At 43.4% G+C, this 72,089-nt stretch overlaps 1 protein-coding gene across 2 annotated transcripts; it reads left to right on the forward strand.

The window, feature by feature from the left end:
- Positions 1–12,818: 12,818 nt before the first annotated feature.
- Positions 12,819–41,602, forward strand: CREBL2 (cAMP responsive element binding protein like 2). Of its 2 annotated transcripts, XM_030214722.1 has the most exons (5): positions 12,819–13,066; positions 20,753–20,806; positions 30,891–31,088; positions 32,869–33,016; positions 40,052–41,602. In XM_030214722.1, coding segments are annotated over exons 2-5 (354 nt in total). In that variant the 5' UTR covers positions 12,819–13,066; positions 20,753–20,800; the 3' UTR covers positions 40,054–41,602. The 2 variants fall into 2 exon arrangements, with proteins under 2 accessions (XP_030070582.1, XP_030070581.1); XM_030214721.1 differs by lacking the exon at positions 20,753–20,806.
- The last annotated feature ends 30,487 nt before the right edge of the window (positions 41,603–72,089 follow it).

Raw genomic sequence — 72,089 nt, forward strand, 5'->3', positions numbered from 1 at the left:
TCCAGGGTCCCTTCCAGTTTCAGGGTCCCCCCCACCCTCCCTCAGAGTTTCAGGGTCCCCACCCTCCCAGTTCCAGGGTCACCTTCCTTCCCTCCCTCCCAATTCCATAGTGCGCCTCCCAGTTCCAGGGTCCCCCTACCAGTTCAAGGGTCCCTCCCCCTCCCTCCCAGTTCCATGGTCCTGTCCCCTCCCTTCCTCCCTCCCTCCGAGGTACTTGGTGGGGGGGGGGGTTGCTATTTGCTGTCAACCTAAGGAGACACTGCTTCTGGCGTCCAGCAGCTAAGTCCTGTTGTGACCCACAGGCAGCTGGAGCTCCCTCATACTCTTTCAGTGACACACATTGATAGGGAACGGCTGGATAAACTGTTTTAGTGATATGTAGTTTAGATTTCATGATATTGATATGTACAGATGTGTAGCTTTCAAATAAATGAAAAAGGTGTGCAGTAAGTAACCCAAAACAAAAACTTTTTGTTCTTTACCTGTAAAGGTGCAGTTTATACTACTACTACTATTAAACATTTCTATAGTGCTACTAGACTTATGCAGCGCTGTACAAATTAACATGAAAAGACAGTCCCTGCTCAACAGAGCTTACAATCTAAATTGGACAGACGAACAGACAGCTAGGGGTGGGGAAATTGCAGTCTCTCAGATTTACTGCTAATACTCACCGTGGTACTTGCACTGTGCTAAAGAGACCTTCTTTTTGGAGTTCATAAGATGTGACATGTTTAGGCAACTTATCCAGGTACACTTGAAAGTTCTTTTAACTCAAGCCTGTGGCACCCAAAATGATGGGAAATGTTTCTGTACCTTTCTGCCACATTTTCTTGGTCTCAGACTTCATTTCTTGGTACTTGAGGATCTTCCCTTTCTCCACGTGTCTCACAGAGTAATCATTTGGGACCCACACCTCTTTAATCAATGCTGTTCTAGTGGTTTTCTCTTTTACCAATATATATGGTTTTCAGACATCCAGCTTTTTATTAGTCAGGATAGGGATATCCCAGGTGATCTTAACATCTTCACTTTCCACAATGCTCTTAGGGTCATAATCCCAATCCTTTTCCGGTTCACAAATGTTGTAATGCTTACAAAGTTTCCAGTGAATGAGATGCACCACCTTGTTATGCTTTTCTGTATAAACAATTTCTGCCATCAGCACTTTGCAGCCAGACATGAGTAACTGTTTCTAGCTCTTTCTTCCAGAATCTACAGTTGTCTGTTGTGCCATTTTTTTCTATGCTTGCTTTAAGCCATCCTATACGTAATCCACTGTCTTGCAGCAGGACGATTACTACTGTTTACACTGTTTATCCAGTAGAAACAGCTTTAGACGTGTTTCAGATGGAAGAAGGGAAAAAACCGACAATGTGTATCAGCAGCTCGTAGGTGTGCTTGGTTTTGAGTGTATGGGAATGACGGGTGTGTTGGGGAGTGGAAATAGAGATTAACCAATGTGCCTCGTTGCTTACATTGTAGTTGATTGGGTCAGTTCCACTCGTGTGTAGTAATCGTCCTGCTGCATGGCCAGAGTCGGAGAGGAGAGGGGGGTGCAGCGGAACAGTCAGCGAGCGGCTGCAGGAGGGTGGGTGAGGGGGAGTGTGGGCGGGGGGACGGGGTGCAGTGGTGATTTTGTTTGGTTTTCAGTGAAAATGACAATCCAGCTTATAATCGAAAGACAAAAACGCCTATATTGCGACCTAAATCGGGAGATAGGCGTTTATCTCCCAAAAACGAATAACGCGGTATAATCGAAAGCCGAACTTGGACGTTTTCAACTGCACTCCATCGCGGAAGCGTACAAAGTTGACGGGGGCGTGTCGAAGGCGAGGTGAAGGCGGAACTGGGGCGTGGTTATCGGCCGATCAGAGATAGGCGCCTTTCGCCGATAATGGGAAAAAAATATGCTTTTTTAGCGAGAATTTAGGACACTTTTCCTGGACCCTGTTTTTCCACGAATAAGGCCCCAAAATGTGCCCTAAATGACCAGATTACCACCAGAGGGAATCGGGGATGACCTCCCCTGACTCCCCCAGTGGTCACTAACCCCCTCCCACCACAAAAAATGATGTTTCACAACTTTTTATTTTCACCATCAAATGTCATACCCACCTCCCTGGCAGCAGTATGTAGGTCCCTGGAGCAGTTGTTAGGGGGTGCAGTGGACTTCAGGCAGGTGGACCCAGGCCCATCCCCCCCTACCTGTTACAATTGTGCTGCTTAATGCTTACTCGTCCAACCCCCCCAAACCCACTGTACCCACATGTAGGTGCCCCCCTTCACTCCTTAGGGCTATAGTAATGGTGTAGACTTGTAGGCAGTGGGTTTTGAGGGGGATTTGGGGGGGCTCAACACACAAGGGAAGGGTGCTATGCACCTGGGAGCTCTTTTACCTTTTTTTTTTGTAAAAGTGCCCCCTAGGGTGCCCGGTTGATGTCCTGGCATGTGAGGGGGGACAGTGCACTACGAATCCTGGCCCCTCCCACGAACAAATGCCTTGGATTTATTAGTTTTTGAGCTGGGCGCTTTCATTTTCCATTATCACTGAAAAACAAAAACGCCCAGCTCACAAATTGTCGAATAAAACATGGACGTCTATTTTTTTTGAAAATACGGTTCGGTCCGCCCCTTCACGGACCTGTTCTCGGAGATAAACGCCCATGGAGATAGACATTTTCATTCAATTATGCCCCTCAATGTGTATCAGCAGCTTGTAGGTGTGCTTGGTTTTGAGTGTATGGGAATGACAGGTGTGTTGGGGAGTGGAAATAGAGATTAACCAATGGGCTTCCTTGCTTACATTGTAGTTGATTGGGTCAGTTCCACTCGTGTGTAGTAATAGTCCTGCTGCATGGCCAGAGTCGGAGAGGAGAGGGGGGTGCGGCGGAACAGTCAGCGAGCGGCTGCGGGAGGGTGGGTGAGGGGGAGTGTGGGCGGGGGGACGGGGTGCAGTGGCGATTTTGTTTGGTTTTCAGGGTATGGGAATGACGGCTGCATTGGGGAGTGGAAACAGAGATTAACCAATGGGCTTCCTTGATTCGTTGAGTGTGTTTGCTCCGCCCTCGACGTCATCACGTTGTGACGTGAGGGTGGGGCAGACACTCATGGCCAAACCGGATATCTCGGCCGCCTCAAGTTTCCACAACTGCATGCTCTTGTAAGAGAAGGTAGAGCAGAACATAAGATCTTACATATAAATAAGACTGAACCAGGAAGTGCTTTCAGTTTATTACAATAGTTCTTAATCCAGTCCTTATCACACATCCAGCCAGTCAGGTTTTCAGGATATCCACAATGAATATGCATGAGATAGATCTGCATGCACTTTCTCCATTGTATGCAAACCTACTTCATACCTATTAATTGTGGAGAATCTGAAAAGCCAACTGGCTAGGTGTGTTCTGAGAGCTGGATTAAGAAGCCCTGGTCTATTAAAATGCTTCCTTAGTGGCATGTACCAGCATGACCATTGCGGTAATCAATGGGACATGACCTTATTGTCCCTCCATTGCAGTGTCTGTGCTGGGATCAGACAAGAAATGGTGCATCCTCTGTTACTGGACCAATTGAATGGAACAAACTGCCTCTCAGGTTAAAGTCTCGGCTGCTTTTTTATTTATTTTCAGACTCCTGTTAAGGGAATACTTGCTGTGCCTGGCCTGCTATGCATCTACTTGATAAGGATTGTCCTGTACCTGCGCTAGTGCTATTTTTGAACTATGTTGGCTGATATTGTTATTTCTTAAGCTGTTGGATTGTAATTGAAGATGTGATGTGTGTGTATATTTTTATGTATGTTTTATTGTGCTCTGCACTGGATAAGGTTGGATTATTAATAATATATCTAAATCTAAATCTAGTCCAACACATTTTGCATACCACATTCTCAACCATCTTTTACGCTCATTGGGGGGGTAACACTGTGCCTATATAATGGCACCCAGAATGTGTCTAATTGGTGCATATTCAATAATGGAAAATATAACTGGTATATATGTGTGCATGCAGTTAGGCGTGAGCACTTACAGAAGCCATAGAGCTGGTGCAAATACAAATGTATCTCCCGAAGTTAGGCATGAGCAATTTCTACACTATACAAAGCCTGTAATTAGCCTACACCAGTGGTTCCCAAACCTGGTCCTGGAGGCACACCAGCCAGTCAGGTTTTCAAGATATCCACAATGAATATTCATGAGAGAGATTTGCATAAGATGGAGGCAGTGCATGCAAATCTCTCTCATGAATATTCATTGTGGATATCCTAAAACCTGACTGGCGGGGGTGCCTCCAGGACCAGGTTTGGGAACCACTGGTGTACACTCATGCCGGCCACCTCACCTAAATGACATCAATTCACTACCAAGTTCTTCAACTGTCGCAATGTTTTCTTCAATGTGAAGTGATCAGGCCCTGCCACTTCCTGAGTTGAGCTCATTTCTTGCAACTTTATGCTTATTGCTTACGCTATTCCACCACTTTTCTGGAAACTCTTGCACCATTTTGAGAACCATAACCTTTCTCCAGATTGTAACCAGGTACCTCTAGGTGCAGCCAAGGATAGAACAATCTCCTCCAGCCACAGGCTCCTGGTACAGTCAAGAAATAAATGATCACCTGCAACTTCAATCTTAAAGCCTTTATTCCTTGCAGGTTTCTAGTAGACCTGATACACAGTTCCAACAGCAGCATTCACCTTCAATCTTAAGCACATATAAGCCATCTGAAAGTGTGTGGCAAATAGTCCCCTTTAAGCAGTAGGCTATCAGCACATATCAGGATTCAATACAGGCTCACAGTCAGCTCCAGTCTGGGCTCTTTATCCCGTGCACAATAAACAGTATTCAATTCCAAATAGAAGCAGTCCTTTCAGTTCATCATCACAGTTAAATCACAAAGCAGCAGTTTCTACCTTCTACTCTCTTTACCTCCAGGAGAATTCAATACTTTAGGGACTCCTCATACCCAAGGGATTTCACCCTGCATCAGCTTCACTGGTAAATTCAATACTTTAGGGACCTCCCTTACCCAAGGATTTTCAGCTTGCAAATACTTTTGGGACTTCCTCACACCCAAGGGATTTCAGCCTACTTCAGTAATTTAGGGACCTCTCTTACCCAAGGGTTTTCAGCCTGCAACTCCTTCTGCTTCTCTCCTCCTGCTTCTCTCCCTTGAGACTCCTTCCCACCTGCCTAATCAATCCCTGGCTTCTGCTACCACAACCAATCATTCTCCTCTCATTAGCTTCCCCCACACCCATACCAGCTGAGTTAAGCATTAGACTAATGATGAGCTCCTGCACACAGGGTTTCCTATCTCTCTTTCCCCCTAGTGGCAGCCATTCTACACATCCTGACAGCTTACACCCATGTCTTCTCCCATTGCAGCTAGGAGTCCAGTCCGGATTCCTCATCTCACCCCCTGGCTCCTTGCCTGCAATGTCTTCTGGGACTTGTATTTCAGACTGAAACTGCCTTAACCCAACTATCCTGGATGTGACTTTATCACAAGATACAAATTTTTAATAATTATCAGATCCTCCTGACTGAAAACCATGGTAACTGTTTATGCTTAAAGCAAACTGGCATCTGCGCATATCATGACGATAATCGCTAGGTGATGGCAACATCATTTAAGTGAGGTGGCTGGCGTGAGTCTAGGCTTATTATAAGTTTATTCAGAATGATATAGCTCATATACATAGTAACATAGTAGATGATGGCAGAAAAAGACCCGTACAGTCCATCCATTCTGCCCAACAAGATAAACTCATTGTATGAGCTACTTTATATGTATACCTGACCTTTATTTGACCTTGCCATTTTCAGGGCACAGACTGCAGAAGTCTGCCCAGCATTGGCTTTGCTTCCCAATTACCGGTGTTGCCACCCAATCTCCACTAAGCTTCTGTGGGTCCATTCCCTCTAAATAAGATTCCTTTGTGTTTATCCCATGCATTTTTGAATTCCATTACCATAATTGCTTAACAAGCCAATCAGCCAATAACTGGCTAACAAGCAATTATTGGCATTAATTGATCTTAATTAGGATTTACACGCAAACCATATTCTATAACGATCTGTGCGTAAATCCTAATGTGCATAAATTATGGGGGGCATGGCTAGGGGCATTCTGGGAGCGTTCTAAAATTTTACGTGCGCAACTACAGATAAGGCTGAACCGCACCAAATTTAGGCACCGGCATTTACACCTGCTTTTAGCAAGCACAATTGCCTAAAGTTAGGCACAGTTTATGCCCTAAGCGCTATTCTATAAAGGACACGTACCCTTTACAGAATAGCGCTCAGCGAGTAACATTTCTTGTGCCAATTTTTAGGTGCAACTTATAGAATTTACCCCATTAAGTCTTTGAGGTTATGAACTTTTACTATTAACAATTTTGTTTCATAATCACTAGTTAAAACCAACAAAATAATCAATATTTTATTCTTATTTCTTTGAATACTCCCACTGGTCAGTGTTATTTTGAGTTTTGAATGGAAAGATTGCACCCCTATATATGTTTTTGATGTGATTCTTAGTTCTTTTTCATTCTGATTTTTACTAAATTTCTGTTGAAATATTAACTTTGTAAAAGTTAATTCTACTTAGCCAATTCGACCCATTCCACTGACTTTCCCAGTCCATGAATCTTTTTAAAAGGTGAATTATTTCACTGGTACTTATCAGAACCCTATTCAAACTGAAACATACAAAATAGTTATTTATTTATTTTAAACATTTATATATCACCTATAACCTAGGCTGTTTCCATACAAACATACATAATAAAATAAAAACAATATGACAAATTACAATCGTACACAAATCACAATAATACAATTCTTCATTCCCAGAATCTGCTATCAAAACAGCTGTTCAATGCTGACAAATTAGCACAAAGTTAGAAAAATGATGCCACAAAATGCTGTGTCTTCAAAAGTTGTTTAAATAGTGAAATTCTGCCACAAAGACACAGTGGTCCAGAAATTCCTGCCACAGAAAAGGCAGATGCTCTTGTCTCAGCATAAGGTGCTTTTACTACTAGATCTAAAGAAAGCCGCATAGCATTTTCAGATCTCAGTGTCCTTCCTGAATAGTACGCATTCAAAACTTGTTTAAAATAAAAAGGAGCATTACAATAATGAGTCTGATATGCACACAAAAACACTGGGTATGGCCGTAATAAAATATTTTATCCATCCATTAAAAAATGACATATAAAAAATAAAATGCTGGACAATAAGGTGGCCAGGAGTCCTAGGAATACAATGAAAAGCAACAGTAACAGAGCCAAGAAACCGTGGAGTTCTCAAGAGTAAGACATGGGAATCCCTGAGATTTTAAGGCAGGAGATGGGGTTATGTGTAACTGTTTTATTTATTTCCACTTGATATACAGCCATATGGTCTGTACTACGCTTCAAAGCGGTTTACAATGCAATAAAAGAAAAGGGGAGAAACGGAGAAGAGAAAGAAAGGAAGAATGTCTATAATGAAATTTACACGTCATCTTGGATAGGATTCATCTGATCAAGATGTAGAACTGTAAAACAAAGACGTTGGTATGCCATATGACACAATGAAAATTTGACTCCCAACCTCTCAGTCCCTGATAAAAACCTTTATTGATTGAAATGCTGCAGAGAGTAAGATGTTCTCTGTGCTACATGGCAGCCAGGTTTTCTGTTTTCCTAACTTGTAGATACAGTTGTTTCCCGAATGTTTCTAGGGCTTTTTTCATGTGGTACACACCGAGACTGATTACCGCCATCTTTTCTACTGGCTGCCATATACAGCAAGTCAGCAACAGTGCTGTACACTTCAATGATGCTAACAGCATGGTGGCAAGTCCTTCCAGCACCTGCTCATGGACTGTTGCATCACTCCCCCTTCAACAGGAAGTTTGTGTCAGAGGGAGCAGGCTGGGGCTGACTCACTCATCCCAGGGTTAGTTCAATGATTTTCAATTTTTTTCATCTCGTGGCACACTTACAAGGCGCAAAAATTGTCAAGGCACAACACTGGTATCTAACCCATACCCACCTGTCCCTAAGATCCATTACATCCCCAACTATACCTGTAACCTCCATTTCATTTAATTATGCTACTGAAATACATCAGAGCGCCAATATACCTGCTACTGGGAAACTGGAGCAGGATGGACTGTTACAGATTCCTACACAGTCACCACATACCAGCAGAATCCATCACCTCAGTTGCAGATGCAAACATGACTCTCACCTGATACAAAATAGGGAACCACAAAAAAATGCAGGCAAAAACTGAAAGCAGAGATAGCGGACTCTACATGTCTTGCAACACCAGAAAAACAGAAACACATGTCCTCCTGTACCATGCAAAATAAAGCCGACAGATGTAAATTCTCAACAACAACAACATAATTCAATCACTAAACTGAAAATAAAATCGTTTTTCCTACCTTTGGGGTCTGATGAATTTATTTTTCCAATCATCTTGTTCCCAATCTTTGGTTCTGCTTTCCTCTGTCTGTGCTCTTAACTCTTTTCCAGGACTTCCTTTCCATTTGCAATTTTTTTTCTCACCTAATGCCCTATGTCTGTTTGGCACTGATCTTTCGCATTCAGCTGTCATCAATTTCTCTGCTGCCTCCTCAAATCTATCTTGTTTTCCCTTTCTCTTCCCTTCATGTGCAGCCTGTCTCCCATCTTTCCTTCATGTTCAGCTGGTCCCCTTCCCTTCCCTTATATGCAGCATATCTTCCTTCTTCCCTTCCTTTATGTACAGCATGTCTCACCTCTTCCCTTCATGTTCAACCTGTCTCCCCTCTTCCCTTCCCTTATGTGCAGCGTGTCTCCCCTCTTCCCTTTATGTGCAGCATCTCACCTCTTCCCTTCATGTTCAGCCTGTCTCCCCTCTTCACTTCTCTATATGTGCAACATTTCACTCATGTTCTGCTATGGTATTGTCTCTCCTCCTTCTTTCCCTGCAGGTCCTGGAAGCTCTCTCTCCTCCCCCCCCCCCCCCCCCCCCACCTCCGTCCAGCACCTCTCTCCCTCTCCATGCCCCCTCTCTTCACCCAACTCATTGGATCTCTCTTTTCCCTAACTGACCTCCCTGCCCAATACCACTCTCTCTCTCTACTTGCCCCACGATGCAGAATCTCTCCCCTTGTGTCAGTCTTCAAAATTATTTCCCAGGTTTGCTTTTCCATTTCTTCTCTCTTCTTCTTTTTTTCCTTCTAGCAGTCTGCCACTGACCTGTTTTTGTCCTCTCTATCACCTGCCCCTGTGTCCCTGCCCCTTCTACTGCCCAGCTCTTTCCCCTCATCCAAGGGCAGGCAGCTCTTTTGATTTTTCTCTTTCCATCTTTTGGTCCAGCGGCTTTTCCACTCTTCTCTCTGCTGCTCCTCCTCCTCAGCATATCTCTCTCTCCTTCCCTCCATTACTCCAGCCTCTCCCTCCACTCTCTTTCTCAATGATTTCCCTCATATCTTCAGGTCACCTCCCCAGCATCTCTCTCCCTCTCTGCGTCGTGGTCATGCATCTTTATTCCCTGCCTACCCTGTACTTCTCTGCTCTGCTCAGCTGATGGGAAACATTTTTCTCCTCTCTCCCTCCCTAAGTTCAGGTATCTTCCACCCACACCAGTGCCCCCCCAGAACCGGCATCTTCCACCTTTGCCACTTCCCCTCCCTGAACCAGCATCTTCCACCCGCAACTGTGCCCCTCCAGAACCAACATCTTCCACCTGTGCCCACCCAAGAACCGACATCTTCCACCTGTGCCCTCCCCCCACCAAGAAGGCATCTTCCATCTGCACCACCCACCCGAGAACCAGCATCTTCCACCTGCGCCCGACCCCCCGAGATCCAGCATCTTCCACCCGCGCCCTCCCCCCCCCCCACGAGGTCCAGCAACTATTTGTATGCCTTTCCTCCTCTCCCTGACGCTCTTCCAACCTTCTCATTCAATTCCAGCAGCATCAGCAATCCAGGCAGGCTGCTCCCTAAAGCTGTTTTCTGCAGTTCCTGCCTATGCGGGAACAGGAAGTTGTATCAGAGGAAGTGGGAGCTGCAGAAAGCAAGCTTCTAGGATTGGTCTGCCTTGATCGCTGACACTGATGGTACTTAACGAGAAGGCTGAAAGAGCGTTGGAAGAAAGGTGGGAGAGGGGAGGTATGATAGAGACATTTAAATACTTATAAATGTACAGACAGTGAGTCTTTTTCAATTAAAAGGAAGCTCTGGAAAGAAGACAGGATGAAGGTGGAAGGGAACAGATTCAGAAGTAACCTAAGGAAATGCTTCTTTCTGGAAATGGAAAGTGTGGTGGATGCGTGGAATGGCCTTTCAGTGGAAGTGGTGGAGACGAAGACTGTATCTGAATTCAAGAAAGCTTGAGACAAGTACATAGATCTCTAAAGGAGAAGAAGGAATAGTAGATGGTATGGATGAGCAGATTGGATAGGCCATAAATCTGTCTTAATTTTCTCTGTTTCTATGAAACGTGCACACATTTTAGTGTATCAGGAGCGCATTAGTCACAGAGCTGACATTTTCTGCAGAGACTGTACTGGGACCTAAAAGAATACTACATGCATTTTTAGTGTATCTGTGCACAACTAGAATGTTAAATGTAAATTACCTATTTAACTATTATTGGTAATTGCACACAATTAACAGTACTGAGCACTAATTGCAATGTGCAGTCTGCCTCTGCTCTCTGCCCTGCTCCTGTTCATTAACACAGCATGCAGTTAATGTGAATTAATGAGTGCTTTAATGCCAATGCAGTAAGTTACCATGCTCTTGCACTTACAGTTGGCCCATGCCAATTCACACGCGAACACTTAGCACACATTAGTAAAAGGGGCCCATTACCAACTATTGCAAGATAAAACATGGAAAAGAAAATAAGATGATACCTTTTTTATTGGACATAACTTAATACATTTCTTGATTAGCTTTCGAAGGTTGCCCTTCTTCGTCGGATCGGAAATAAGCAAATGTGCTAGCTGACAGTGTATATAAGTGAAAACATTCAAGCATCCTCCCACCCTGTCAGACTGTCATAGTAATGCTTGAATGTTTTCACTTATATACACTGTCAGCTAGCACATTTGCTTATTTCCGATCCGACGAAGAAGGGCAACCTTCGAAAGCTAATCAAGAAATGTATTAAGTTATGTCCAATAAAAAAGGTATCATCTTATTTTCTTTTCCATGTTTTATTTTGTTTGATTTCTATTGATAACCTTAAGAGTGGACTAACACTGCTACCACACTCCTCAACTATTGCAACAAACTTTCTACCAATCACCAATGGCTCTATAAAAATCTGTGGTCCTAAACATCAACAAACTGTCCACCACACCACTTATTCAAACCTGTAATAAATACTGATATTCTGCTCTCATATGTATATGGATTAAGCTCTCACACCTTTTCCAGTTGTAGCTCAAAGGTGAGCTACATTTAGGCACAGTAGGCAATATACCTGTTCCCAGAGGCCTTATAATCTAAGTTTGTACCTGAGGCAGAAGTGGGTTACAGAACTTGCACAAAATCACGAGTATCAATGGGATTTGAACCTTTGCTTTCCTGGCTACCCCTCCACTCTATCTCAATCAGAATCTGCCCAGAATGAGACTATGACACCATGCCTTCAGTTCAATAACCTAGGCTTCCCCCTACATTTTATATTTTTCTCCTCATCAGTTACAGCACGTTGACTCGTTGAGACACAATGGCCAGATGCACTAAACTTAATGAGCCAGCAACGTGGTTTTTAAACTGGTTCTAGCCAATTTAGCACGCAAGTAGTAAACCAGGACATGCACAAAAGGGTTCTCCGAGCCATTTTCCTGTCACGGTAGCAGCTAACGAAAACGGAATGCAAATGAGCTAATTGCTATTATAATGTGAATGTGGTGCGATGCACTATCGTTTCCGATCCCATGCACCATGGGAAACCTAATGGGAGGTCTGCACCAAAAAGGATGCACCCATCACAAAATCTGAAGAAAAAAACATCCAAGTGCTCGTCAGGGACGTCCTTTTTTTTTTCAGAGTGATGTGTATGAAGCTGTCTTTGGCATGCGCAGAACAGCCAGCATAACAATTGGCTGCTCTGCGCATGCTCAGCTGGCCGACTGGCTTCCCCTCGTTAGGAAGGAAATCGCATGCAAATGAGCTAACAGCGAGCAGCTCATTTGCATGTGATTTCCTTCATGCATGTCCATTTTTTACCGATTCGCTAAGGGATCGGTAAGGGAAGGGCTCTTTCAGTGGAGTTAGTGCATCTGGCTGTTGATTGCCCACGTGTGTTTGGTGAGAGGGAGACTGGATCATTAGACATCACTGAACCTATTGACTGGCTTAGTAGGTGTCCGATAATCCAGTCTCCCTCTCAACAGGTCAGGTGTCCAATGATCAAGTCTCCCTCTCCTTGTGGGACCCTTTTCAGACCAGCAGCAGCTGTAAGGTTCAAAACTTAAACGCCGCATGGGTAAGCACTTGCACAACACTCTCATCAAACCATTATACTGGGTCGAGTAATGAGTTTAAACTTAAGACACCATCTCATTTTGGCCTCTCACCGGTTCGGCTCCCAAGTTGGGAGTCCCAACCAGAGCCTTTATTTACATCCTTCTCCCCCACACGTTGGGGAAGACAGAGCTTTCATTCTCACTCTACCACTAACGCCAGGGCAGTCCCTGGGCGTTGTAGTTCATTCATCCAGTGCTCTTTGGCATAATTGTAAGGAAAAGGCAGAACAGAAACCTACGACTCCCACAATGCTATGCGACTTCCGCTTTCGTCCTGGACGCACGGTCAGCTGACTGACTGAGTGTAAACAAGTAGTGGATGGCGAATGGGAGGTGGGGTGGCTCCCTTTGGCTGTTTAAATGTCCGGACTCGCTGAAGCCAGTGTGGGGGTATTACGGGGTGTTGTTATAGGAGGGTAGGGTTGCAGCTGGTGTATGTTAAAGATCTTCCTAGTAGAAACGGAATTGCTTATGGGGTACTGGCCGTTTCAGGCCTGGTTGTGAAACGGATGCTTAAAATGGACGACAGCAAGGTAAGCACTGGAAAAGCAATTTTAAAACAAATGTAGTAGAAAGGCAGATCAGGATGGTGAAAGACTGGTGTTTGATAACTGTTACCGAATACCGTTATCCATAGCACCTTAAGGAAGTGTTTCTATGGTGTCTGTAGTAGAGATAGAATGTATCTATGTACTTTCGTTTTCTTGGCAAAAAAAAAATGTTATTTATGACTGCTGACTTTTTAGACCCCAGTACTACCAATGGGCATATATTAGCGTGCACTGTTTCTATTGTATGCAGAATTCAAACACGCGTGGGACAAACATAAAGGAATGGATCCTAAGGAGCTTAGCCGAGATTGGGTGGCAGAGCCGGTGGCGGGAGGCAGGGATAGTGCTGGGCAGACTTATACGGTCTGTGCTAGAGCCGTGGTGGGAGGAGGGGCTGGTGGTTGGGAGGCGGGGATAGTGCTGGGCAGACTTACACGGTCTGTGCCCTGAAAAGGACAGGTACAAATCAAGGTAAGGTATACACAAAAAGTAGCACATATGAGTTTATCTTGTTGGGCAGACTGGATGGACCATGCAGGTCTTTTTCTGCCGTCATCTACTATGTATGTTACTATGTACCCTGTTTCCCCGAAAGTAAGACATCCCCCAAAAATAAGACCTAATAGAGGTTTTCCTGAATTGGTAGATATAAGGCCTTCCCCCGAAAGTAAGACCTAGCAAATTTTTGTTTGAAAGCAGGGCGCCGAGAGCCGGACAAGGCGCCCCCCCCACCCGAGGTCGCCAGGCCCCCCCTCCACCGCTCCCGGAACTAACCTTAAATGCCTCCTTTCACCTTCACAGCAAGCAGCAGCAGGGCAGACCTCTCCTTCCTTCCGTGCCCCGCCCTCGCGGACGTTACATCAGGTGAGGGCGGGACACGGAAGGAAGGAGTGGCCTGCCCTGCTGCTGCTTGCTGCAAAGGTGAAAGAAGGCGTTTAAGGTTAGTTCCGGGAGTGACGGACGGAGGGCGGGTGGGCTAACCCCAATCCAACCCCGATGTTTCCCCGAAAAATAAGACAGCCCCTGAAAATAAGACCTAGCGCATTTTGGGGGGCAAAAATTAATATAAGACAGTGTCTTATTTTCGGGGAAACACGGTATGTATTGTATGCAGATTTCTGTTATGCATACTCATTGTGGATTGCCTAAAAAGTGGACTGGTTGGAGGTACCCCAGGTCAGATTTGGGAGCCGGTGGATTAAGGTTATGTTAGTTTTGTGGGTATCAGGGAATCAGAAATGCTGGAGGGTGAGAATGAAGGGAGGATGTAAGGACAGTGGATAGATCAGAAATGGTGCAGCAGACCCAATTAACCTGTGTTGCTAAGAGACCTTCTTAAAGTTGTAATTATTAAAGCAAATTAGTTTACTTCTTTGTTAAAGTGATCATAAAGTTGTTATGCTGGTCAAGGTGATATATGTTCTGATTTATTATATTACCCCCCTCTGTCCATATTCCTTTGTGCCCAGTTTTCATTCTCTTTCACCTTCTTCCCCAGTGACTTTCCCTTCTCCCATGTTTCTTAAATTGCTGAATTATTTCTTGTTTGTAGCTTAAGCTAACACAAACTGCTAAATTTCACACCAGCTGCAAACAAAGGGAAAGGATTATCCTAATCTTGGAAAAATTACATTGGCTATTGACTGGTTGGTGATTGAGGTACCTATATATAAGGACATGGTCTAGATTACCTGTCAAATTTATTTTTTTACTCTACAGTAGAGAATGACACAGGGACAAAGTGTGTTCCCCGCCCCATCCTCTTGGGTTGTGTCTCCATCTCTGCAGGTTCTGTCTCTGTTCCTGTCCACACCCCCGCGGGCTCTGTCCTCATCGGTAGAAGCCTCAAACACTTATGATTTTATATTTAAATCTTTTTATTAAAGTATAAAAAGGAACAATATACTGTGCAACTGTTGTTTATAAATCACAGATAAAGAACAATAATAATGAGCACCACCACCACCCTCTATCCCTCTAACCCCAACAATAGCTGACTTCTACTACCCCAAGGAATTCTAAATTAGGAGAGCTAGACTGAATCCTGAGATTTTTTAAATTTGTGGATGAGTAAGTCATCAACAATCACAACTGTGCTTCATAGAGCATATTTCTCTACTGCTAGGGCATACAGAATGGGTTGTATTTTGTACCCCTGGTCCTAAACAGGGGTACAAAATACAACCCATTCTGTATGCCCTAGCAGTAGAGAAATATGCTCTATGAAGCACAGTTGTGATTGTTGATGACTTACTCATCCACAAATTTAAAAAATCTCAGGATTTAGTCTAGCTCTCCTGTCTGTGAGTTCTATAGACTACGTCTGCCAGAGGGTAAAAACTGTCATAGCACTGACATCCAGTGGCCTCCAGATAGGCCCGCACGGTGTTGAGTCTCTCCAGCGCTCTTGCAGAAGTGACAGGAGGTTGTTGAATTTCGTCAGCATGTGCCTCGCTGCTCATTTCATCAGCCGTTGCCTGCATGTAGGCGCATATGTTGACATCAGTGCTGTCGTCAGCTGTTTGTAGATCGTAATCAACAGCTACGTAGTGATGAAACTCCTCTTCAGTAACACAGGCTGGGATGTCAATAGCCTATTCATCTGATGCGTTTGCAACAGCTGCATCTGTTTCATCCCTCTCCACATCCTTAATAAACTTGCCCGCTCGTAGCAGTTCACAATGGTTGCCTGTATAACATGATTCCAGGCTTCTTTCTGCATATGTAGGGAATCCAACAGTACATAAGTATTGCCATACTGGGAAAGACCAAAGGTCTATCGAGCCCAGCATCCTGTTTCCAACAGTGACCAATCCAGGTCGCAAGATCCCAAAAATGTACAAAACATTCCATATTGCTTATCCCAGAAATAGTGAATTTTCCCCAAGTCCATCTAATAACGGTCTATGGACTTTTCCTTTAGGAAGCTGTCCAAACCTTTTTTAAACTCCGCTAAGCTAACCGCCTTTACCACATTCTCTGGCAACGAATTCCAGAGCTTAATTACACGTTGAGTGAAGAAAAACGTTCTCAGATTCGTTTTAAATTTACTACATTGTAGCTTCATCGCATGCCCCCTAGTCCTAGTATTTTTGGAAAGCGTGAACAGATGCTTCACATCTACCCGTTCAACTCCACTCATTATTTTATAGACCTCTATCGTATCTCCCCTCAGCTGCCTTTTCTCCAAGCTGAAGAGCCCTAGCCGCTTTAGCCTTTCCTCATAGGGAAGTCGTCCCATCCCCTTTATCATTTTTGTCGCCCTTCTCTGCATCTTTTCTAATTCCACTATATCTTTTTTGAGATGCGGCGACCAGAATTGAACACAATATTTGAGGTGCTGTCGCACCATGGAGCGATACAAAGGCATTAAAACATCCTCGTTTTTGTTTTCCATTCCTTTCCTAATAATACCTAACATTCTATTTGCTTTCTTAGCCGCAGCAGCACACTGAGTAGAAGGTTTCAACGTATCATAAACGACGACACCTAGATCCCTTTCTTGGTCCGTGACTCCTAACGTGGAACCTTGCATGACGTAGCTATAATTCGGGTTCCTTTTTCCCACATGCATCACTTTGCACTTGCTCACATTAAACGTCATCTACCATTTAGACACCCAGTCTCCCAGTCTCGTAAGGTCCTCTTGTAATTTTTCACAATCCTCCTGTGATTTAAGGACTTTGAATAACTTTATGTCATCAGCAAATTTAATTACCTCACTAGTTACTCCCATCTCTAGGTCATTTATAACATAGTAACATAACATAGTAGATGACGGCAGAAAAAGACCTGCACGGTCCATCCAGTCTGCCCAACAAGATAACTCATATGTGCTACTTTTTGTGTATACCTTACCTTGATTTATATGTCTTTTTCAGGGCACAGACCGTATAAGTCTGCCCAGCACTAACCCCGCTTCCCAACCACCAGCCCCGCCTCTGCCATCCAATCTCCGCTAAGCTCCTGAGGATCCCTTCCTTCCGATCCTCAGGAGCTTAGCGGAGATTGAATGGCAGCGGTCCCAGTACAGAGCCCTGGGGAACCCCACTAACTACCCTTCTCCATTCTAGTGTCTAACTTATTTAGCCACTACTTCCAAATTTCCCCAGCCATCCATTGAATTTGCGTTAGCCTCGTATGACACAGGAAGTCGCTTAATATTCTTGAAGCAACGGGGCTGTTTGCTCTTTCCAATGACGAGTGGTTCCACCGTCTCACTCCCATCCATATTGCAGCAAAGGAGGATCGCCAGTCGGTCCTTCGACATTTTACTTCCTGTAGTTTTGGCTTGTTTGAATGCAAGTGTTCTATCAGGAATCGCTTGCCAGTAGAGACCGTTTTCGTCAGCATTGAAAATGTCACGAGGTGCAAACTCGTTCAAGATGGTAGGAAGAACTGAAACAACCCAATTTTCAGCACCAAAGTCATCAACGTCTTGTTTTTCACCATTCTGTTTTTTGAATTTTATGTTGTTCCTTTCCTTCCATCTTTCCAGCCATCCAACAGTGGATTTGAATTCAGTTAGTCCACAACTTTCAGCTAGCTGATTAGCTTTCTCCATAAGCAGTGGACCACTGACAGGAAACTGTCTGCTGCTGACTTGAGAAAACCACTGAAGAAGAGCATCTTCTACATCCTCAGCTTTTCTCGCCAGTTTACATTTCCTGTGTGGATTTGTATTGTTTTGCCAGTCTTCCAGAAGCTGATCTTTCTGCTTCAAGATACGTGAAATTTGACTGGGATTGACATCATATTCTTTAGCAATAGATGCTTGACTTTGTTTTCTAATTTAATAAAAACTTCTATTCGTTCAGTCTTACAGTTCCGCCAGGACGACGACCCCCGTGTACGCTCTAACAACATTCTTTCGCTTATTCTGCCTGTGGCAGTTAAAGGGGCAGTAAATTTGAAATCTCGGTTGTCACGCGCCAATTGGCTTCCATATTCCGTGAGTGCTTATGCAGAGTCTTTCCCGCAGAGGAGCGGTCTTGAACCATGCATATAAGCGAATCTTGCACTGATCAGTGGTGCGCTAAACCAAAGTTTTTCCCCATAGAAATTGATGGTGCCAAAAACGGGACCGAAGTACGGCATGCAATTAAACAGAGCATACGCTTATCCGACGTGCACTTAAATGGAGTGCACTGTGTGTGTGTGTGTGTGTATATATATTTTTTATTTTATTTATTTAGTGCATTTGTATCCACATTTTCCCACCTCTTTGCAGGCTCAATGTGGCTTACAATATATATATATATATATATATATATATATATATACACACACACAGATTTTTTTTAACTCGCTACAAGGAACAAACTTCCTATAGACAACATAAAAAGTTTGCAAACATGATTAGTAAATCTGATTTCTCAGTGAGGAAAAAAAACTTCCAGAGGGTTAGCCCAGAGTATCAAAAATGGCAGAGGCTGGTGGCACTTGTAGACTAACCAATTTATTGAGGCATATTTAGGGGGAAATTCATCAAGGTGCGGTAAAAGTTTGCCTTTTCCTGCATCATGATTCCTCATGGGATTCAGCAGCCTGTGGGATCCAAGTACCACAGGTTTCTGAATCCCAAGGCAATAATGTGAGACACCTTATAAGTAGCCTTATTCCCGCAAGGAATGTGTTGTGATATTCAGATTGTCATAACAGCATGTTTATTTGAGGCACAGTGGAATGTTCCTGTGGAGCACTTTGTCATACTGTGCCTCAATTAAACATGCTGTTATGACAATCTGAATATCACAACACATTGCTTGCTGATTAGAAAGATACCCCTGACAAAGACTGTGTTTGTTGAAACACGGCCCATGTTGGGTTGTTTTTATCAGCATTTACTTTGGAGAATACATTTTGGTCATCCTGAAATTTTATTTCAGCATGTAAACGGCGCTATTCTGTAACAGTGTGCGTAACGTTTTGGAACACCCATGCCTCTCATCTGGCCATGCCCCCTTTTGAGTTATTCATTAGAAGATTTTGGCATGAGGCATTATAGAATAGCGAGCAAGATGCGTGTACAAATTCCAATTAAGTGCAATTAAAATGCTCAATAATTTATGCTTGATAGCTTATTTACCAATTTAGTTGCTTTATTTATTTATTTATTTATTGCAAGATTGGTTGCTGATGGGGTATCTGTGTTGTTGGATGTAACCGTGGTAGTATTTAGGAGATTATTTACGAGTGAGAAGAGTTTGTGTGTATCCTTGTAGTTTGGTCCTATTTTGGTTTTATAATACGTCCTTTTAGTTTGTCTGATAGTGTATTTGTATTTTTTTTGTAGTTGTTTCCAGTTTTTAAGTGTGTTTTCGTCTTTTTTTCTTGCTCCATGCTCTTTCTAGTCTTCTGACCTGTGTTTTTAGTTCTTTCAGTTCTTCGTTAAACCATGGTATTGAGTTTTTTCTATGTGAGGTTCTAGTTTGAAGTGATGCTATATTGTCTAGTATTGTTCTGCATCTGTTCTCCCATTCTTGATGAAATTGGGGTGAGTCTGTGGGTGTTGTCCATTCGTCGGTGTAGAATTGTTGCCAGAATGTTAGTGGGTCTATTTTGCCTCTCATAGTATAAGTTTGTTGTTTTTGTTTTTGTTGTCTTTTTTTGTTCTCCAGTAGAGGGAAAGGTTTACACTGTAGTGATCGGACTATGGCCTGGCTGTCCATTTTGTGTCCATTAGTGTAATATTTGATTCTGTTGAGAGTTTGTGGGTGACGATGTCTAGTGTATGTCCTTTGTTATGGGTGGGTTGTGTGTTTGGCCAGTGGAGCTCCCATAGTTGGAGGAAGTCTTTGCATTCTCGTACATTGCTTGAGTTAGTATCTTCAAGCTGAAGATTGTTGTTTCCTACTATGAGAAGGTTCTGGGTGGAAACACAGGTGTTCGATATAAAATCCAGAAAGTGCGTTTGTGAGTCTTGCCATTTGCCCGGGGGTCTGTAAAATAGTATTAGGTTTAATTGATCACATAGGTTGGAGTGGTTGATTCTGACAGAGGCTATTTCAAGTTGGGGAAGAATAGATTCTGCGGTTGTTGTGACTGTGAATTGAGATTTGTAGATTATTGCTATGCCTCCTCCTCTTTTTCCTACTCTTGTCCAGTGGGTGATTTTGTATCCTGGAGGACAGAGTTCTGAGATTATTGGATCTTTGGGGTCATGGATCCAAGTTTCGCTGATAAGTAGGAAGTCAAGATGGTCAGCTGTAATCCAGTCCGTTAGTATCGTGGTTTTATTGACTGCCGATCTGGCATTGATGTATCCTATTTGTATTTTTTGGTGGTGTTCAGTTGGGTTTGAGGTAGTGATAATTTTTATCAGCTGTCTGTCTTCTTGATGTATAGGTTTGTTGTGTCCTTTCGTTTCTTTCTGTTGATAGTGACCTTGGCTAGTAGGTTTGACACTGCACCTAAATTTCAGCATCAATCTTTCCGCGCCATCAGGCAGTTAGTGTCCCTTTGAGGAGACAGTAGGTGTACCTTTGCTAACTACTTAGTTTACAGCACAAAGGGGGCCTTTTACAAAGGCGTGTAAGGGCCTACACGCATGCAGCATGCATCAAATCAGCATTACCGCCCGGCTAGCGCGTGCACCTGGTGGTAGTTCCGAGTTTGGCCTGCGCCAAAAGCACACGGTAGAAAATAATTTTCTATTTTCTACCACAGGGGCGTTCCCACCTGTAATCGGCAGTTGGTACATGCTGGACAGTTACCATGCAGGTAAGGTGTGAGTTCTTACCGCTTAGTCAATGGGTGGCATTAAGAGCTCAAGCCATAAATAGACACGCGCTGGTTTTAATTTTGCTGCACGTCCATTTTCCAGCCCCCCTCCCCCCAAGAAAACATTTTTCCAGACATGGTGGAGAAATGGGCCAGCGTGCATCCAATACACATGCCCACACTACCACAGGCCACTTTTTGGCATGCCTTTGTAAAAGGCACCAAAGTAAATACTGTACCCTAATTTGCATCCTGTCCACACCCATTCTCTGCCCATCCAGGAACAGAAAAATACCTACTGTATCTAAATGAGACACCTGCAATCCTAAAGACTGTTGAAGCGGTGTACATTCAGGTATTGTAGGTATTTTTCTGTTCCTAGAGGGCTCTCACAATTTACAAAAAACAGAGAGTTAAAATGGGATTTGAACCTGGGCCCCTTGCTTTACAGTTCACTGCCCTAACCACCAGGCTGAACCTCTTCTCTGCAGGGATGTCTATGTGGCCATTTTTTAAGCGTGCTGCTATACAGACGTCCTTATCCCTTATTTTCCCCCATTCAAAATTTGGACGTTTCAGTTTGTAAAAAGGATGTTCATGCTAGATGTTTCCATCGCATGGACGTCCATCTCAAGTATTTTCAAACAGGCTATATCCTGTTCAGATATACATATGAGATGGACATCCGTTTGGGACGTTCTCACTTGGTCGTCCTTTCGAAAATGCCCCTCCATGTGTATTTTTACAGATAAATGTACACATAAACGGAATATGAGTAGAGCCTGGGCAGGACTCACTCTTAACTATAAAATACTATAAGCTATGTGCATATCTCTGGCACTTAAATATTTTGGACTAGATCAGCACCGAAAAAAAATATGCCTAGGTATCCTATATAATAATTTGCACCTCCAACGTTCCATGTCTGGCTGGCTGGGTTCGTAACATCTCCTGACGTCAGCCAGCCTCCAGCGTTCCATTTCCCCTCACTGTCCCGCCCTCGTGTCAAGACGTAATGACGTCAGAGGGCGGAACAGTGAGAGGGTAGGGAACGCTGGAGGCGGGCTGACGTCAGGAGAGATGTTACGAACGGAACGGAAGCCAGCGCCATCCAGCCAGAGAACGTTCAGATACAAATCGAGAGGAGGAGAGAATCGCGGGACATCGAGGGGAGGGAGGAAGGGAAGAGGAGGGCAGGGCAGAGGAGAATTGATGGACATGGATGGGATAGGAGGACAGTAGAGGAGTGAATCGCGGGACACGGATGGGAGGGCAGGGAAGAGGAGAATCGCTAGACATGGAGGGGGAGGGCAGGGGAGAGAGAAAAAAAAAAAGCTTACATGACAGCCTTCCTAGGGGCCCGTTTCATTATTGAGGAAACGGGCATGGTTCCACTAGTATTCTACAAACTGCACCCAAATTTAGGCACAGTTTATAGAATACACCCAACACTCGTTTTCTACGACTAAATTTAGTTGTGGCCATTATTCCAATGAAAAATCTGGTGTAAATGCCGACGCCTAAATTACACCCGGAACAGGCACATTCTATAGTACTGCACTTAAATTCTAGGAATACCCATGGGCGTACCCTCTTCTCAAATCTGCATCTTAGAATTTACGCATATCACTTTATAGGATACACTTAGACATTTGTGCGCGTCAATTTTTATTTAAATCTGTTTATTAATTTTACAAAGTGAACATAGAAGTGAACATTTTGCAATACATAAAGAATCTGCAGCAAACTCTTCAATGCAAATCAAAACAATACAGTGCATGGGCAAAGGGCCTTGTCTCTGATAGCCCCGTACCTATATCCCCGCCTTCTATAATGTGCGCGTCAATTTTAATTAATGCCGATTAGTGTCCATTGCTTAATTAAGTTGAGCATGCAAATAAGTGCTTGTTCCTAAATTAGAGGTTCATTATTAAGCGTATATTCTATAAAGGAAAATAAGCACTCTCCAGGCACCTAAATATATTTTCTTATTAATTTAAAATATTTATAACCTGCATTATCTCTGAAATCTAAGCGGGTTACAATGAAGCATACATAAAATAATCGGCATAAAACAAACCTGAACGGCACATAAAGGGGCCCTTGTTCTAAGTCACGCCAAAAAGCATTGCCGCATTAGCATGCCGATCAGCGCTCACTAATCCCATGCCAAGAAATAATTTTTATATTTTTAGTGCGGGAGGCATGTTTATGGACAGAGAGTAGGTGTGCCCTGTGCTAATCAGGTAGCACGGTTATGTTGCCGCACGCTGCTCAATTAGTGTGGGAGACCTTACTGCGCAGTAAATATGTGACGGCAAGGGCTTCTGCGGTAATGGTCATTCACTAATTGGGAAATTAGCGTGTGGCCATTACAGGAAAATATACAGCTGCAGCCTTTTTTTCCGCCACGCCAAAAATAACGCAGTGCATGGTAAACCCACGCACTACAAACAGCGCCAGCCACTTTTGAGCACGGCTTAGTAAAAGGACCTCGAAACCAATTATCACATACAGTCTAAAACTATACAGTAAATCAATGGGCTCATCTTAGATATTATCAAAATTAAGCAAGCACTTGCTGAAACAAGTATGCCTTCAATAATTTGCTAAAAGAAAGCAACAGTGTCATCAGTGGAGGAGTAGCCTAGTGGTTAGGGTGGTGGACTTTGGTCCTGGGGAACTGAGGAACTGAGTTTGATTCCCACTTCAGGCACAGGCAGCTCCTTGTGACTCTGGCCAAGTCACTTAACCCTCCGTTGCCCCATGTAAGCCTGCCATGAGTGGGAAAGCGTGGGGTACAAATGTAATAAAATAAAAATCTGCCTTCATTCCAGTGGGACCCTATTCCAAAGGCATCCTGTTATAGAAATATCCCTAATGCCCAGAGTAAAAATTTGCTGACACAATATTATTGAAGGCTTGTTTAAATGTGACCTTTTTTTTCCTTCTCATGAGCTAGCCTGCATAGTTTGACTATGTGCTCATCACTCCCAGCGTGCCTGTAAAATAGATGTTAATATTTTGTTTCAAATTCTAAAATGTAATAAACATAGCCATCAGTTCTGCAACTGTTTGTTCTGTTGCAGAGACTTGTCAGATTGGCCAGTAGCAGTGATAATGTTCACTTGATCAGGGTCAGCAGCAGTGTCCACTCCACTCCAGCAAATCATCACTGGCCAATAGTGAAAGACACCCCTCCCTGTTTCCAAGATGTCTAGTAACCGGTTATTGTTCTAGTTTTGAAGGTAGGCATTCAACAAGGGGTAAATACTTCATTCCCTGGCAGTGCTTATTGGGTTTGCCTGGGAGATACAGGTTTTCAAATTTGATTATACAGGCAATTTTCTGACAAGCAAAAGTGGCTGCTGATGGATCTACTACTACTACTATTTAGCATTTCTATAGCGCTACAAGGCATACGCAGCGCTGCACAAACATAGAAGAAAGAAAGTCCCTGCTCAAAGAGCTTACAATCTAATAGACAAAAAAAAATAAAGTAATCAAATCAATTAATGTGAACGGGAAGGAAGAGAGGAGGGTAGGTGGAGGTGAGTGGTTACAAGTGGTTACGAGTCAAAAGCAATTTTAAAGAGGTGGGCTTTCAGTCTAGACTTAAAGGTGGCCAAGGATGGGGCAAGACGTAGGGGCTCAGGAAGTTTATTCCAGGCGTAGGGTGCAGCGAGACAGAAGGCGCGAAGATTCCAGGCGTAGGGTGCAGCGAGACAGAAGGAGAGGTCAAGAGGCATACAAGGAAGGAAATACTTATAGGCCAGTCAATGAATTATGGAAAGATGGTTTACAGAAAGCAATTGAAAAAACTGGTGCAACAGACATCTGTCGATTTCTGTAAGAAAGAGCTAGAAACAGTTACTCATCTCATGACTGTCTTGCAAAATGCTGATGGTGGAAACTTTTTATACAGAAAGGCACAAGGTGGCATGTCTTGTTCATTGAAAACTCTCTGTAAGCATTAGGATCATGACCTTAAGGAGGTCTTTTACTAAGCCGCGGTAGCGTTGTTAGCTTGCGGTACAAATCAGCTGGCGGTAAATGCCGAGATGCCCATTATATTCCTATGGTGTCTCTGTGTTTACCGTGAGGTGAACATGCTACCGCGGCTTAGTAAAAGATCCCCTAAGAGAATTGTGGAAAATGAAGAGGAGGTGATCACCTGCGACATCCTCATGCCGACCGATAAAAAGCTGGATGCCAGAAAACCAGATATAGTGGTAAAAGAGAAAAACACCAGATTATAGAGATGTCAGTCCCAAGCGATTACTCGGTGAATCGCATGGAGAGAGGGAAGATCCTCAAGTAGCAAGAAATGCAGTCCAAGACTAAGAAAATGTGGTAGAAGATACTGAAATATTTCCCATCATTTTGGGTACCACAGGCTTAATCGAAAAGAACTTCCAAGCGCACCTGGATAAGTTGCTTTTACATGTTACATCTTATGAACTCCAGAAAGAAGCTCATTGGCACAATGCAAGTACTACGGCGAGCGTTACCAGTAAATTGGAGAGACTGAGATCATAATCCTCATTCCCTGGCTTAGGAGTGATGGTATGCGCAAAACTAACCTACTTGGAGAGATTGCCTGAAGGAAACATCATCCTAGAGAGAAATAATTTCCCCCTTTTGAGGAGTGTGTAGCACTGTACAACCTTTAAGTGATTTTTGGTTTGATCAATTTTCGTATTCAGTAGAGATTTATATGTCATCACAGTGGGAAATGGAGGGGTTGGAAGGGGATTTGTGGGGGAAAAAAGACATGAACTAAATTCAGTTGTAGCTCAAGGCAACAGAGGGGCCCTTTTACAAAGGCGCGCTGAAAATGGGCTGTGGTAGTGTAGACTTGTGTTTTGGGTGCGCGCAGAATCATTTTTCAGCGCACCTGTAAAAAAAATGCCTTTTAAAAACATTTTGCCGAAAATGGATGTGCGGCAAAATGAAAAATGTGGCGTGTCCATTTTGGGTCTGAGACCTTACCGTCAGCCATTGACCTAGTGGTAAGGTCTCATTCGGTAACCGGGCAGCAATGGTCTACATGCGTAAAATGCCGATTACCACCTGCACGCCAGAAAATAAAAATATTTTCCAGCACTCATAACAGATTCACGTCAAAAAAGGGCCACATGGTAGCTGGGCAGTAACTCAAAATTGGCGCGCATAGGCACCTACGTGGCTTAGTAAAAGGGACCCTTAGGTACAGTAGGCATTTTTTCCTGTCCCTGGAGAGCTTACAGTCTAAAGGATCTAAAACTATGGATAAAATTGGCCTTTAGCTTGCCTTTATGTGGGTCTTTCCTGTGCACTAAGGCCATTTTTACCATGGCCATAAAAAAAACATGATTTTGCATTTATTTCATTGATTGTCATGCATTAATCTCATCAGGGCACAGCTATTTAAAAAGAATTACTGCGGGAGCACTTAATGTGATAAGGGCTCTCGGATTGTCTGTGCACTAACCAGTTAGCGTGCGGTAACGTGGATGCACTAACTGGTTAGCGCAAGAATGCCCACTCTCTGCCCGTGACATGCCTCTCAAAAGAATACAAAAAAATATTTACCACATGGTTAGCTTTAGCGCATCCTGTAATAGGCCATTTTTACTATGTTAGGCGCATGTTAGTAAACGAGGTTTAAGGCAGTGTTTCCCAAGTCGGAAAGAGGCTTGCATATAACGGAGGCAGTGTATGCAAATCAAGTTCATTGCATATTCATTGTGGATATCCTGAAGACAGGACTGGCAAGGGGGTACTCCAGGACCAACTTGGGAAACACTGTGTTAAGTGACTTTCCCAAGACCACAAAAAGCATCAGTGGGGTTTGAACCCTGGCTTCTCTGGTTCTCAGCCCAATGTTCTAACCATTGGGCTACTCATAAGTACACAAGTATTGCCATACTGGGAAAGTGGAGTGGAGGAGTGGCCTAGTGGTTAGAGTGGTGGGAAAGCGCGGGGTACAAAAAAAAAAAAGACCAAAGGTCCATCGAGCCCAGCATCCTGTTTCCAACAGTGGCCAATCCAAGTCACAAATACCTGGCAAGATCCCCAAAATGTACAAAACATTTTATACTGCTTATCCCAAAAATAGTGGATTTTCCCCAAGTTCATTTAATAACGGTCTATGGACTTTTCTTTAGGAAGCTGCCCAAACCTTTTCTAAACTCCGCTAAGCTAATTGCCTTTACCACATTCTTCGGCAACAAATTCCAGAGTTTAATTACACGTTGAGTGAAGAAACATTTTCTCTGATTGGTTTTAAATTTACTACCTTGTAGCTTCATCACATGCCCCCTAGTCCTAGTATTTTTGGAAAGCATGAAAGTGATCTTGTAATGCAGTTGAAGGCTGCAGATGGATTGTGCCTTTCAAAGAGTAAATCTACAGTGATCAGCAAATTGGCATTTTTTTCAAACCTGTGCACATTTCCTGGCTATATTCTTTGATGATACCTACCGTAGTTAGACCTGGCTCCCTTCCTTGACCAAGAATTTCGATCATGGGGTTTTTTTTTTGGTCTTTTATGTCTTTTACTTTTGAAAAGTAATATTTAGCAGTCATGCAAGGGGTTGGCATGCCATGCTGTGTGATCACTGGCTCATTTCATTGCAGAAAGAATACATTTCATTGTATTACAATGTGGTCATTTGTTTTGTTGGACAGAACATGAGCTCACTGTGTAATAAATTGTTTTTATATTGTGCAACATTATTTTCAGTACAGAATAATCTTACCTTAGTAACACTTATGTCATTCTTTGTACAATGGGAACTTTACAGCTTGAAGCAATCCTTCGTTTTATTTATTTATTTATTCATTCTCGCGCTGATGTAATTACTCCTGTAGTGACAAGACAGACAAGGCTTTCTGTGTCCTTTCCACTCTGACTGGGGTCTATGTCTTCTGGATTCTGGAACTTTTCCACCCCTGCCCTCCTCCTCCCCCCCCCCCCCCCCCCCCACACACACACACAGTTTTGCTGATCTTCATGTTTTGAGGGGAGATTTGAGTCTGAGTCTTCAGTTCCACTCTAGAGCCAGGAGAAGAATGTGTGTCTACCTCATCACTTCTTTGACATGTCTAAACCATTCGGCCCTGAGCAGCATTCTCAAGAACTGGGGCTCGATTCATGTGTTTATTGTAATGGCCATGGTACCTATTTTTGCAAGTGAAAAAATGCCATGTTAATGTTTGAGCTCATTATAATATTGAGACATCACTGGTCAGAGTGTGTGGAGACAACATTCACTGTGAAAACTGAATTTCAAGTGGTCTTCACCTGAATTATTCAAATGAAACACCAAGGAAGTAGAGGATTACACACAACTCGCAGGCTGGGAGTTGTAGATAATACCACTTATTAGAGTACCAACAATAAAGACCCGACGTGGGTCCGTGTTTCGACGGGCGAACCGCCTGCTTCAGGGGTCACGTACAAACATGGCAATGTATTGCAGTTGGTGCAATAATGTAGTTGGACCATCCAAATAATCTGTCCGTCAAAGATCAGAACAGCTATAGTGCAAAAACAAACGTTGCCATCATCCAGGATGGTCCAACTACATACACTACCGCATTTGCAGAGTGTTTTACGTGACCCCTGAAGAAGGTGGTTTGCCTGCCGAAACACAGAGCCGTGCCAGGTCTTTATTGTTGGTGCTCTAATAAAGTGCTTTTATCTGCAAATCCCAGCCTGTGAGTCACGTGTCATCCTCCTACTTCCTTGGTGTTTCCTTTGGATTTGACATAGAGGAACGTCTTCACTTGAATTAACCATTTAACTGTCACCATCAAAAGGTTGTATGTGAACAGCAGGTTGTGTCTCCTTTAAACTATACCTACTGTTACTATGTAACATATAGGAGAAAATTCATCAAGCAGCGTTGAGGGCGAAATAATGTGACTTACAGCCCAATTGTTGCTTGACCAAAAATTCTGTAGCGATATTTTAAGTGGCCACAGGTTAAGTGTGCAAAACATGGTGGCCCAGGAGCATTGGGATGCACCATTGCAGCCCAACGCTTCTGTGCACATAATACTATACTGCTTGCGAGTTAGCTCGCATTCACCATTATTCCTGTACCCATGGGATTCAGCAACCCATGATACCGGGATCCCTCAGGTTGCTGAATCCTGTGGGGAGTCAAGATGTGGTAAAAGTTCACCTTTTACTGCATCTGAATGAATTCCCACCATAAATGTTGGCGGATAAAGACCGATATGGTCCATCCAATCTGCCCAACAACATGTCCAGAGTTGTATCTAGCGCACTGTGCAGGTTCCACATCTACATTTGTTTATTTGTTATTTTGTCTTTTGCTAATTATATCAAGGCAGTGTACAGTATATTAAATAAAGCAGATTAGATTAAACATACATAATCATACATTGACATTAAAAGCAACAATATTATATATCCAAGAGACACAAAAGGTAAGGGTAATGTATAACACAATAATTTAAACCTAAGGACAATTATATTGGACAAATAAGGAGGGCATTTAACAAAAGGGAAATAGAAGTGGTCCAAGTCCTCTGTCACAGTCTGCCTATTTACTTAGAAAAATTGATCAAACAACCAGGTCTTAAGACCTGCATTAAATTAGTTCTGTTGGGAGTGAGTTTCACAGAGAAGGTACAACACGGCTAAAGGCTGTACGGTGAGATCTGTCTAGCCATTTTGTTTTATGTGGTGAAACAGTTAAGTAATTTGCTCATGATGAACTCAAGGTGTGAATTGGTTGATAAGTTAGTAATAAATGTAAGTAAACAAGAATTCCTGTATATATAGCTCTATGAGCAAGAATCAAGATCGTAAAGTTAATTCTAACTAACACTGCTAACCAGTGTTGTTCTTCTAACAATGGTGTTACGTGATCTGATAGTTTGGCATTATATAGCAGTATCAACTGCAGCCTTTCGATCTGATGTAGAGGACATCCCAATAGTAAAGAGAACCCTGGTGTCATAAACAGGGCAGTCAGCAACTGGCTGTACCAACCTCATTTGTTCATTACATGATGCAATCTTGGAACGTAATACCGTGATGCTTTGAACCCTAAGAATGTCTTCCCCCTTCCCCACTGCTGACTAACATCGTTTATTCACTAATATGAACTAGGGCCTGACTGAACTCAGGATCTTCAGTTTCTGGCAAAACCAAATCCGCAACCAAAATTGGCTGCTCGGTTTCATCAGAAGCCAAAAACAAAATGGGCCAGCCCCCATCTCCGCACACAGCCTCCCTCCCTCCCTCCCAGCCACCGCTGCACACAGCATACCTTCCACATCCTCGGGGCTACCTTAGGCACCCTGGTAGTCTATTGGCCTAATTAGGGCAAGAGCGTCAGTCATTCTCACCCCAACCATTTCCGCCACCCAAATGGCTGCTGAAACTGCTGCTGAAGGTTACAGCAGCCAATGTGGGATTGGGGCCAGTATAGGCAGGGATGACTTTTTTTAAAATTGCTCCATTCCTAAGATGGACGCCAAGACCTTCAGTGGCCATTTTGGTGGTGGAGATAGCCAGGATGAGGGCAACTATGAATTGCTGTTGCCCCAGTTAGATCATTAGACCACGGGGGGCGGGAGGAGAAGCTGGCTGACTGGTGGGTCCAGGAGGGAGGCAATTTCAGTCATGGTCAAAACTCAAACCTGGATTTTGGGCTGGTTTCGGTTATTCAATCGGCCTCTAATAACTTTATGATTCTACTCCTCCCCCCCCCCCCCCCCCCCCCCAGTAAAGATACATAGTACATGGCATATGCTTTCAATGTGATATGCATATACTTAATTCCTAGCTCTTCCTGTCCATTTTATGGCATAAATCATAGAACTCTACCTGGCACCAGTTCTGCTTCTCTACTACTGCAGTTGCAGTCAAAGTCTGCTCCAGTTTTGATCCTGATCTGACTTTGCTATTTACAGGGCCCAGACTGTAGAAGTCTGCTCAGCATTGGTCTTACTTGCCAACCGCTGGAGCTGCAGTCAAAAGCTCACTCCAGCCATATTATTACGTTAGTGGCTTCTTCAGCTTTCTGCTAACCTTGTAGGTTAATTCAATGTCTCCTCACAGATCATCGGAGGTAAAGTTAAAAAGCCAGGAAAACGAGGCCGTAAACCTGCCAAAATTGACTTAAAGGCAAAACTTGAAAGAAGTCGTCAGAGTGCCAGAGAATGCAGGGCGAGAAAGAAACTGCGATACCAGTATTTGGAAGAATTGGTATCCAGCAGGGAAAGGGCAATCTGTGCTCTGAGAGAAGAACTGGAGATGGTAAGGTGCTCTGTCCTTTTCCTGTAACTGCTACCCCTTATTCTGTTTCATTTCACTGGATGCTTTTAGCAGTTAGAGCATCACACTGATGCATGTGTAGTAATAGTCCAGCTCTTGCACTAGTTGATACATGCTGCCATGATGGAGACCAGGGGTTTAGTTTCTGGAACTGGTTCTGCTCATTAGAAGACTAGATGCTGGGATTATTGCAGGTTCAGGCTCTCCAGCTCCTATGTGGGCAGGGATACTAACCATCACATTACAGCACCACCTACAGGTAGAAGTTAGGGTGAACCTGGACTGTGTGTGCATGGGAGCTCTAGTAGTCTGAGGCCTTTCGCTGAAAGTGTCACTACTGCAATTGGGTTATCGAGGGAGGAGAGTGGGATCTAACTAAAGAAAAATCCCTCGTTGCCTTAAAACGATAATACAGAATGCGTCCGCATGACTCTTCCTCCAATGGTTGTAAGCTGGTTAGGGGCTCCAATTTGACAAGATGCTCCAGGCCAAAGCAAAAACAAAAAAATTCAAATAAACTAGTATTATCAACGTAACAAGAAATGACACAGAAGAGACTTGGTTTTTATTAATATGATCATTGTGCATGTGCAGGTTACACCATGAGGTAGTGACCACATAATCATATTCCCTATTGACTGATATGATTACAACCCATTGAAAATAGAATCCTCACTGCTTGTCACTGGAGAAGCTGCTATACTTTTTTAATGAAAGGTTAACCTTGTTTTTGATATGTCCTGCTGCCAAGGCTAGTATTAAACAGCAGAAACCTGAGTGGATCCTCTTTGCTCCATCAGCTTAGGCCCTAATGTGTAGTAACACATGATTCTGGGCTGTCTCTTGCCCCTTCCTTACTCCCTAGCCTTCCCATCTTCACTGTGACCCTTCGAGTCCTCTTCTACAGCTATGGCTGCCCCATCCCCCATCCCTCTTACCCCAATCTTCCTGCTGATCCCCCCCTGCCCCATCCTGAGCCTGATAGATGTCTTCAAACAAAAGCAGCAGTAAAGTCTAGAAAAATATGGGGCTTGTGACCTGACACATGCTCACAGCCTTTCAGCAGTCCCATCATTTGCACAAGTTTTATAAACAGAGGGAGGGAGGATAGGTGGGAGGGAATACTGCAAGGTCTCGGTGAACACCAGTTAATAGACCCTGAGCAGGTCTTGGAGCTACATTGAGGGAGTAATGCATGACTACTTGCAATTATATTACCTATTTTTAAAGCAACTTCCCTTGGTAACCTAACTCACCTGCCAGAAAATGTGGAGAATGTGTAAAAGCTTAGCAGGGTTTAAAAAAAGGTTTGGCTAATTTCCAAAACGAAACGTCCATAAGCCATTATTAAGATGGAATTGGGAAAATCCACTACTTTAGGATCTTGCCAGGTGCTTGTGACCTGGATTGGCCACTATTGGAAACAGGATACTGGGCTTGATGGACCTTCGGTTTGTCCCAGTATGGCAGTGCTTACGTTCTTAACATTTTTAGGTCATAAACTTGACTCTGGGCCCTAGGTATGTGTCTAGTTTCCCTATGCCTTAATTCTGTCCTAGCCAATTGCTGTAGGTGCCCTCTTTAATGCTAGTCCTCGCTGTGGTCATATGCAAGCGTCCACATTTAGTAGAGTCTACCAGTCTGAGCCCAGTTCATCCTAAAGCCTCCTGCGTGGTGGCAGTGATTATAACATTGTTGTGTCTGCTAGCCTGGTGCTGGCTGGTTTTGTTGTGGTTTTAAATACTGTGTTATATCTTTTTAGTACAAACAGTGGTGCATGGCAATGGACCAAGGAAAAATTCCGTCTGAAATCCGAGCCCTTCTAACAGGAGAGGAGCAGAGCAAAGCACAACAGAATTCAAACAAACAAACCAAAGGAGTAAAAATAGAAGCCAATGGGAAAAACGCCTGTAAGTATAATGGTAGGGATACTTCTGCTCCTTCTATGAAACAGGATAAAGACCGTATGCCAGGAGACCGAGGTGGTGCTGGTATTCGGTTGGTTAAATTTGATAGCTGGTGAAAAATACCTGAACAAGGAAGAGGAGGGGTCGGTTTATGTTTGTTAGATTCTTGATATATTGCCTTTCTGCTGTACAACAAAAATGGCTTACATATTGTATCAGTGAATCACTCAATCCAAAATAGGCTAACAGACTGATACTTTATAACCAACCACCATTCATTTGATCAGTCTTAAATACTTATATCACTAAATTAATACGTGGAGGAAAAGACTTCAGCAATGTCAGTGGCAAACATGATTTTTGGATACTGACTGCAAACGTAATCAGCCTAAATAACCTCTACCCTCCTTTTAGTCATCAAAAAAAACTTTTTCTAAACTTTATATCATTTACTATTTTTATGAATTTCACTTCTCAATATATCGATTTTTTTTTTTTTCAAAATGGTGACAGATTTGACTATAGAGCTTCTCAGTTTCACAAAAACTGCTTCCTTATGGGCAGTGGCATTCCTAGCCAGGATGGCACCCGGGGCGGATCGCCGATGCGGCCCCCCCCCCCCTCGGATGCATGCCGCTGGGAGGGGGGATGCTGCGGCGCGCACCTGTCGGCTCCGAAAAGTTCGCTAACTTCGCTCGTTCGTTGCAGCTCCCTCTGCCCGGAACAGGAAGTAACCTGTTCCAGGGCAGAGGGAGCTGCAGCGAACGAGTGAAGATAGCGAACTCGGAGCCAGGTGCGCGCCGCTGCACCCCCCCAGCGGCGTGCACCTGGGGCGGACCGCCCCTCCTTGGTACGCCACTGCTTATGGGGCTGCCATTTCAAATTCTGTCGCTAAACAATCACAGCTGATTTGTCTACACTTTATGCAGTGCAATCAGCTGTGATTGAGTGCTTAACGACATAATTTGAAACGGCAGCACCTGAGGAAGCAATTTTTGTGAAACATAGAAGCTCCGTTGAGGGTTGCCCACATAGAGCTAAGTCACCATTTTGAAAAAATTTTATTTATTTATTTATTTGTACCCCACATTTTCCCACCTATTTGCAGGCTCAATGTGGTTTACATAGTACCGTCAAAGGCATTTGCTCAGTCGGTTGATAACAAATACAGGTTGTATAGTGATCGTATGAGGTATAAGTGCAGGATTGGAAGGGATGAAGATTGCGTGTTGTCCAGTACGATTATAGTCATGCCGTGTCGCTGGGTGAAGAGGTTACGTGGGGTTGTTGGGGTAGGCCGTTTTGAAGAGGTTGGTTTTTAGTGATTTCCTGAAGTTCAGGTGGTCGTGGATTGTTTTCACAGCTTTTGGGAGGCCATTCCATAGTTTTGCGCTTATGTAGGAGAAGCCGGATGCGTAAGTTGTTTTGTATTTCAATCCTTTGCAATTTGGGTAGTGTAGGTTTAGGTAGGATCTTGACGATCTGACGTTGTTTCTTATTGGTAGCTCTATAACGTCTGTTATGTATCCTGGAACTACGCCGTGTATGATTTTGTGGACTAAGGTGCAGATTTTGAAGGTGATCCGTGCTTTGATTGGGAGCCAATGCAACTTTTCTCGAAGGGGTTTGGCACTTTCGAAGCGTGTTTTGCTGAATATCAGCCTGGCTGCTGTATTTTGGGCGGTCTGGAGTTTCTTCATGAGTTGTTCTTTGCAACCCGCGTTGCAATAATCTGCATGGCTTAGGACCATTGATCGTATTAGATATCGAAAGGTTGCTCTTGGGAAGAAAGGTTTTAATCGTTTGAGCTTCCACATTGAATAGAACATTTTCTTTGTTACAGAGTTTACTTGGCTCTCGAGAGTAAGGTTGTGGTCAAGTGTGATGCCGAGTATATTGAGAAGTGAAATTCATAAAAATAGTAAATGATATAAAGTTTAGAAAAAGTGATGATTAAAGGAGGGTGGAGGTTATTAGGCTGATTGTGTTTGCAGTCAGTAACCAAAAATCACGTTAGGCACTGACATTGCTGAAGTCTTTTCCTCCATATATTAATTTTGTGATATAAGTATTTAAGATTGATCAAATGAATGGTGCTTACATATTGTATACCAATACTTTCTCTGTGCCTGGTGGGCTCACAATTTGTTTTGTTTGGGGTTTTTTTGTTTTTTTTTCTACCTGGGCCAACGGAGGGTTAAACTAATTTCCCACAAGGCGCTGTAGTGGGAATCAAATCTGGCTACCTTTATTGAAGACGGGACCTTTTTTCTTTTTATTACTATTCCAAATATTTAAAAAAAATGTTGGATTTCATTTGTAAATATGTGGAGCAATTTTCAAAACTACGTGGGCAGGTGCAAAGTCTGCAGGAAAAAGTATGTATATACTTTCTCTTTGAAAACTAATGAAATAGTTTCTGCAGAGATCTCCACTTGGTCTTCTGTAACTACAGTTTTTCTTTTGAAAACACAAATCTACACACGTTTCCTCCCCTGACCTAACCCTTCTTCTGAGGCTGCTTACTTCCACAGGTAAAAGTATGCACGTTAATCCCCATGTGTACCTTAACTCACACACAGGGTGGTAATTTTCAGGCAGCACAATTACCTGAGTAAATTGATCGCATAATAGGTGGTGGTTAAAAGACCAAGATATTATTAAATACTAGTAAAAAAGGCCCGTTTCTGACACAAATGAAACGGGCGCTAGCAAGGTTTTCCTCGGCTCCCCTGCCCCCCTCCAGCCACCCATGTCCAGCGACCCTCCTCTGGACATGGATCAGCTGTGAGGCATGTTTTTTTTTTTTTTTTCCCCCCCCGGGTTCTGAAGTTGACATCATAATGGCTACGGTGATATCAGCCTGATCTATGGAGCCTACCAGACCAACTCGGAATGAGCCACGGTCCCAGACAGCAAGTCAGAACGTTGGAGGTGAGAGTTATTATATAGGATGTGTACAAGAAAGTTATGGTGTATTGTGATAATAGGTCAGCGCCCTAGTGCAAGTTTAAAGGCAAAAAAGGAACTCTTCAGAGTTTTGGTTCATATATCAAGTTTTATCAAAATTATCAAATTTTGTATGGTTTATTACCTTGCTACATGCAAAATGCTGCATCTAGGGACTATCTTATCCTTAATTACCCAAGTTGTAAGAAGCTTCTTTATAAGGCTATTCATAAAGCAAATAGAATGTTAGGTATTACTAGGCAAGGAATGGAAAACAAAAACGAGTGTGTTTATAATGCCTTTGTATTGCTCCATGGTGCGACCGCACCTTGAATATTGTGTTCAATTTCTGGTCACCGCATCTCAGAAAAGATATAGTGGAATTAGAAAAGGTATAGAGAAGGGCAACAAAAATGATATGGGGATGGGTGACTTCCCTATGAGGAAAGGCTAAAGTGGCTAGGGCTCTTCAGCTTGGGGAAAAGATGGCTGAGGGAAGATATGAAAGAGGTCTATAAAGTAATGAGTGGAATGGAACAGGTAGATGTGACTTGCTTGCTTACTCTTTCCAAAAATACTAGGACTAGGGGGCACGCAATGAAGCTACAAAGTAGTACATATAAAATGAATCGGAGAAAATATTTCTTCACTTAGTGTGTAATTAAACTCTGGAATTCGTTGCCAGAGAATATAGTAAAAGCAGTTAGCTTAGCGGGGTTTAAAAAAGGTTTGGCTGGCTTCCTAAAGGAAAAGGCCATAGACCATTATTAAAATGGATGTGGGGAAAATACACTGCTTATTTCTAGAATAAACAGCATAAAATGTACTGTTTTGGGATCTTGCCAGGTATGTGTGACCTGGATTAGCTACTGTTGGAAACAAGATGCTGGACTTGATGGACCTTCAGTCTGTCCCAGTATGGCAATACTGATGTAATATTGGAATTGATATCTTATACTCAACCGGAATAAGAAGCATGATGTCATTTGCTTAGGTGTAATAATTTACTTTCAGTAGGGACAAAAATTTGTCTAAGAAACTCATCATCATGTTGAACAGAATTGGAGACAGTGGGGAACCCTGACGTACTCCACTCACAGATCTCCATGAACTACATAAAAGAAGTACCTGTATATGTAAGCCGCATTGAGCCTGCAATGAGTGGGAAAGCGCGGGGTACAAATGTAACTAAAATAAATAAATAAATCCTGATATTTCACCCTATAAGATATATTTTCCAAATAACCTTTCAGCCAGGTAGGTATAGTTGATTGGTTCTGTATCTCATCTAACATGTTCATTAAAATAGTATGATCTACAACATCAAAAGACAATGAAATGTCAAACTGGAGAATAATAGCCTGTTGTCCTATACGCCATAGTCTTCTGATATCATTAAGTAAAAGTCCAAGTAATGATTCTGTACTATTCTGAAACCAAATTGTAATGGGTGCAAAATATTATAATCAGTCACTTCTATTGCTGCTGTTGATTCCAAACTCTTCACAAAAATTGGTATATTCGCCACAGGTCTATAATTAAGAACATAACATAAGAATAGCCATACTTGGTCAGACCAATGGTCCATCTAGCCCAGTACCCTGCTTCCAGCAGTGGCCAGTCCAGGTCACAAGTACCTGGCAGAAACCCAATTAGTAGCGCCATTCCATGCTACCAATCTCAGGGCAAGCAGTGCCTTTCACCATGTCCATCCCAATAAGAGTGTGGACTTTTCCTCCAGAAATTTGTCCAAACCTTTTTTAAACCCATATACTCTAACCGCCGATACCACATTCTCCTGCAATGAGTTCCAAAGTTTAACTATTCATTGAGTAAAAAAAATATTTCCTCCTATTTGTCTTAAAAATATTTCCATGCAATTTCACTAAGTGTCCCCTAGTCTTTGTACTTTTTGAAAGAGTGAAAAATCGATTCACCTCCACCCGCTCCACACCACTCAGGATTTTGTAGACCTCAATCATATCTCCCCTCAGCTGTCTCTTTTCCAAGCTAAAGAGCCCTAACCTCTTTAGCTTTTCCTCATATGGAAGCAGTTCCACCCCCCCCCCCTCATCATTTTGTTTGCTCTTCTCTGAAATATCTTTTTTGAGATACGGTGACCAGAATTGAATATAATGCACCATGGAGCGATACAGAGGCATTATAATATTTTTGGTCTTATTTTGCATCCCTCTCCTAATTATTCCTAGGATCCTGTTTGCTTTTTTGACTGCTTCCGCACATTGGGCAGAAGATTTCAGCATATTGTTATAATGACACCTAGGTCTTTGTCTTGAGTGCTGACTCGTAAGATGGATCCTGGCATCAGATTATGATTTGGATTATTCTTCCCCATGTGTGTCACTTTGCATTTAAATTTCAACTGCCATTTGGATGCCCAGCCTCCAGTTTCCTAAGGTCTTCATGCAGTTTTTCACAATCGACATGTGTTTTGAGAACTTTGAAGGTTTGCGTCATCGGCAAATTTAATCACCTCGCTCGTCATTCCTATTTCCAGATCATTTATGAATATGGTAAACAGCACCAGTCCCAGTACAGATCCCTGTGGGACTCCACTATTCACCCTCCTCCATTGAGAGCAAATGGCCATTTAACCCTACCCTCCTGTTTCCTGTCCATTAACCGATTCCTAATCCACAGAAGGACATTGCTTCCTATCTCATGACTTTTTAACTTTCTCAGGAGTCTCTCATGAGGAACTTTATCAAAAGCTTTCTGAAAATCCAGATACACTAACATCCTTCTTGCTACCAGAAGGATTGTTTACTAGAGGTGTTAGAACTATATCTTCCAATAATGTTGGAAAAAGGCCTGAACTTAAAGATTGATATATCCAAACATGCAACCATGTCAAAAAAACTTGATGGAGTGATCTTAAATACGTTGGACATAAGTCCAAATAATAATGCGTAACAGAAAATGTTTTCAGTAAAACAGAAACCTCTTCATTTATTTACCAGTTTAAAATTAGACATATTGTGTCATCTGCTACATGAATTAAATTATTTCCTGTATCAATATCATCAAGTAATTATCCGATGGTAAGGAGTCAATGTGATTTTTAAATTTTAGTATCTTCTCCTGAAGGAAGGTAGCTAAGGTGTCTGAAGTTGGTAATTGAAAAGAGCCTTTATATGCCTGCAGTGTGTGTCCTTCAGCCATCAGGCCCATAAATACCTCTTTTTTATTTTTTTTTTTTTTATTATTAACCTGTGGTCCTGGCCTGTAGATTCCATCACTCGTACTTGCCTGTGTTAAGTAAAGGCTAATCCACTGTGGTTTTCCTTTTAAAGAAACATTATTTAAAAACATATTGTAAACATTTTAATGTGGGTTTATTTTGTTTTTAATGTTTAACACAGAGCTTCCCAAACTGTGGATTGTAGGATCACAAAACCAGGGCTGCAGAGAGGGGAAAGGGGCAAGATTCCCCAGGCCCAGCCTCCAAGTGGGGCCTGGTGCCAGAAAATTCTGTTCCCTTGGTCTGTCTGTCTGTCTCTCTCCTGCTCCTGTGTGTCGGGACCCAGGTGATTGTTTTAACTTGATAACCTGGGTCCTGGCACACACAGGAGCAGGAGACCTGGTGCCAGAAAATTCTGTTCCCTTGGTCTGTCTGTCTGTCTCTCTCCTGCTCCTGTGTGTCGGGACCCAGGTGATTGCATTAACTTGATAACCTGGGTCCTGGCACACACAGGAGCAGGAGAGTGACAGAGCGAGGAGCAGATGCAAGAAGGTAAGGGGGTGTGGCAGCGGCGACAGCCCGAGTGGGGGGAGGGGGGTGGCAGGAGTGAGTGGGAAGAGGGATGGTGGCGGCCTCAGTGGGGGTGGGGTGGCAGCTCTGCCCTGGGCCTGACTCTATCTCTTGGCAGCCCTGCATGAAACCCACATTTGGGGTCATGGCCTGGATGGGTGCTGTATAGGACATCATTGTTCTGTGTCCGCCGGGGGGTTGTGTGCTTTCAGCAGCCACACAAATTGGGGTTGCAGCTGCTGAAAGATCTGTGTGTGCTCACTTTACACCTTTTAAAGAATATGAGGGTCCCCACTGAAATTATTCCTTTCTTTCAGGAGGCAGGATCGATCAGCCAATATCCAAGACCGGATTTGTGGATCTTGAACACCACGCTAGCCAGCTTGTTAGAATGAAGAGCATTGAGTCGCTGGATCAATGGTGTTTTTTCCCCTGTATCCTGCTAAGGAGTAAACCTTGTACATACAAACTGACATTATATTCACTTAAAGGAGTTTTGAAAAGTGATTTTATTTCAGGTTACTGTAAATCTGCTGCATAGAGACTTGGCCTTGGAGAGATTTTAGGAGAGTTTAGTCTTTCTTCCTTTCAAATAAAAAGCTTCCAAAATATTTATTTAAATAATTGACACCGTCCTGGCTGTATGGGTGTTTGTTTCTGTCAACGTTCTTGTTTTACTTTCTCCAATGGAAGAAAGCCTAGTTTGAAGATTCTGCTTACCTTTGCCTCCTCCTCTACCTAAAGTATAAATCCTTTCTCTGTGCTATAAACCTTTTTGGGGTTATAATTGCTATTTATTATAGTTTTAGCAGAATAGCCCCATAATACAAGCAGTTGGTACAGGAACACAGTGCACTAAATGGGGGGAGGGGGGGTTCAGGAAAAATGGAATTGTGCAATGCAGTGGCAGAGCTGATGAAGAAAAAAAAGCAAAAGAATGCAGGGGGAAGCTGAAAAAGAACACAAAATCAGCACACTGTTCCTTTTCTTTCTCATTTCATTTAATTCCTACGGCTCTGAATGTGTTTGGTGTTTTAGAAATTTTAGCTGTGTTGAAAAGAATGCCTCAGTGACAGAGGAGCTGCCGTCTTTTTAAACATTCTGCACAAAGCTAGTCTTAAAAATTGTTTTGCACATTGTTTAATTATATTCCACAGGAAAGTATCTAAGGTTTTAGAAATACAGTATGTTTGTTTTTACCAGTGGAGTGTTTTTATTCTGGTACTGTTTTATTTTTGTTAGCCTAATAAGGTAACCAGATCCTATAATGCACCTAGTAGTGTTAAGTGTTTTAATATCTCTAGTAATGGTACAGGAATAAGTCATCTTGAACAGAGATGTTGGTTCTACGTGGCTTGGGATGTAAAAGCATCATCAATGATTTCAATCCCTTGGGTGAAGTGGGTGGTGGTTGGTGGGAGCCAGTTGCTCTCTTTGCTATCTGTTTTCCATATTAACTGACATAAAGGAATAACTGCAATGGTCAGGACCAGTAGGGGCTACTACAGAGCCAGTGATTCTGACTCGGCTATGCAACTCATTCATTTGTACAGCAGGGCAGGAGCAATGGGGATATGGTAGGAAAAGCCCGATGACTGCTAATGCTTCCAGATTCTGCTGCAGAATAGCAGGCAACAAACACTAAATCGTGATTTATTAGGTCCCTGCTTTTCACACATTTGAAGTCTTCAGTGTGTGACTTTTGAATAAGCTGGTGTATTTTGGATAATATTGACCCTCATGTGGTTGCAAAAATTTGGAGTCACCTTCTTGAGATTGTTGGTCTTGTGTGGAGACATGTCTTGTGATTTTTTTTAAATGTCATAACATTGTAGAAAACCAATTAAACACACACCTATTTTATCATGTGAACGTTTCAGTAGTCAAGTTTATTGGTTTGTAGTGCATTTACTTATTTTTATGTACTTAACTGTCTTTCGGTTAGCAACCCTTCAAGTTGATTCATAAAAGTGGAAACAAAATAATAAGCAAAAATGCAGGATGCACATTAATGTAAATTCTCCTTTGTTTCTTCTAGTTTTTATTTCTGTGTGACATCTGTATTATAACTCTCATGGTGCTCAGTCTGCTTCGAAGTCTAGAGCTCACACTCTAACAGAGTCAGGAAAGACTTGTTCAAAGAATAGCATTTTCAACCCTTTTGTTAATCTAGTCAAGTAAGACTCCTGCAGAACATATAGTGGTAAAGTGTTGCAGCGTGCGGGAGCCAGGAAAGCAAATGAGGAATGGTGCATGTTCTCCCACCAGAGGAGATGCAGAGATCGGAGATGAGCTAAGAGAATCAGATAATTGGATAAGTATGGAGGTTGATCAGAATGGAGGACAGTGAGTTATGACAAGAATTTTAACCTTGAGATGAAAAGCAACTGCAAGACAACTGTTGTGAAGAAAAGAGGGAGAACCATGGTCAAGGTTCTGGGCCCTGAGCAAAAGTTTGACTGCTGTGTTCTGGACAAGTTATAATTTATGGGCAGACTCCCAGGGAGACCATTCTATAGAGCAGGCCTTGACAAATTTTCATTAAATCTAGGAGCTAGCCCAAAAATGTAGGAGCCAGCTGCGCGTCCAAAGTGTCTCACATGGAACCCGAAGGGGGATGTGGCCATGGGAGGGGCATGGGGAGGTTATGAGCATTACAAAACTTTAGGCACAGTATTATAATATTGTAGTTATTAAATTATAGGGACAGGCTTATGAACCTCAACATGTATACGCTGGAAGAGAGGAGGGAGAGAGGAGACATGATAGAAACGTTTACATTTATGTACAGCAAGAGAGCCTTTTTCAAATGGAGAGCTCTGGAATGAGGGGCATATGACAAAGATAAGAGGGAATAGGCTTAGGAGCAACCTGAGGAAGTATTATTTCACATGAAAGGGTGGTGGAGGCATGGAATGGCCTCCCGGTGGAGGTGGTGGAGTCGAGGACTGTTCCAGAGTTTAAAAAGGCATGGGATAAGCATGTGGGATCGCTTAGGAACAGGAAGAGTTAGGGGTTACAGAGGATGGGCAGACTGGATGGGTCATATGCCCTTTATCTGCCGTCATGTTTCTATAGAATACCAGGGTTGCACGCCAGGATTTACACCAGGTTTCAGCAGGCGTAAGTCCTCGTGCCCAAAGTTGGGCGCAGGAATCTGATTTAAGTGCTGTTCTATAAACGGCGCTCAGCAGTACAAATGGACTGTGCTTTATAGTCCATAACAGGAGGAGCATGAAATTTCACAATTCAAGTGAAATAAACCTAAAGAAACCCCCAGGGACTGCATGAGGAAGCTTCTTCTCTTAGGGGTCCTTTAACTAAGCTGTGGTAAAAATTGGCCTTAGCGTGCTCTTACACGAGTCTTTCCTGTTTTGTTCAGGCCATTTTTTCCACAGCTGTAAAAATGCCTTTGTTCTATTTTCTCTATTAATGGCCATGTGCTAATGTGGTCATTAATGTACATCCATTTTGTAAAAGATTACCACAACAGCACTTACCGCCAATTATTTTGTAGGTGCTAAGGGCTCCTGCATTATCCGTGCACTAACCAGTTAGTGTGTGGTAATGTAGGTGTGCTAAATTAGTCACCTGTATAGGTTCAATTTGAGGTATATCAAATGCCTGGAAATAAACAAACTGCTTATGTCCACTTTCCTTGTTAATTGGATAGGAAAAGATTCCTGATGGATTATGGATTATCAAATGGAGCACAGGGGTGAAAAAAAAGATAACCTACATGCAGCTAAATATTTTTGTTTCTCTATATAGAGAATTAAGCACATATATATATGGAAAAAAATGTTATTAAAAAAAAATATATAAAACTACAAAGTTGGATTGATGACGATTACATGCCCACCCAGATTAAACGTTTTGGTTTAAGTATAATTCCAATGTGGTGGTAGCATGCGATTCTGACGGATCCAATAGCAATTTTCTGCTACTAGTATGAATAAGTAGTACGTTGGGAGCTGGGTATGTTAGTGTGATACACTCTCTGCCCCTGGCATACCTCCTAAGAAAAAAATACAAACAATTATTTAGCATGTGGTTAGCATGTGCACATTCAAAAACTACTGTGACGCTGTAGCGCATCCTGTGATAATCATTTTTTTTTTTTTTTGCTGCATTAGTACCTAATGCAGCTTACTATAAGGGCCCCCCTTAGTCAAGTGCATATCAATTCTAGAGAAGTGAAGCAGCTACAGTACAGTTGGCCCTTAAAGTACGAAACTTAGTAAACTGTGATGGCTCATAAAACATATTTGCAGCAAAAAAAAAAAAAAAAGGAGTAGGATGATCTGGCCCTTTCAATAACCCAGGAGACGTATGACGTTACAAAGTCTTTATTATGCTCTTCAATAAAGACTTGTAACGTCATACGTCTCCCTGGGTTATTGAAAGGGCCAGATCATCCTACTCCTTTTTTTTTTTTTTTTGCTGCACTACTGTAACGTAGGAATTGAGGGTTCCTTCTAGAGAGCTGCACGGCTTCCGTCCCCGCGGGAATCCCGCGGAACCCGCGGGATTCCCGCAGGGACAGAGGCAGTTCCTGCGGGGTTCCCGCGGGGATGGAAGCTGTTCTGCGGGGTTCCCGCGGGGACGGAGTCAGTTCCTGCGGGGTTCCCGCGGGGATGGAACCAGTTCTGTGGGCTTCCCGTGGAATTGTAAGCTCCACCTGCACCAGCCTCTCATCTACCAAATACCAATTTCTTTGAGTGCTGTCTCCTCCTCCTCCTCCTTGCTTTAACAGCATAAATGTGGAAAGTCTTCCATTAAGGAGGTGGGAGAGTCACAAATGATGACGGAATTCAAAAAGGCATGGGATGAACACAGAGGATCTCTAATTAGAAAATGGAAGTTATAAAAAACCTAACCTTAAATGGCTGCATGTGTGTGGATGTGTCAAGTGACGCTTAGATGGGGACTCTGGCTGTGATGAACTAGAGCTGATACCTGGCAGACTTGTATGGTCTGTGTCTCGTACATGGCAATCTGGTGTAGGATGGGCTGGAAAGGGCTTAGACAGCAACTTCAGTGGCTGGAACATGAGGACAGTGCTGGACAGACTTTTATGGTCTGTGTCCCACAAATGAGAATATGAATAGGCTGGAGTGGGCTTCGATGGCAACTCCAGCAGTTGGAACATAAGGATGGGGCCAGATAGACTTCTGTGGTCTTTGTTCCAGAAACACGAAAGAAAGACCATAATCAAGTATATAATATCACACTCGTTGATTTAATGATGAATTGATCATGAGTGTGACTATTGGGCAGAGTGGATGGTCTATTTGCTGTCACTTACTATGTTACTATTAATCCTCTTTGCTCCCAGGCTGGTGCACAGACCTCAGCTCTGACACAGGCACGAGAATCAGATGTCACTTGACCTACTGGCGCGTGCATGTGGCGACCTCTCAGCACACACTGCCAGTGAATCAGAGACAAATCTTACATGTGCGCACCAGAGTGTTCCAAGTTCCAACTTCCGTTCCTTCCTTGCCTACAGTGCTGTGGCTCAAATCCAGAGAGAGACTGAGGGAGCTGACTGGAACTTTCTTTTATGTACTATTAAATTCTTACGGGGATGGGTGGGGATGGGTTAAATTCTTGCGGGGACGGGTGGGGACGGGTTGGGATGGTTTAAATTTTTGCGGGGATGGGTAAGATTCCAGTGGGGATGGGTGGGGACGGGTAAGATTCCAGCGGGGACGGGCGGGGATGGGTAAGATTTCTGTCCCCGTGCAACTCTCTAGTTCCTTCACCTTCTGTGGCTGCACGTCGCTATCATAAAACATATTTAACATTTCTAAGCATCTGCTCCACTGTTCTGAACCAATAGGTGTTATCCCTTCCTACTAGCAGGTGGAGGTAGAGAAAACTGATTTTTTTTTTTTTGCCAGTGACATCACTAGCATAAGCAGAGGTGCTCCCTGGAACAATCCAGTATTTTTCTCTACCTTCAGTCTCTGCAGAAGTTTCAGCCACTCTTGGAAGGGAAAGTAGAGTTCTGTTGGACAATGCCATGGTGGTAGCATACATCAACAAGTACAGCAGAACCAGGAGTGAAGTGGTGGCCCGCGAGGTGGAGAGTCTGTCTGTGGGCAGAGACGCATCTGCAGTCTTTTTTGGTGGTCCATATTGCAGGCAAAGACAATGTGCAGGTGGCTTTTCTTGGTCGCTTTCTCCTGGATCCAGAAGAATGGGGGCTGGGACTTCAGGTCTTATGAAAGGCTGGGGCCCTCCTCAGTTTGACTTGATGGCATCCAAAGCCAATGCAAAGGTGGAGTGCTTTTTATTTGCCAAAGGGACCTGGCCTCTCACAGGATAGCTACTGTTATGAAGTCCTGCCCTTGGAAGACCTCAGCCTGTGATTCTGGGTGTGCTCTGTGCTTCCTTATCATTACGTTATATTACACAGGTCTTATAACCAACAAACACTATTTTATAGTACAGTTTGGGTAACAATAAATAAAAAACTGAACCAACCATTCAACATTACATAGTGCTCATAACAAGTCATAATAAACAATTCATTTAACAAACATTTGTAAAGATCTTATTAAGAATCAGGGCAGATAACATTTCTAAATAGAAAAGTCTTCAGTATCTTTTGAAACATTAGCAGGTTCATTTTCGAAAGAGAAGGACGCCCATCTTTCGACACAAATCAGAAGATGGGCGTCCTCCTCACAGGGTCGCCCAGATTGGTATAATTGAAAGCCAATTTTGGGCATCCCCAACTGCTTTCTGTCGCAGTGACGACCAAAGTTCATGGGGCGTGTTGGAGGTGTAGCGAAGGCGAGACTTGGGCGTGCCTAACACATAGATGTCCTCGACCCATAATGGAAAATTAACTAACTTCTGCAAAGCCTTGAAGACTTACCTCTTTAACAAACCCTACCACGAGAACCCTTAACTAGCTATAATACAACACCTTTCCAACTATAATACAACACCTTTCCAACTTTACTCAGAATGTACTTTCCTACAAAGGCTTGAACAAATCCTCTTGTCTTCTTTAACTTCTTTGTAACACCAGTTGTATGATGTAACCTGACATAGCTATGCCATGACAGTTCTCTGTAAGCCACATTGAGCCTGCAAAAAGGTGGGAAAATGTGGGATACAAGTGCAATAAATAAATAAAGGGTATCCCTGATGAGCACTTGGACGACTTTACCTGGTCCTGTTTTTTTCTTACGACCAAGACACAAAAAGGTGCCCGAACAGACCAGATGACCACCGGAGAGAATCGGGGATCACCTCCCCTTACTCCCCCCAGTGGTCACTAACCCCCTCCCACCCTCAAAAAATCTTTAAAAATATTTTGTGCCAGCCTCAAATGTCATACTCAGGTCCATCACAGCAGAATGCAGGTCTCTGGAGCAATTTTAGTGGGTGCAGTGCACTTCAGGCAGGTGGACCCTGGCTCATCCCCCCCCCCCTCCCCCCTACATGTTACACTTGTGATGGTAAATGTGAGCCCCCCCCCCCCAAACCCACTCTACCCACATCTAGGTGCCCTCCTTCACCCGTAAGGGCTATGGTAGTGGTGTACAGTAGTGGGTTTGGGGGACTTGGCACACAAGGTAAGGGAGCTATGTGCCTGGGAGCAATTTCTGAAGGCCACTGCAGTGCCCCTTAGGGTGCCCTGGCATGTGAGGGGGACCAGTGCACTATGAATGCTGGGTCCTCCCATGACCAAAGGGGCTTGCATTTGGTTGTTTCTGAGATGGGCGTCCTTAGTTTCCATTATTGCAGAAAATCAGAAATGACCAAGTCTAGGGACGGCCTAAATTTGAAGACTTGGGCATCTCCAACCGTATTATCTCTGGATATTTTTTATTATTACATTCGTACCCCACACTTTCCCACTTATGGCAGGCTCAATGTGGCAGGCAATGGAGGGTTAAGTGACTTGCCCAGAGTCACAAGTAGCTGCCTGTGCCAGGAATTGAACTCAGTTCCCCAGGACCAAAGTCCACCACCCTAACCACTAGGCTACTCCTCCACTTGGCTGTTGGGAACTTATTTTTTAAGCACAGAGAGGAGATTTTTCAAGGATATTCCCTGATGTCTTTGCAACACCCAGAGATGTAGGCAGCAATTTGTGCTGTTAAAATCTAGAGTGGCTCAGTTGGGAGAAACTTTCTTTTTGAGGTATCCTTACAAATGTATAGTCCGATATCAAGCTTGTAAATATGTATTCTTTGACCTTGCTCAGCTTACTGCTTTTCTTGTGCCTAAACAAATAGCTGCCTCGTCATAGTGAATGGACGTGAAATGGATAGTTTAGATATAAAGGTCTCTGATAGGTCTAATTCTTTTTTTTTAATTTCAGTTTCCTCTTGTTTAGAACCAGTCTTGGATCCCCTTAAATGTGGACCCGAGTAATATATATGCTTTATTTTTCTTGAATAATTTTCCTGTCCTTACATTACTTTTCTGTACCAGTGATTTTTGCTTGGGTTGTTATTGTAAATATTTTTTTTAAAAACTGCTCTTAAGACCCATCTGTTTAGTAAAGCATACAGAGTTTCCGTCTAGGTGGAGATTGTGCTGATGGCACCTCTCTGACTTTCTTCATTTCTTGATCTCTGCTTTCAACTGTAAATGTGGCATTCCTTTGTACTCTTCAATTTTTGATTTTAAACCACCTTGTTATATAAAATGAAGGATGATATATTAAATTCAAATAAACATAAATATAATTCCGTGGCAGCTTGCTGGTGGTGTTGCGACCTACATGGCTTCCAAGCTTGCAGAGCATGTGAATTGATATACTATAACTGTAACCAGAGAGATCGCTTAGTTGTTTTTGCAATCACCCATCTTGATCATAACCTTCAACAAGGAAAACAGAGTCTTATCTGACGAGATGACACATGGTTGCCAAAGCTTTTTTTCCATAGGCATTCTATATATGGCACTCAAAACTGAATGAACACACAATTTAATTGAGTAATGAGCCAATTAGCACCAATAATTGGGTGCTAACAATCACTTAATGGTGTTAATTGACAATAATTTGGATATGTGTACACATCTTGCTAAGAATTATGCAATAAATATGCATGCACCAAGTTTTTAGAATGCAACTGATAAGGGGGCATAACCATGGGAGGGGCATGGGCGGGTCAGGGATGTTCACTAAAGATGCATGCAGTATTACAGAATTCAGGGAATCCATGCCTATCTTACGTGTGAGGATATACACCAGGTTTCAGTTGGTGTAAATCCTCGTGCCCAAAGTTGGGCACAGATCCTTGCAGTGCATGCTATTCTATAAATGGCACCCAACTTGGAGCATCATTTATAGAATAGCGCTCGGCATGCATTTTTTTTCTGTGCCCAAATTTGGGCACCTTTTACTGAACCTAGTCCTAAACAGAGACAATGCTTCATAAATTAGGCTCAAAATTCCATATACATGACAGTGCCGGAAAAGAGCTATGTTCTATAGGGTGGGCAATCTCACTTTGTTTACCTCATTCTGCTCTTAAGAAACTTCAAATATTACAGAGCACGGCAATTGATTTCTCCGTTACGTTGGTTGCTTTGATCACACATACCCTTACTTAAACAAAATCCTGTAGAATTTTGAATTACTTAACAAAATCGCTCTGTTGACATTCAAGGCTTTTAGATCGGGTACTTTAAAAAAAAATAGGAGGAAATATTTTTTTCACTCAATGAATAGTTAAGCTCGAAACTTGTCCAAACCTTTTTTAAACCCAGATATGCTAACCGATGTTACTACATCCTCCAGCAAAAAGTTTCTGAAGGAAAAGTCCATAGTCTGCTATTGAGACAGACTTAAGTACATAAGTATTGCCATACTGGGCAAGACCAAAGGTCCATCAATCCCAGCATCCTGTTTCCAACAGTGGCCAATCCAACATTCTGTGCTGCTTATCCCAGAAATAGTGGATTTTCCCCAAGTCCATTTAATAATGGTCTATGGAAGCCATCCAAACCTTTTTTTAAACTCTGCTAAGCTAACTGCCTTTTCCACATTCTCTGGAAACGAATTCGAGTTTAATTACACGTTGAGTGAAGAAACATTTTCTACGATTCATTTTAAATTTACTACATTGTAGCTTCATCGCATGCCCCCTAGTCCTAGTATTTTTGGAAAATGTAAACAGACGCTCCACATCTACCCGTTCAACTCCACTCATTATTTTATAGACCTCTCTCATATCTCCTCTCAGCTGCCTTTTCTCCAAGCTGAAGAGCCCTAGCCTCTTTAGCCTTTCCTCATAGGGAAGTCGTCCCATCCTCTTTATCATTTTAGTCGCCCTTCTCTGTACCTTTTCTAATTCCACTACATCTTTTTTGAGATGCGGCGACCAGAATTGAACACAATATTCGAGGTGCGGTCACACCATGGAGCGATACAAAGGCATTATAACATCCTCATTTACATGAGGAAGCTACTGCTTGCCCTGGGATTGGTAGCATGGAGTGTTGCTACTATTTGGGATTCCGGAATCTTGATACCTTAGGGGTTCTGGAATGTTGCTACTATTTGGGTTTCTGCCAGATACTTATGACCTGGATTGGCCACTGTTGGAAACAGGATACTGGCCTAGATGGACCATTGGTCTGACCCAGTATGGCTATGCTTTTGTTTTTATGTTCTTATCTCTCACGTCTTACTATTCCCTACTCACCACCAAGAGTCCTCCATTCTTTAAACAATCATCATCTCATCCTGCCAGGTCCTAAACTTGCTCAGTTTGAAAGAGCCGGCCACCGTGTCTTCCTTTTTTCTCTCGACCCATATTTGGAACTCTTTGCCTCTTTCTCTTCGTGGTGAATCATCCCTTAAAAACTATAAGGTAAACTTGAAAACCTTGCTTTTCAAACAAGCTTTTGGAGGTCACGATTAGCCACAAGTTGCTGCCAGTAGGTTAGGTGAACCCAGTGCTTTTTTTGTAGGAAAAAAGGTGCCCGTACTCATACAGTGCCAACCTTAAGGGCGGGGTGACTATAGCTCCACCCCTACAGCAGCCATACCCCCACAATAACCACATCCATTTTACCAGCCATGGAGCATATAAAAAGGTATAATTAAAAATAGTACACAAGTCCCTAGGCCCAACAAAAGAACCCTTAAGACTGACTATAAACTAATAAAATATGTTGACAAAAAATCAGCTGAAAACCCCCCAAAACCAGACTCTGGCATGCAGGATAACACCAGAAAAACAAAAAAATTTCCCCTTGCTATAAAATTAGCAGACATACATTTTAAATATTTCATTCACTATATTAAGAAATTAACAACTACAAATAAAACAAAAAAAATAGCACAGCTACCACGCTACTTTATCTTAAAATAAAAATAAAATTATTTTTTTCTACCTTTGTTGTCTGGCCATGTACTTCTTTTCATTTGTGTTGGTCTCAGTCTCTGGTATCTACTTTCCTCATCTTCTCTTAACTCTATTGCCAGGATTTCCTGTTGGTCATTTTTCTCTCATCCTTTTCCCTTCAGCTTCCTTCGATTTTATTTTTTGCCTTTATCCACATTAAGTTCTTTCTTACTATCCAATCTTCCAGCATTTCTCCCCTTGTCCCCCTCTCTCCTCATCTAGTATTTGTCCCTTCTTTCCCCATCCAGCATTTCTCCCCTTCCTTCTCTCTCCCTATCCAGTATTTCTCAACTTGCCCCTTCTCTCCTCATCCAGTATTTCTCCCCTTGTCTCCCCTCTCCTCATCTAGTAGTTCTCCCCTTGTCCCCTCTCCTCCCCATCCAGTATTTTTCCCCTTGCCCCCTCTCCTTAGATGTGCGCTGTTGGCTCTGCCGTTCCCTTGCCCTTCTAACATCAGTTTCCTGTTCCGGGGCAGGGAATCGGCAGAGAAAACAGCGCGTGTCCTAGCACTGCAGCCCCCTGCCTGCTTGTAATGCTGTGCCCGCAGTGCTGGTGCTGCTGTATGGCTGCAATAGATGAATGGGGAAGGGGAAAAAAGGTGCCGGTATGCCATACCGGTGCATACTGGCACACAAAAAAAGCACTGGATGAACCAACCCTTGTTCATGTCTGTGTGCTTTATACTTTCCTTTGCATGAATGTATTATGCTTTTCTTTGCATGAATATATTTCGCTTCTGTTTCTTTTGTGGGTTTATATATCTTTTCTGTCAATAATTGGAATTTCTTTCCTTTTTCTTTGTTTTAGTTATGTACACTGCTCTGCTCTGCCCAGACAGCTACAGCAGTCTAGCAAATCTAATAAAGTATAAGTATGAGACAAGAAAGAAGGAGCTGCTAAAAGGGAAATGGCTCCTAAGCACGTTCTTAAAAGCCTGAACTGTTCTGAGCTGAGAGTTTGTTCTGCACGCCAGTTCTTCTGGCTGCCATTTGAGAGGTCCAAATCCAGCCCATAATTGTTTTGATTTAATGCCTGTTGAAATATGAACAGGATGTAGGAGACATTCACAAAGGGGACCAGATGAAAATGATTGACTCCACTAAAAACCATGACAATACACCTGAGAATGGGGTATGAATACATTACAAATTTCTAAACAGGATATGTTATATACCAGAGAGATTGCAAGAATGAACTGTTTAAATGATCCAGTGAATAATAGATGTGGAACAGTTGGAAATAATTTAGATCATATGGAGTGGAGAACCTAGAAACGAATCAATAGTGGCAAGCTCTTGTCTGTTAGATATTTCCATAGCAGACCAGATAACGCCAATAACTCCAAAGCTCTGTATGCTGAGGCCAGATCTCTACAGAGTAATATGGACAGTGCACAGCAGTACTTCACCCCCTATACCAGTGTTCTTTAATGCAAGGCCTGGGGGCCAGTGGCAGCCTCTGGAGACCTCTGGAGCAGCCCCAATTGCCTTTCTGGGTTTTTTTTCCTGCTACTCTGCCTCTCTACCCAGGCTCAGGACAAAAAGGAAAAAGTGGATTGGGTGGGGTGTGGGGGGGGGGGGGAGGCACATCCTTGAAGGACAAGGCATTTCTCAATAGACAAAAGAGAAGGCATTTGGACACCCCCCCAATTAAGTTTGAAGGTGGGCTGGTGGGGTTGGATGTCATTGACACACTGGTCAGCAGTGTTGTGGCCCCGCATGGGAAAATATTTTGCAGCTTTCCTTCAGCTCATAATCCAAAGTGGCCCCTGCTTAAAAATGAAAGACCACTGTTCTATACTGTACCATAATGCTGCTGTTCACAAAGCAAAGAACTATAATAAAAGTGAAAGATGAGAAATAATTGATAGCAGATGTAAGAGGCATGTTATCCATGGAAAAATGACTTACTGGTCCAGAGGATACAGTGCGAAATGTCTCCGTTCTGGCAACGGTAGTTAGAGTACAATGGTACAGAGAAGTAATAACCTGAAATAACAAAACTGCAATTGTGTGTAAAAATACATCCTTCTCTTTCCTTTTTACTGGGCTAACAATACATATGTAGCAGCTTTTGAGAATATGTATTGTCTCAAAATTTAGGCACACAGCTGTTAAGTTAATCCGCTACAAAGTTAACCCCTCAGCTTGCGAGGAGCTGGCAGTTCCAGGGGATTAAGTTTGGTTGGCATTAGGTGCACTAGGTTAATATCTCCCAGAGATGATGGGCCTTGTCTTGGTAAAAATGGCCAGTTCCAGCTTGGAAGCCACTACTGTTGGTATCAGTGGAACTGACTTGCCAAGAATCCTAGTGGAGTCAACAGTGCAGCCTTGGTTACCCCAGTGGAGATGGCATTGAAAATGCTGTGAGAGATTATGATGAGACTGGTATTGATTTGAGAAATGCAAAATGGAGGCAGTTCAAGTAGCTATGAGTAAACAAGAAGTTTGGGGGGGGGGGGGGGGGGATCTTTTACAAAAGCATGGTAGCGTTTTTATCATGCGCTAATCACTAGAGACACCATTAGGAATATATGGACATCTTTAGTGTTTAGCGCGCGCTAAAAATACTTGTGTGCCTTTGTAAAAGGAACCCACAATAAGGAATAACACTTTAAAAAGGAGATTTTGAAGGGGAGGTTTGGATTCTTCAAACTTTGTGTAATTCATCGTGTGTGGTCCTTGGAAAAGCAGAATATATACTTTACATGAAATATTCAAAAGGATTTATCCACACAGCGGCCACTATGGTTAATTCCCTTATTTGTTAAATATCTCTGACTAGTCCAGCAACATCCATATAATAATATAATTCATATAATAGGTTACTAAGGAGCTCATTTTCAAAAGTGAAAAACATCCAAAAAGTGGCATAAATCTGCATTTGGACATTTTTCTCACAAAAACGTCCAAATCAGGGACGTAGCCAGACCTCGCTGGGAGGGGGGCCAGAGCCCGAGGTGGGGGGGGGGGGGGGAGAACTGTAAGGAAGTTCCTGCTGTGATCTGCTGTTTCTGACGCCTTACGTCCTGCATGTAGGGCGTCAGAAACAGCTGATCACAGCAGGAACTTCCTTGAACGAAGGCGCTACTCCGGCGCTGAACTAAAGAAGACTCTCTTCGGCTGCAGCAAACGAGGTATCTGATGCGGGGGGCAGGCGGCGGCGGGGGAGGGTTGGTGGTGGGGGGGGGGTTCAAGGCGATCATTGCCATGGGGACCAGGGCCCCCCTCAGGCCCCACGTAGCTACGCCACTGGTCCAAATTGGTATTTTCAAAACCAGTTTTTAGACATTTTTCTATGAAATCCATCAGAAGTGCGTTCAGATCACAAGGGGCATGTCAGGGGCATGTTAAGGGCGGAATCTGAGCTTTCCTAACACTTGGACATTTTTTAGCCATATTGGGATGAAACAAAACCATCCTAGACTAAAACTAAGACTTTTTGAGCTAGACCTATTTTTGTAATGAATAAGACATAAAACGTTGTCCTAAATGACCAGATCACCACTGGAGGGAATCAACGATGACTTCTCCTTACTCCCTCAGTGGTCACTAACCCCCTCTCACCCCCAAAAATGTGCTTTAAAACATTACTTGCCAGTCTCTATGCCAGCCTCAGATGTAATACTCACGTCCATTACACCGGCATGCAGGTCCCTGGAATAGTATAGTGGTTGGTGCAGTGCACTGCAGACAGGTGAACCCAGGCCCATACCTCCCCCTACCTGTTACACTTGTGAGCCCTCAAAAACTCACCACTGTACCCACATGTAGGTGCCCCCTTCACCCATAAGGGCTATGGTAGTGGTGTACAGTTGGGTGTAGTGAATTTTGGGTTGGTTTGGGGGGCTCAGCAGGCAAGAAAAGGGAGCAATGGTGAGATGTTCACCTGGCAGCATTTTATGAAGTCCACTGCAGTGCCCTCCATGGTGCCCTATTGCTTTCCTGGGATGTCTGGGGGACCAGTCTACTAAAAATGCTGTCTCCTCCTACATTCCAATGGCTTGATTTTGTGCGTTTTGCACTTGGCCTTTTTGTTTTTCAAAATAGACCAAAAAACAAAATGTCACAAAACCTTGTCCTAAACAGTATTTTTTTTTAAGATAAATGTTTTTCTTGTTTCAAAAATGACCTTCTTTCCTATTCAGATTTTGGACCTTTTTTGCAAAATGTCCACAGTCAGACTTAGAAGTCATATCGAAAATGCCCCTCCACGTAACTTTGTAAGACTATGTGCTTTGACAATGAGCCTCATTGGTACCAGTGACAAACATTATCTACGTTTATTCAGTGCCTACCACTTATCTAGACAAAGGTGCTGTAAAGGACTAAAATACAAGCTGATACATGCCACCACCTTCTCCTACATGAGCACGCAGTTGTGGAATGCATTACCTACAGCCATGAAAGCTATTGACGAAATAACCAACTTCCGCAAAGCTTTGAAGACACATCTCTTCAACAAGGCTAACAAAGAGAACCCATAGCCTTACAAAATTACATCACCAACCCACCCAGTTATTAAAGTTCACCTTCTATCCTGCCTAACACCTTCTTTCTTTCCTCCCTCACTTAATCTTTGTACATTACTAATTGTATCTGATATCATGGAATGATTATGTCATAACCAAACTCTGTAAGCCACATTGAGCCTGCAAATAGGTGGGAAAATGTGGGATACAAATGCAATAAATAAATAAAAATAAATATTCACTGCTGGAGCTGAATATTGAATGGAATGTTTGAGACATAAAATTGAAAATCTGGAGAATGGTTCAAAACTTTAACATCTTAGGCTTGTTCATTTCTCCACATTGTTTTGGTCTGGATTGTTTTAAAAGATACCTTCTTGAAGTACGGGAGTATTGTAAAGATTCTGTTCCACTGAAGAGTATTTTGTCAGAGTCCTTTGATAGAAAGGAAACCTCTCTAAAGCAGTCTACTCTTATGAAAATGCTTGTAATAGAGGCCAGTTCTGAGAATGTAAATATCTTGATTACCATTTACGAAAATGTCAATTTCTAAAGCTGCTTCATTGGTTACTTATATTCTAGAGCCAGAAAGGAACAGGGTATTTCATCCTGCTTCCAGCAGTGGCCAAGACACGTCACAAGTATCTGGTAGAATCCCACAAAATAGCAATGTTCCATGCTACTGACAGTGACTTTCCCTGAATGTGTCTTAATAACAATTTACAGACTTTTCCTCCAGGAACTTGCCCAAACCTTTTGAAAACCCAGATGTGCTAACTGCTTTTACTACAACCTCTGGCAAAGAGTTCCAGATCTTAACTATTCATTGAGGGGCATTTGGGCACTGGGGGGCCACCAGGGCTGAGGGATATGTAATTGGGAGGGTCTTTGGGGTAAAGGGACAATGGGAGGAGGGAGGGGGTTAGCTGCTAAATTTGCATCAGCCCCTTTAAGAAGTACCCGGGGCATTGGCCCATGCTTAGTGGCCCGATTCTCCTAGCCAAGAAAACTAACAGCGGCTTTTTGTTGATGTTATTTTTTCCAAAATAAGGCAGCTTGCAGTGTTCACCACAAGTTGCATTATTCAAATTACAGAACAATTAGGTGTTTTGCAAGCATCTGCAAACTTTGCATTTCATTACTATGCACCCCACGATACTTTAACATGTTACAGTAATATAACACACGTTATTGCCCTTCAACATGTGTAAGGGGTCAAATAAAAACAATGCAAGTTATTACCATAATGCAGCTTAGTAGCTTCCCTCCTTATTGGTATGGCTGAATTGGGTTTTTGCTGTTGTGCATAAATCTCCTTGCAAGGTATAAATTGGACCATCTGGTATTATCAGTTTTGCTTCTCTGAAAACCAAAAGCAGGATCTAAAATCTCTAAACTTTCAGAAAAGGATGTCAAGAAAGAAAGAGACTGAAACACCCAGACTGAGTTCAGTTGGCATGTCTGATTTATAAAACCATCACCTCCCACTCCCACTGCACTTATGTGAAAACCCAGGAAGAGACATAGATCTTGCAAAGAAGAAATCACAAACAGATTGCCTTCTTTGTTCATGATAGACTATTTATTGTGCCAAGTAAGGATCTGACCTTCTCTTGCTCTTGGTTTGGGGATTCATTTACTGCAGCCTGTTGTAATGTGCTGGGTGCTCAATTATCTGTCCTGGCTGCTTCATGTCCATGCAAATTGGAATGGCTTCTCTGGAGTCATAAAGCAACACAACATGCCCTAAGTATGTTAGCAAAAATTCATGGATACACCGTTACAGCCTGATATGTTGATCTGCTGTAGAAATAATCCTTTTCAGGAAAACAATTGTATATTATGCACTTGCAAAACAGGATTACTTCAGCCTAGATTATATATTTTTTCCACAATACATTATAACAAGACTAGCCACCTGTCCCTACTCTAACTGGACAACCTCTTTTCCAGATATCGGTCCAAAAGTAACTATTTCTGTTTCCATTATTTAGGAAGATGAATTTTCCATGTTTTTCTGATTCATGTAGGGAGATTTCAATCATTATGCATGATCTGCAAAGTACAAGCATCCCTTTTTATTATTTTACCCAGAGGTCTGGTTCTGCTGTTCCTGCTGTTCCTGCTGACTTCTGATCCATGAGGATCTGTCACTATTAAGAGTGCAAGAAAGAATTCTGCATGCATGCATTAGATAAAATTACAAAGGAGTGTATTGTTTTTAATGTGGTCCCTTAGTATTAGGGTTTACCAGACGTGGGACCCCCCCCCCCCCCCACATCCAATCTAGTTTTCAGGATATACACAATGAAGACATGAGGTAAATTTGCTGGAGAATCAGTACTGTATATGCAAATTTATCTCATGTCTCTTCACACTAAGGAAATCTGAAATGTATACTTTGCTCTGTCTAGGGCAAAAGCAGGGGGAGGTGATAGGACAAAACAAAGTGATGGTTACAGTTTATATCAGTACAGAACTTGGAGGTAGGACGTGGGGGTTGGATATTGGACTTACGGAGTCTTAAGACCCAATACTCAGAAAATGCTGAGCTCCTAAATTTGTGCTCCTGAGTTAGCCTCTTAAATTGAGCCCTATTTTCAGCCATAGTTAGGATCATATCTTTTCAGCTGAAAATTCAGTCTAATTTAGGAGCTTACAAGTTATGCTCATAAATTTAGGCCTATCATTTGTTTGCTTAGTGCTGAAAATAAATGCTAACCTCCTAACTTCTTTTCCCCACCCTAAAACCTGCCCCGTTGCCACCCAATTTGTGCTTCTAGATTTAAGACTTTAGAGAAAGTTTGAGTAAAAATGTATGCACCCAGCCCTAGTAACTTTTCAAAGAGGCCAATTTATAAGCCTAGCTCTCAAAAGTTAGGAGCATAAACTCACTGAATATTGGCCCCTTAGGGCTAGATTCAATATATGACGCCAAAAAAAATTGGCTCCAAAAAATGCTATTCTATAAGTCATGCTTAAAGTTAGGCGTGGTTTATAGAATAGCGCTTACAGCCAGGAATCATGCCTAACTCTAGGTGTGGCCATTTTCACCACTGAAATGTGATACAAATGTACGCGTTTAAATTAGGCGCATATCCCCGTTATTCTATAACATTGTGCTTTAATTGTAGGAATGCCCCTGTTATGCCCATGACCCTCCCTTTTTCATACCTCCTTTTTCAGGTCACTTGTAAATTTCAGGCATAGATCCTGTGCCTAAATGTATGCATGTAAATGCTAATTAAATCTAATTAATGCCAATAATTGCTTCTTAAAAAGCCAATTATTAGTACAAAATAGTCCATCATTCAATTAAATTGGACATGCCCAAATTTGTGCATGCATTTTTTGGTGACTTTTATAGAATTAGGGGGTTAATGCTCATCTACTCTGCTTGAGAACAAAAAAAAACAACTGACTTGGATAAGCAATGATAGCCTACAAGGTTGCACACTGTAAACACAATAGTTTGAGAATATGAAAACCAATGCAGAAGAAACAATGATATCGGACTTGTCCGGTGCCTCAGTGGCAGTGTATTGATTTTCATATGCACAAACTATTGTGTTTACAATGTGCAACCTTGTAGGCTATCATTGCTTATCCAAGTCAGTTTTGTAATTGTGTCTAATGTATGCATAACAGAATTCTTTATTCCACTCTTCATGATGACTCAGATACTCACTGAATATGTCCGCACATGTCCTTTCGTACATCAAGTCCTATGTACTTGTGGTGAATATGGGCCTTTTAATGATTTGAGAGACTTCTAGGCCTGTGCATGGAAAAATCTTTTTATTTCGTCTTTCATTCCATTTTCTATGGATTTATTTGTTGTCATGTTCGTTTTGTTTCATTTCTGGCACTTTAACTATGCTAAATCATAGTAATATAGTATATGATGGCAGATAAAGACCTGCACGGTCCATCCAGTCTGACCAATAAGGCAGCGAGAGCAGCACCTGCCACTCTATGCAGGTTACACTCCATCACGATCAAATACTGCATCACCAATAGGGCAGTCGCACAATCATGGAAGAGTGGATTTATAATTTTGGTTGCATCATAGTCACATTCATTGTCAATGCTTGATAAAGTTAGCAATCCAAGAATGTTGCAAACTGACATTTTACTCGCTATCAACCTTAAGGTGTCTACCCTCCCCCTCTGCCACCCATTGTCCACTTCAAGCTGTTTTTTGCTTGTGCCTCAGTAAATTGCGGAATACGTCTTCCTTGGGTTTGTGCTTTGTTAACAGAAATTCATTTAGATCAGTGAAACTCAACATTTCTTATATTTCAGGGGTTCTTAACCCAGTCCTCGGGACACATCCAGCCACAGGTTTTCAGGATACCCACAATGAATATGCATGAGATAAATTTGCATGCAGTATCTCCATTGTATGCAAATCTCTCTCATTCATATTCATTGTGAGTATCCTGAAAAACTGGCTAGGTGTGTCCCGAGGACTGGGTTGAGACACAATTGTCAGACAACGTTCATGTGTGTATCATACTGAACATACAACTTGAAGTTGAAAAAAGAAAAAAAAATCCCTATATATCACTTCATTAATGTAAGGGAAATGCAACAGTGGTGACTGCCAAGGTAGAGGAGAGGGCCAGAGGCCTAGTTTGACTGTTTCATTTGGGGGGCAAAGGTTGGGATGTGGCACATTAGCATATCATTTGCATACAAACATCTCATACATATTCATTATGTTATTTAAAAAAGGACAAAAACAGATTGAATAGGAAGCCAGTATATCAAAACAGTGAAGATTTTATGTATATATAAATTTCACATTCACATCAATTAGCAAATGGAGGACACACTTTCCCGGTCCCTCTCTCATAGGCCTGACACCACCACTTTCACTTTTTCTCCTTCTCCAAAGCTCAGCTCTTTCTCCCTTCCTCCCCCACCTTACCCAGCACTTCCTGCCTCTCCCCAATGTGGACCTTAGAAGTACATAGGCTCTAGATGTAGAAATGCAGTATTGGGGAGGCAAAATGGCTGACACTGGTAGCAGTGGCGTTCCTAGGGGGGCTGACACCCGGGGCGGATCGCCGATGCGCCCCGCCCCCCGGGTGCAGCGCCCCCCCCCCCCCCGGATGGAGCGCGGACCCCCCCGGCGAAAGGACACCCCTGTGAAGGAACTCCCTCCCGGGTGCACACCGCTGGGGGGGTGCTGTGCGCGCCTGTCCTCCATTGTTCCATGCTTCTTCTCTGCCCCGGAACAGGAAGTAACCTGTTCCGGGGCAGAGAAGAAGCATGGAACAATGGAGGACAGGCGCACGTGGCACCCCCCCAGCGGCGTGCACCCGGGGCGGACCGCACCTACCGCCCCCCCCCCCTAGGAATGCCACTGACTGGTAGCAAGTAGTAATGTCTTCAGATGGCTTAGTTCTATGTATTCCAGACCCTCACCCCATACAAAATAGGGGACCACAAAAAAACAAACTGAAATGGAGACCCCATTCCCCTCAGCCAAAGAAAGGTAGACTCTATAAGCAGTGCAATTCTGGTAAAAGAAACAGAAATGTATTTTCTCCTGTACTCTGCTGAAAACCCCAAAATTGATAAGATGTACATTTCTCAAAATGTACACATTCCAATCATTAAGGCACATTAATGATTAGCTTGCACTAAATGATAAGATGTCCACAGGGATATAAGGGGCATCTTATCATTTTAGCATGTGCTAAATCTGTTAGCGTGCCTTAGTAAATAGACCCCTAAAAGAATTAAATAAAAATAATTTTTTCTACCTTTGTTGTCTGAGCACTTCTCTAATTGGGTTGGTCCTAATCTGTTTCACTTTTTGTCTCGGTCTTCTCCTAAATTCTTTTCCAGGTCTGCCTTTCCATTTTTTTCTCTGTTCTCTTGTCCTTCCCTATATCCATCTGGCACTGATCTTTCTTTTTCACGATTCTTTTCTCACTTTTCTCGTCTTCTCTGCCTCTATACAGTGGTGTGCTGGAGCCGGCTCGCACCGGCTCGCAAGAGCCGGTTGTTAACTTTGCTCGGCTCTTGCGAGCCGGTTGTTGAAACGCGCGAGCCGGCTCTTCTCCTCCCTCCCGATCCGGTCCTGTCTCTCCCTCCCGATCCCTCACGTCACCGACCCGACCTGACTCTTCGCATTCTTCGGGGCACCCGCTGCCAGAATTGACTCTCCCCTGCTGGCGCTGCCGGTTCGCACTTTAAAAATGGCCGCCGAGACTTCCAGAGGCGGCCTTGCGAGACTTCTGCTGAAGTCTCGGCGGCCATTTTGAAGCGCGAACAGGCCGCAAGCGCCAGTGGGGGAGAGTCAGTTCTGGCAGCGGGCAGGCAAGACTGCCTGCCCCGAAGAATGCGAAGAGACAGGTCGGGTCGGTGACGTGAGGGATCGGGAGGGAGGGACCGAATCGGATCGGGAGGGAGCGGGGAGGAGAATTCGCCAACAATTCAGGAGGGGGTGGCAGGGGAGAGAAGGGAGTCGCTGGACATTTGTGGATGGAGGGGAAAGGAGGGTCACTGAGTATGGCTGGGTGCATGCAGGGCAGGGGAGAGGAGGCAGGAGGGTCACTGCTTGACATGGGTGGATGGAGGGCAGGGGAAAGGGGGGGTCACTGGGTATGGGTGCATGCAGGGCAGGGGAGAGGAGGGTCACTTCTGGACATGGGTGCATGCAGGGCAGGGGAGAGGAGGCAGGAGGGTCACTGCTGGACATGGGTGGATGGAGCGCAGGGGAAAGGAGGGTCACTGGGTATGGGTGCATGCAGGGCAGGGGAGAGGAGGGTTGCTGGGCATGGGTGCATGCAGGGTCACTGGACATGGGTGGATGGAGGGCAGGGGAGAGGAGGGTCACTGGGTATGGGTGCATGGAGAGCAGGGGAGAGGAGGGTCGCTGGGTGCATGCAGGGCAGGGGGAGAGAAGGGTCACTGGACATGGGTGGATGGAGAGGGGGGGAGAGAGAAGAAATGCTGAACGTGGATGGAGGGGAGGGAAGAGTGAAGAAGGAGATGAGATGAGGGAAAAGAAAGAGAGGAGAAAAACTGCACATGGATAAAGAAAATAGGCAGAAGCTGAGGACCAGAAATGAAGAAGAAAGGAGGAAAGAAATAAATGGAAAGGAAGCCCTGGAAACGGAGTTAAGAGGACAGATAGCAGCAGAATCGGATACTGGGCCAGCATGATCAGAAAAACAGTCACCAGACAACAAAGGTAGAAAAAAAATCATTTTATTTTCATTATAGTGTTTGGAATATGTTCACTTTGAGAATCAGGTGCTCAACATTAAAAGTTTATATTTATTTACTTATTTATGGCATTTTATCGCACATTAAACATGAATTAGATTGGAACCTGGGATCATTTAATTTTTTTTTCCTGAAGTAATGCATTGTCCCCCCCCCCCAGGCTCTCTCCCCGGCTATAGCCAGCTCTGCAATCTGGGGGGGGGGGGCGCAGAGGGGGATGGGGGGATGCAGAGGGGGACGGGGGGGGGGCGCAGAGGGGGACCGGGGAGAGAGCCTGTTGTTAAACATTTACCAGCACACCACTGCCTCTATATCAACCTATATATGATTTTTACTCCTCATTCTCCCCCTCTCATCCTCTAGCCTAGTTTCCATTTTACCTCTCATCTACCTACCAGCCTTTCCCCTCTCTAGCAACCAATTGCACTCTGTCTTTCTGTCTACATACAATTCTAATAAATTAAGAAGGTAATCTCCTCCTGCCTTTATTGTTTACTTAACAAAAACATAAAAATGAAGGAGATATAAGAACACAACTAGCGTTTTCTATGACCTATAGATCTCATAATCACTTAGATAAAGAGGTGTTGCCTCAAAAACCCCCGGCTACGTATCAAACAAGCTCACGGGGGCTGGGCTGTTTCATCACTGGCAAACACCCCATGTATAAGGTTATTCTTTTTACATATATATATCCATTTCTTCTATCGTTAATATTTAAGAGCTATTTAGCTACTTAGCTTTTAAAGAAGTCCCGTGATGTTTATTTTTTTCTTTTCTGATTAGACGCCAAGCAAGACCATTTTTCTGTCTACATAAACATCATATGAAGGATGACAATACCAACTAGGATGTCACCTCTGCGGGACAGCACTTTACAAAATCAAAACACTGCATGAATGATTTTATGGTGAGAATACTGAAAGGAAACTAATTCAGGAATGCAAGACCTATGAAGTCAAAATGAAATTTTTTGACACCCACCAGACAGCACTTAACAAAGATCTGGGTTTTCTATCCCATTTTAAACCATAAAATTTTACTGCCTTGTCACCTTCTTATCACCCACCCATTTCTCACCTAACCCACCCCACCCTCTTTCTGTGAGATTGTCATTGGAATGCTTTGTGTTTCACTTATATCAGGGGTTTTCAACCCAGTATTCAGGGCACACCCAGCCAGTCGGGGGTTTCAGGATATCCCCCCCCCCCCCCCCCCCCCCCCCCCCCCACGAGGACTGGGTTGCAAACATCTGACTTATGCATTCTGATATTTGTCAGCATTTGCTTATTTCTGATCTGAAGAAGAAGGGGTACCTTCAAAAGCTAATCAAGAAATGGATTAAGTTAGTCCAATAACAAAGGTGTCATCTTATCTTCTTTTTCTATGTTTTGTCTCATTTCCATTTATGATTAAAACTATGATCTGAACACTAATTTCTAAGTTTCTGTTCAGGGTTTGTATTCAGTGTAGCCTATTGCTCTCTTCCATTTGGACCTCCTGCAGCTGTCTTGTGTCTTTTCATACAAGACTCTGGAGTTTTAAAAGCTCTTGTTTTCTTGTTGCTAAGACACCAGCACTTGACCGACATCTTTGATGTGACAAGCATCTTTAATAGTTACCCAAATTTGAAAACCACAGCTCCATCTAGTGGTAGTAGACTTTTAGCTACTTAGAGCTGTAGATTAAGGTTGTCATAGCATTATAATCCAAACTTTTGCGTTTTTATATGTTTTCCCCCTTGCTGGTCACAATTTTCTTTAATGTTTCCATATTTTCTACTAATCTTTTGTTGTGATGTAACATTTCTAATGCAGGAAGCAAGCAAACAACTTTTAGATACCTTTCTTAACAGTCTGAAAATCGCAGTACAGTATTTTGAAGATACAGGGGCCAATGCAGTAACCTTACATTAAAACTCAGCACACCATTTCCTAATACAAGTCTAACAAAAAAAAAACCTTTGCTCCCCAATGCAGTAAGCAAATAGCAGGCAAATAAGCAGAGCACAAGAAATGTCTGCAATGACCTGTTCCTTGCCAAATCCAAAGGTCAGTACTTCATCCTTATCCTCCTTGACCTATCTGCCGCTTTTGACACTGTCAATCACAATTTACTTCTTGCCACACTGTCCTCATCTGGGTTCCAGGGCTCTGTCCTTTCTTGGTTTTCCTCTTATCTCTCCCACTGTACCTTCAGAGTACACTCTCATGGCTCTTCCTCCACCCCCATCCCGCTCTCTGTTGGAGTTCCTCAAGGATCTGTCCTTGGACCCCTTCTTTTTTCAATCTACACCTCTTCCCTGGGCTCGCTGATCTCATCTCATGGTTTCCAGTATCATCTTTATGCTGACGACACCCAGCTTTACCTCTCCACACCAGACATCACTGCGGAAACCCAGGCCAAAGTATCGGCCTGCTTGTCCGACATTGCTGCCTGGATGTCCAACCGCCACCTGAAGCTGAACATGGCCAAGACCGAGCTTATTGTTTTCCCACCCAAACCCACTTCTCCTCGCCCTCCACTCTCTATCTCAGTTGACAACACCCTCATCGTCCCTGTCTCATCTGCCCGCAACCTTGGAGTCATCTTCGACTCCTCCCTCTCCTTCTCTGCGCATATCCAGCAGATAGCCAAGACCTGTCGCTTCTTCCTCTACAACATTAGCAAAATTCGCCCTTTCCTCTCTGAGCACACCACCCGAACTCTCATCCACTCTCTCATTACCTCTCGCCTTGACTACTGCAACCTACTCCTCACTGGCCTCCCACTTTGCCACCTATCCCCCCTTCAGTCCATTCAGAACTCTGCTGCATGTCTTATCTTCCGCCTGGACCGTTATACTCACATCACCCCTCTCCTCAAATCACTTCACTGGCTTCCGATCAGGTACCACATACAGTTCAAGCTTCTCCTTCTAACCTACAAATGCACTCGATCTGCTGCCCCTCCTTACCTTTCTACCCTCATCTCCCCTTACGTTCCTACCCGTAACCTCCAATCTCAAGACAAATCCCTCCTTTCAGTACCCTTCTCCACCACCACCAACTCCAGGCTCTGCCCTTTCTGCCTCGCCTCACCCCATGCCTGGAATAAACTCCTTGAGCCCATACGCCAGGCCCCCTCCCTGCCCATCTTCAAATCCTTGCTGAAAGTCCATCTCTTCAAGGTCGCCTTTGGCACCTAACCACTATTCAAGAAATCTAGACTGCCCCAACTTGTCATTTTGTCCTTTAGATTGTAAGCTCCTTTGAGCAGGGACTGTCCTTTTTGTTAAACTGTACAGCGCTGCGTAAACCTAGTAGCGCTATAGAAATGTCAAGTAGTAGTAGTCAGGGGCGTATCTGGACTCCGGCGGTAGGGGGGGCCAGAGCCAGAGGGAGGGGGCACATTTTAGCGCCCCCCCCCCCGCCCCCCCCGCCGCCGCCGCCGCCGCCGCGCCCCCACCGCCACCAATAACTTAGTCTCTCCACCCCCCTCCCGCCGCCAACCCTCCCCCGCTGCCGTTCTTACTTTTGCTGGCGGGGGACCCCAAGCCGAGGTCTGCTTCCACCTGCCGCTGCCTTCAAAACTTCTTCTTCAGCCGGCGGGGGACCCCAAACCCCCGCCAGCCGCCCCGCGCTGTTTAAAATTCATCTTCGGCCTCCGTGGCCGTGCTGCTGGGATAGGCGGCGCTGTTGAAATCCACTTCGGAGTCTGACGTCGCAGCACGTACAACGTACAACGACGTCAGACTCCGAAGTGGATTTCAACAGCGCCGCCTATCCCAGCAGCACGGCCACGGAGGCCGAAGATGAATTTTAAACAGCGCGGGGCGGCTGGCGGGGGTTTGGGGTCCCCCGCCGGCTGAAGAAGAAGTTTTGAAGGCAGCGGCAGGTGGAAGCAGACCTCGGCTGGCGGGGGTTGGGGTCCCCCGCCAGCAAAAGTAAGAACGGCAGCGGGGGAGGGTTGATGGCGGTAGGGGGGTCCAGGGCAAAATCTGCGGGGGCCCAGGCCCCTGAGGCCCCACGCAGATACGCCCCTGGTAGTAGTAGTAAATGTGTGCTAAAATGAAAGAACACACCACATATGCAAATGGGTCTCCTCTAATTGCAACTAAGTCTTGTGAATGCATGTGCATGCAATCCAAGTGTCAACAACTATTTGTCAACAAGCCAGTGTGTTACTCTTTGTTCTGCACACCTCCCCACAGCTCTGTCATTTTTTTTAAAGAACTATGCTCTTTATGGAAGCCAGAAAAAAGTTGTGGGTGCTTTTACTCACAGTAAAGGGAAGAAATGGCATAAAATCTTCATTAATGCTATCACAGAATAACAAGCTAACTTTTTACTGCTCCTCAGCCCTTGCATTAAAGTCCTGGCATTGCATTCAGCCTTCTTGTTGTTTGTGTGCATCTCTGATGAAAAGTCAATAACTCATTATTATGGATTTAAATGTGCTGTGCACTGTCTACCTGAGGCTTTGCACACAGCTTATGCATAAAGGGAACGGGGATGGGACTTGATATACTTTCTGTAGTTACAATCAAAGTGATTTATTTTTGTTACATTTGTACCCTGCGCTTTCCCACTCATGGCAGGCTCAATGTGGCTAACATGGGGCAATGGAGGGTTAAGTGACTTGCCCAGAGTCACAAGGAGCTTCCTGTGCCTAAAGTGGGAATCGAACTCAGTTCCCCAGGACCAAAATCCAGCACCCTAACCACTAGGCCACTCCTCCATTTTATACCTTGGGCAATAGAGGATTAAGTGGCTTTCCCAGAGTCACAAAGAGCTGCACTAGGAATCAAACCCAGTTCACCGGGCTCAAAGCCTACTGCACTAACCACTAGGCTACTCCTCCACTCAAATTAAAGTACACACAAAACTAGAGGCAAAAATCGAACATTCTATACTGCATTGGCCCCGTAGTTCTTTTTAACTGTCTCCTGTAAATACATTTTGGAGACACTCTGAGAAAAGTTATTGAATGATAGAAACATATTTCTAATAAAAATGACACTTCTGATGTTCATGACTTTCTCCTCTACACTTATCAATTAAAAAAATAGTTATATAAGGAAAGATTTGTAGAGAAATCTTGGTTGCTTGGCAATTCCTATGTGAACTATCATAATATTACAATTTCATCACTTTGATTTGTGATTTTCTTCTTTTAATTCATATTTCTTTGGTGTTAAGGGTAGGAGGAGCCTTGTCTGTTTGGCTTTCATTCAGTGCGAACCAGCTTTTACTGGGCTATGACACCACCTGCCTTCATTCACAATAAGCCTCTTCTTTCATCCTGCCCCTCTCCCACTTTCAAGCCCTCGACACCCTTGTCTAGTATATTCATTGTGACTGCACTGCTTGGTCAGGGACCAATGACAAGCCCAGTGCTTCCCAAGCCTGATGTTCGAGGCACCCTAGCCACTGCCACTCAGGTTTTCAGTGTATCCACAATGAATATTCATAAGATAGATTTGCATGCAATGGAGACAGTACATGCAAATCTATCTAATGAATATTCATTATGGGTATCCCCGCTGGGGTGCCTCCAGGACCAGGTTTGGGAACCACTAGACTAGCTATTTCTTAGTTAAATCACTTTGAATATCGAAACCTTGGTTTTCAGGATAAACGCAATGAATAGTTATGGCCAGGGCCGTGCCTAGGGTTTCCGGCGCCCCCCTGCAGTTGGCCCCGCCCCGAAAACGATCGCTACACTACCCGCCCTCTTCTCCCCAGATCCTTTTCCTTTTTTTTTTGTTTAAATTTACCTCTGTCCGGCGGCAGCGTAGCGTTAGTGAGAAGGAGGCGGTGCTGCCCCGCCCCGATGTGTCAGTCTTCCCTTCGCTCAGTGTCCCGCCTTCTTCTGATGTCATTTCTGATGTCAGAAGAAGGCGGAACTGAGCGAAGGGAAGACTGACACGTCGGGGCGGGGGAGCGCCGCCTCCTCACTAACACTACGCTGCCGCCGGACAGAGGTAAATTTAAACAAAAAAAAAAAAAAAGGAAAAGGATCTGGGGAGAAGAGGGCGAGGTAAGCATGGTGCGGCGGGGTGCCCCCCAGAGGATGGCGCCCTCCTGCCATGCTTACCTCGTTTACCGTGTTGGCACGGCCCTGGTTATGGCATCTGTTTGCATTTATTTGGTCTAATCTGCATATCTTACTTAACCTTTGTGGACTGATATTGTGCACTTCTGTTGTGCAGGCTCCCTTATAGAACAGTTGACTCATGTTACTAGGAAGTGGCTATTAAAAAAAATAATTTGTTGACCAGGAAAGCCAAATTAAAATGAAAGCTTTGTTCCAGTGATACAATGAGACAAAAGAGTTTGTTCGGCATGATGCAGTCACTTGCAGAGGAGAACCTAAAATTCAAGTCACAGGTCTTCTCTTCAATGTTTCAGTGCTGTAACCAGGGATGGACTGATCATACAGGCAATCGGGCAATGCCCGAGGGCCTAATACTTCCCTCTCATATGCCCAGGGCTTTTTTTGGGCCAGTACCTTACTTGCTCCCTGTCCATGACGTCTTAATGGGGGGGTAGCCACAGGTGATGTGGCAACTCCCCCTGGTTTACCTTTCAATTTGTTTCTTTCACACAGCAGCAGCAGCATTTCAAAGAAAGTTGCCTGTGCCGGCCCCGGAGTCTCCTCTCTGCTGCACCCCTGAGGAAACAGGAAGTTGCATCATGGGGTGGGGTGCTGGATAACCGGGGGTGGGGGAAGGTTCAAGAGAGATTGAGATGGGGAGGGAAGTTTAAAAGATAGAAAAGAGAGATATATCTGAGCTGGGCACTGGAAGATTAAAGGCAGGGGGAAAGGAGGCAATGATCCTTTATGCCCGGGGCCCAGGTCACTGTGAGTCTGCCCCTGGCTGTAACCAAAGCCCAGCATGTGATGCCATCCCTAAGCCAGGCAATCATATCCATGTTTCTTTAAGTAAAATGTGGAGAATAACTGGCTCTTATGTGGCATGAGCTTGTTGAATCTTAGTAGAGCAAACAGGTAGTCACATTGAAAAGCCAACATATTTAACTGACCCACTATGATGCCGGGATCCTTTGTTTGCAGCTAGATGGATTCCCTCGTTCCTTCCTGCATCTCGCATTTAGCTCAGCAACAGTCTCCAATTGTGGGCCATAGACAGTAGCTCCCTCAGGGATACACTACTTGTGCCTTTTGAGTCTGTACTGCAGGTGTTGCTATTGAGTGATAGATGGCAGAACTTCCAGTCACAGCCAGCCTGAGGAGCAGAAGCTAGTTTAGAATCTAAAACCAGATCTCACAAATGGCAACATGCAGAATTGTTGCCATAGGCAACAGAATGGAGTGAGCCACTCGGGCCAAAGTCCAACCTATATTTTGCCCAACACAACATTAGCAATTAGAAAGCTTGGGGTAGGGCTGGAGATTGGTTTGTTTGGCCTTTCCAACCCAAATAAAGTGTTCTATTGCTGATGATCATCACTAAGCCATTTGGCCAGCTCTCTCCTCCCCCCCCCTCACAACCGCCTCACATTTCTGAGTATGTGCAGCCCCCCACCTTGAATTTGTTTCATTTTTTCTGATAAGATTTCAGATATAATATAAATGGAAACTTAAGTTATTTATTTATTTATTTGACTTATTTGCTCTGTTTCTATACTTGCTAATATGTGCAGGTCAGGGTGGAGTCTTCTTTCATATATTTGGATCAAATGAGGTTGAGCCATATAGCAGAAATGGAGAAATCTCTACTTTCCCCCTCTGGAACAAAAAAAGTGGTACCTTCCCTGCCAATACATACAGGATACACATAAAACAGTTCGACTTTCTTAATTAAGATGTAATATAAACACATATTCAAACAAAGTGTACCTCAGTTGAGATATACAATATATACCTTAAAACAATATCCTTATTGCACCCTTTCCCCTACCACAAAAAGCAAAACAGTCGGTTGCTGTTCTCCTGCAGAGGAAGACAGTCTTTGGGAAATGAAATTGTCTGGAGTGTGTGTTACAAAAAACCCCCCAAAACTACTACAGTTGAATTGACTGGCATAAAACACAATGCACAAGAATTACTTGGTGGGGGGAGGGCCGGAGAAGGGAGGTGTTGGACAAGACTTCTATTTGTTGTAATCAAGGATCATTAAGGGATTTATAAAGAAAGACCACAGTGTACGGTATGAAACAGCACTGATTTGGTAAAAGGGTCAGTTTCATTTGTGTTTGTCTATTGTCCATTTCCTCAGGAACAAATGTCTTTCAGTGGAACATAGCATGCTAAAAACGTATATTTCCTGCAGGGCAGGAGGCAAAGTGCATTGCAGGGTACAGCCCTTTAAGTGAGCCATATGTTGAATTCCTGTTTGCAGAAGGCTGTAATCAGCAGAGATGCTGTTGTTAGGCAAAGCTGAGGGAAGCGTCCAGTCTTCAAGGTTCATGCTCTAACTCAGATTATTATTTGTAAGGCACACAGAAAGGAACATGTTGGTAATTAAATGATGAGCTATCTGTGGCTTGCACATCCCGAACTATCCTGTCTTCATGAACTCTTCGGAAAGCATGCTGTAAATGGTATTGCGACAAGTGTGACCTATACCTTGGGGAAGGTTAATAGGAACGGGACTTTCTCTTCCTCATTCAGCAGAAAGTATGGCCATTACCATTAGACTCCATTGTCATCCTGGAAGATTTGATTTGCTTTCTTGTTGATTTAAACAAGCTGGAACCTTAGTTTCTGGTGGCTACCACAGCACGAAGCTGGCTTGTGTTTCCTTCTTAAGGGCAGAGGGGAAAGACCTGGAAAGATGTGTCAGGGGTCTGGTTTCTCTTCATAGTAACAGATGGCAGATAAAGACTAGCAAAGGCCCATTTTGCCTGCCCAGCAAAATGGCTAGAGTCATTCCTGCCGCTCTGTGCATGCAAAAGGACATTTTAAAAATCAATCCATAAAAATAATCCCAGCAAACCTGCAGCGAAAGAATGGGCTTGAGGCTCTGTTTAGGACTGCACTTTGAAGCTTAACCGTTTGTGTAAAAGTTTCTTCTTTGTTTTCACCTTTGAGACGATGGCTTCTGAAACTATCCTGACCGTCAAAGGTAATGGGGTCACAAAATTCATAATTAAAAAAAAATCCTTAGCAGGACACAGTTACAAAATAATTCATATGTACAGCAAAACCAGTGCATTTAACAAAATAAAATATATTTTCCCCTCTACAGGTTGTATGAAAAAATATGTAAATGACCATCTGCTCCAAAAAAGTAAAGCTTTTTGA

The sequence above is a fragment of the Microcaecilia unicolor genome, chromosome 9, assembly GCF_901765095.1.
Source record: "Microcaecilia unicolor chromosome 9, aMicUni1.1, whole genome shotgun sequence".
Classification (NCBI taxonomy): domain Eukaryota; kingdom Metazoa; phylum Chordata; class Amphibia; order Gymnophiona; family Siphonopidae; genus Microcaecilia; species Microcaecilia unicolor.

What these genes read in the sequence shown, in the direction of transcription:
- CREBL2 (XM_030214721.1), top strand. Translation starts at nt 13,043, where the DNA reads ATGCTTAAAATGGACGACAGCAAG. An exon ending in TTAAAATGGACGACAGCAAG is followed by an intron (nt 13,067 to 30,890) that starts GTAAGCACTGGA and finishes GTCTCCTCACAG; the next exon opens with ATCATCGGAGGTAAAGTTAA. An exon ending in TGAGAGAAGAACTGGAGATG is followed by an intron (nt 31,089 to 32,868) that starts GTAAGGTGCTCT and finishes ATATCTTTTTAG; the next exon opens with TACAAACAGTGGTGCATGGC.